Source organism: Glandiceps talaboti, chromosome 20 (genome assembly GCF_964340395.1).
Source record: "Glandiceps talaboti chromosome 20, keGlaTala1.1, whole genome shotgun sequence".
Classification (NCBI taxonomy): Eukaryota; Metazoa; Hemichordata; class Enteropneusta; family Spengelidae; genus Glandiceps; species Glandiceps talaboti.
Genome location: NC_135568.1, coordinates 6,143,965 through 6,216,053, shown reverse-complemented (window position 1 = coordinate 6,216,053; position 72,089 = coordinate 6,143,965). Strand labels below are relative to the sequence as shown.

Here is a 72,089-nt window from a genome sequence, read left to right as displayed (position 1 = left end):
ACCCAATAATCTATGTTGTTTAACTCCATCTGCCCATATTGAAGATAGTTAGATCTATCATCTCACCCACTGAGAAAAATATGAAATGTGTAGCTTGTAATATATATTTTCATGAACCTATTCATCATGGTCAATTTAATATTTCGTCATAAATGATTCCCTCGTTAAAGGCCAAACATGTTATATATGTGTGACTTTTCAAGTTTGCATCTGGATTATTTGATGCCCAAATGTTAATAAAAATGTCATTGCAAAATTTTATCACACCCACCAAGGGCAAATGTGTGAAAAGAAACCCCTTATTAGCTTCCTTCATGACTTGTTTATTATAGATTCATAAAAAATGCAGGAAAGAATAAGAGGTACGCCACGATTGTACTTTGTAAAAATTTGCATATGCCCTTATTTCGAAATGTAGCGATATCGCAATATTATTCAACATGTTTATTTACATAATATACAACATTTATATGAACCATATCAATATAATTAATATTACCTGTCTCAAAAATTATAAATGAATTAAATGAATGAAATTGATTTATGCGTAACTATTTGAAAGTAAGGACAGTGCTATCCAACATACCTGTTATCTTCTTTGATTTGTTATTTAATGGTACAATTACAGATCTTTCTCATAGCTACCAGACTTGTGTTTCTGAAAGTAAACATACAAAATTTAATTAATCCATCAATTGAATTCCAAAGGAATCATTTTACTGATGTAATTAGAAGCAGCTGATCTCTGCAGAATGTATTATGTTTAATGATGTGCTACAAAGTACAATGTTTGTATTTGTCTCAAAGTGATGTTATGTCCAAATAGATTATCACCATCCGTGGACCGTACTCCCGAAGGGGTTCCACTTGAACACTAGTGTTGAAGTGCTTGGTGCTACTGTAGACAATGAATTTGATATTGTCTATGATCATACTGACAGGAAAGCAATGCTTGAATTCAATCTAGTTTTATGTTATTAGAGCAGGTTATCAAAAATGATGCAGAACATCTGTAGTGTGATCCTGCCCACATACGTGTATTGGGGGTGACCTGCCCAGATACCATTCATCTGTTAACACTGTCCATATTAAAATCAGATGAATCAGTTACTCATGTGTTTAAGGTAGATAATATTGTAATCAGGCAGTTTGTGTGTTTCATATACCCTGTGTTTATACAGATGTCTTATATGGTGCAAACTCAAGCTCAGGAAGGATTGCCACATGAAACTTCAAAATTTTGCTGAATATCAGTCTCATGTATAAAATAAAGTGTTGATAGGGTAAAAAAACAAAACAATGAATAAAGATGTTGGTCTTTGTTTTAAGTACATGTAGTAAACACTAGAATGTGGACACACCTCAAGTTACTAATTTAGAATGCAACAGTATTTTGGATATGTAGTAAATGTTAAGAGTGTGAACACAGCATCGTTGAATAAGAATGTGAAACTGTGTTTGGACCCAGTGAACGTAAGTGTTTGAACTCTTTGAACTTTTTTACAGAGACTTTCAGCCAAAGTTTACAAAAAAAGTAGAAGTCGTCAAGTGTGAACACTGAATCACTGAATTAGTTGTATTAAATCACCAGTGTAGAATGAAGGTGAACTCTTAAAGAGATAGCATTACAAAAATGCAAATGGAACCTTTTACTGATTTTCAAAGTATACTTTCGGTTTTAACTTCTGTTGGCCACTTTTTTCATCCATTTGAAAAATTTGTGTAAAGAGTGAAGTAGCAATACTGTGTTAAACATTATGAATAGTTTTTACTTTATGAAATGGTAATATTTCAAGCTTAAAGATGTTACAGTCCACCCCACTCTCACTGCTTCTGTGGTAACACTGCATTTCAATATAACATTTTCCAGATGTGTTACACTTCATATTTGTATATGTATCGAGATCTGTTTTATGAGAATGAATATTCATGGCCTATGGGTTCATACTTAGTAATGAAAATTTCTACTCGGAGCCAAAAATATTTTTGACTCCTTGAGTAGAAAATTTCATTACCTCTGTTATGAATCGAGCATAGATATGGACCAGTTGAATACCGGGTATATATCCTACACTGTATCATGTACACATCGAAACTACTTCAAAATTTATAATTTTATAGAAAGTTTTTGAAAATTGGTAAAAGGTTCCAAGAAAAAAACAAGTCTGTAAATACCTGATTGAAAGTATTTGTTGCAAATTAACATAAAACAGAGAATTGTAATAATTGAGATTTTATGTACATGTATAAAAAAACCATAAAACTGAATATGGCAAACTAGAGACTACTGCCTTTACAGTACAAGGCACTGGCTTGATTTGTTTAATTACTTTGTATCTGAAGTATAGATGTTAAATATTTATACATTTTAGAATGTACACCCTAGAGTTTTAGGTGTAGATATTATTAGTTGAGACAAAATGGGGCAACAAGTCATCATGTGTTACAAAGTTACTATCAAGTCCTTAAAATCCAGTATTACGATGTCCAGGTGAGATTCAGCAGCCATGTTTGATATATTTAACTTTGTAAGTTACTTCCGGCTGTAAAGCGGAATTGAACATAAGCAATTTCTTGAACACATTCTTAGAACGTCTTAATACTGGATTTTAAAATTTGGAGTGATCATTGTTTTTGCCCAAGTGTTTTTTTTTTCTAAAAAGGTATTTTATAATATTTTTATTGCAGTTATTAAATATGGTGTAGGAAAGATATGGTGGAAAATTTTGAATGCTGCAATATTACTGTAAATATAACACCAGCAGTTCTCCTTTGTAAATGTCTGCACAAATTTGTAATTCCTCACAGCAATGAACATTATTATAGAGAAATAAATGAAACTATCTATTTTATTGGAAAGTCTGACATGTCTTTGTTAAAATCTTTCTTTTGGTGTATGAGCACAAATGAATGTACCGATAGTTTTGAAGGTGTGGGAAAGTGTGCCTGTGTGTGAGCACAAATGGAATGTACCAATACCATTTGAAGGTATTGGAAAGTGTGCTTGTGTGTAAACGACTTGTAAAGTGGAGCTATTGAATCAAATACAGCACAGACACTCCATGGAGGGTCTTATGAGTGCAGTAACCACTTTATGAGGTGCTACTTGTAGAAATGTTTAGCTACTGTGGTTCATTTACAGCCTTATATGGTTTAATTAGACACTTTCCATTCATGTTACAGCTAAATTTTGCATTTAGGGCTGATACACTGTACAATATTTTACCCACAATTCACTCTGATTTGAACATAATATCCTTGAAGTCAGACAAATCTCACGAGTGTACAGGGTTTTGTAAAAACATTTTTGACATTTGCAAAATGCAGAATTGCCACTGATGAGTTTCTAAATACCCATTTTTATCAGTTCTACTATCAATGACTTATTGTAGGAGACAGCAATTTTACTATTTTTAGAAATTTGTCAACAGATTTTCTTGAAAGACATGCAGAATATTTGCAATGAAACTATGGAAAATATATGCACCTGTTATGACTCTGCCAAAAAGATATACATTACTCTGAATAGGTATAAAAGAAATTTACATATTAAAACTCTTCATACAAACTGGCTACCAAAGTTAGTGATACTTTGACATTGAAAAGTGTTTCAGAGTACATGTTTAATTTAGTTGGTTTAGTACATCTTTTTATACAACATTTAGAACTTTATTTTTGACTGCTAAGCGTACTTTTGTTACATATTATTTAAACATAATTATAATGTTGAGAAATATGGGTTACTGAAGAAGTTATAAAATACTAGTAAGAACCCTCCAAGCATACCAAATTTCCCTTACTCGACAATTTATCGGGTTTAAATAAAGTCAAACAAAAAACCAATTGGGGAGAGTTGTGGGTAATATATTGTACAGTGTACTATGTCAAACAAATAGAAACTGCCCATACATCCATGGAAGCCAATCAATCAATCAATCAATCAATCAACCAGGGATTTGTAGCACTGATGATATTAGTGCATGAACAAGTTTCAGACAAACTTCCTACATGTAAGATACTGGCATATGCAACCTATTGTTCAGAGATAGAAATGAATTGATTTGCATGTCAAAGAGGTGTGCTTCTTGAGATTATAGCGGTTATCAAATGTTACACTAATCTTACATGCTGAATCTACTAACTGCACAGAAAATGTGGTTGATGGGACGAGGACCCCTCTTGAACTGAGACCTGATAGGACCTCAGTTTTGGTATCAGAGACGTACAGTATCTTAAACCTGGACTAGCACTAGCTGCAACTTTAGCATTATTTTTTGATCAAACAATTATCAACAATTTATTCACTGAAAATTATTTAAGTACCGCTAATGAGACACTACCTGTTAATTGGAGGTTAATTGCGTTCATACATAGTACAGTAACATGTTACAATAATTGTGATTGCATTTCGGCACTGGGGTTTGAGTGTGAACCCAACAATCGATTTGATTGGATATATTGCACCATACTCTGTGTACATGTAGCTATACAAATACATATATACCCAGATGTGATTCAACACTGTTCAGGGTGTACAATATTATGAGTAAGCCATTATACCTTAGTACAAAGCAGTTTCAAAAACTGTTCCAGTTACAGCTAGTCTTGGTTACCCAGACTTGAGAAGCTGGGGGTTCTGCCTACAAAACAACTACCCCACACACGAAGTAGCCTCTAGAGCAGTGCATGCTGGGAATACTTCAACATTGCACGCTCGATGATTTAGGGTACTTTCGCGACAAGTTATCACTACTCAAGTGAGTGATACATTTTAATTACAACAAACAAGCCTCATAAGCCCAGTTGTTATGACTTGGAAGAAATGTATTGTGTGACTTTCCGGCACAGGGTAGTTGAAACATGGTTTCCCCAGACTTTCGTCGGGGTGCATGGTCTCGTAGAAGAGCCCCCAGCAGCGACAGTCTGGGTAACCGAGACTCAAGTTACAGCTAGTGCAGCTTCGATATGAATATGGTACAAGGTCAAAGGTCATTGTCATAAACCACATACCTCTATTATACTGTATCATCCAGGACCAAGGAAAAAGATGCTCAGGCTTGCTTGTAGGTTGTCGGAGAAGGAGCAGTACACCTCCTACCCTAGCCCTTTATAGTCCAGGTTCAAGCATGTGAAGGGTCGACTGGGTTTGATTAAAATAACCACGTCTGTACTGCGGATTTCAAATACTGTTCAGCAGCTCTGTTTGATAAAGTCAAGTAGAAACTAATAAGAAATTACACATGTAACAAGATGGCCAGATTGAATGAATACAGTTTCTTGCAACAAGATAGCTATAGTACGAGGACACTCTGACTTGAATATGGAGTCAGAAATATCTGGTTGACCAAATATATCTGACTCGATCCATACTCGAGTCAGAGCCTCCTCGGACTACAAGATACCTAGATTGCATGAATAGTTTCTTGCAACTGTAAGTTTCTCAATTTGATGACATTTTTAAAAAGAAATGTTTGTATTTAGGTACAAAACATTCATTAAAAGTAAAATTGATTTTGTTGGATGAGAACTACATCATAACCAAGTAAAAGAATTTAGTTTTTTATCCTACATTGAACTATTGATATCACCATGTGACAAGACAAGACAATATGATAATACACGACTTTTATCCCAGATACAAATATTACAAGTAATTGAAGAGAGAATGAATATTTACATAAATAAATAGAAAGGGGAATCGAAAAATAGATGTTTGCCAACTAATCAAGTTCAACCTCACCAATATATGTGATAATAATCAGAATACAAATTTTATCTGGGCATTTTCACCGTTCCTTTGGATTTCTTACATATTCTTCTATAAATAAAGAAGGGGGGACTGTATACATAAACATTTCGACAACAAGAAGAGGAAAACATAGACATAACACTGTCTCTTTCTAATTCTAACCCCACAAACACACATACAATACATATACAAAAATACATACATCAAAATGCCATCAAAAGTGTTTTTAACTGGTAGACTGTAAGTATTGCTTGTATTCTTGTTTGAATTCACACCTACTGTGTAGATCCCTAATTATTATTGGAATACCATTCCATAGTTTGGCATCTGCCTATTTCATCGTGAATTATCCTGACCTGTACTTTACCCTTGGAATTGTAAGGTAGTTTCTTGTATTTTGTTTGGTTGAATAGGAGGGATTCACAGGTGTGTAGTAATTAGGATAGAAGTGCGCCCCCTGTGTTGGTCAACTTGACATTCTCGGTAACCTTGTCATGCTGATAAGTTACTTATTCGATATAATACCCATCAGTGTGGTCGCAGTCAAATTTATACCAGGTCAAAGTTTGTTAAATAGCAAGTGTATCTAGGACAAGGTTTCATTAAAAAATGTGTTTTTGTTATCTGACGGGACATTTACATATCATACCTCAGAAACAACATCTCAACGAGTCATGTAAGGTATTTTCCCTTGAAGAACACGAACATAGAAACTTGCGTCTTGGCGATGCTACCGTTCACAGTGTATTCAATGGTATTGCTTACATAATGCAAATGCAGAACGTCACAATTTCTTCCAAATGTCGCATGCGTAATGCGGAGAGGTCACTAAAATTTAGGCAGATCTTGTGAATTGAAGAAATAAGTTCATTGTAACGAAGGTTTAACTTTTCTACATCTTCACGAAGTGTTCGAGATATAACTAGATATCATTTGATACATCGTCGCAAAACAACGTACATCTTTACGGCATCGTCTGACAAACGTCGTGAATGCTAAGTTGTGTTAGTGGAATTATGCTCTGCCTTGCGAGAAAAGGCTTGAGATGGCTTTTCAGTCTTTTTTTTTCTACGTTAAGGTTCTTTTATCTGATAATAAATTATTATAATTAGTTTAAAAATCGGAATGACATAGCTTCACCGCTTTTCAGTATTGAATTACTCAAGAATACAAACAAGTGTGTTAGGTTTTATATAGTAAGGTGTCAATGTGGAATAAAACGCTCAAGTTTATTTTAAGATCCATAACCATTTTTTCTTCACTAATAAAACATTACTATTAAACTACACAACGCAATATCTGTGCAAATACACAGTTATATTTTAAAGGCCGAGTTCATAGTGATTAAAAGTTTGATGTGAAAAATGTTTATCGTGCGTGTAGCCAGAGTACTTGGTATTTGGTCCTTAAAAGGAGAAAAATTATCCTATATAATTCTTATGACTCCACCGATGAGATAGAACTAGCAAGTGAACCTGGGATAGAATCATGGGCCTTTAAAGTTTCAGTTGCTGTAAGAGGTGTTTATACTGTTCTAGAAATCTGATTTCCAAAAATATTTCTTCTGACGAGGGTCAACTTTGGGTGTCATCTAATGATATAAATGTATTCCATGCTAAATTACTGCATTTCGGATAAGAATTAAATTATGCTATTTTTCATTTTGACTTTGAACCGAATAATGATGCTGCGGTGATAGAAGTCGTATTAATGTTGTCTGTGTCTGTGTCTGTGTCCGTGTCTGTATTTGTAAATTTGACCGTCTGCCTTATTATTTAGAACGAGGGTATAGTTTACATAGCGATTCTGAGAGAGAGAGAGAGAGAGAGAGAGAGAGAGAGAGAGAGAGAGAGAGAGAGAGAGAGAGAGAGAGAGAGAGAGAGAGAGAGAGAGAGAGAGAGAGAGAGAGAGTGAGAGAGAGAGCGACAGACAGACAGACTGGGAGAGACAGGACAGACAGTTGCACGGAGACAGGAGAGAATAATGTTTTCAAAGCATACTATAGATATTTTACTTTTTGGCGTCTAATTTGAGATTTATCCAAAACAAAGCGGTCTGATTATTTATATTGAAATGAGGTGGAAATTGTTGTCTAAATCACCGAGTCACGAGACAAGCAGTTTCAATCATCGCTTTGCTCGGTTGAGAATGAAATTAATTAGCTCACTGTAATGACACCAATAACATATTTGTAACCATATTGCTAGGTAACTAGGATAAGTGATGACACATCATTTGTGAATTGGGTCCTTGTTTCAACATGGATCGTTTTGAATTCAGCCGATGTTCTTTTTTGGTCAATTTTGTTAAACATATTACACCGTAATGGCTGGCTTTATCTTTTGAAAATTATATTGAAACATTATGACTTCACTGTTTTAAGAGTAGAAAGTACGCGATTCAATAAAACACAGGTAAGGAGAAATTCCTTGTCTGTGAATAAAAGGTACAGTTGGAACTAGAGCGAGATTCAAACGAGATTGAGATGTGACTTAGTTCGAGACAAGAACTACATCTTGATCTGGGAAGTGGGCTAGTGCACAGGGGCGTGTAATATTTCATAGATTGTTGTTTTCCAGGTCTACAGACTAAATACAACAACCTTTTGAATATATATCCCTACCTAGTCAACACAATTTCAAGTATGCATCTATTAAAACCTGGAACTCTGTGCCTATGTTTGTAAGAACATAGGCACAGAAATTGTTAATCAACATCCATTGTTTCACACGTATAAAGCTCTTTAGATAGGAACCCTATTCATGCCACGCTTCATCATAGCAAGATTACAGTGTATTGCTACATTTAGTGTGAATGAAATAAACCATTTAAAACGAACGTACTGCAACTAGATGCAAACATGCGGGTGCCAATGTTTTAAAGTCAGCATTTGATGTCTGCATGGTTACATGTCATTTAGGCTAAATGTAGTGCATCTGTAAAATAAATGTCGTCATGCTGTCTTCGTTCTTTCATCATCGTCGCAGAACTGTCCTGCTGGACAGTCTGTCAATACACTGAACTGGCAAATAACTGTTATTGTGGATAGGACATCGACTTTCACTTCTTTGTTGTGTGTCTTACAGTTTATGTCCTTCTATTTTAGCTGTTTGATGTACCACATCCTTGTCTGTGGATGTACTATTAATATGGCAAATCGTCAGTGGTGGCCATAAATATGAACTAGTCAACAACAACTGTCCTCATAAAGCAAGAACGTTAGAATTCTACAAATAGTGAACACTGACTATAATATCACGGACATAATTGGCAAATAATAATAAGTTGTACGAGACTGCCTTGCACCGACACCACGCAACTTAAAGTTCTGGCCTAGAATCCAGGCGATGGGCATTTTCATTCTTGTTTAGAGAGGGGAAAACAAAATTAAAAATCACCAACGCCTGGATTTCACTTCTAGGCTAAAAGGGGCTTGAATACTTCACATGCTTTTCAGTCCATGCAATAACGTGCTGTTTCCACGCACGAAGCGAAACAGTTTCACTCCACCATGGAACGAGCTAGCTTGAAGCATGTGAATTTAAGTATCACCCGCCATGCCACCTTCCATGCTCCGACCAACAATGTCCCGACGACATCTCGTCGACAGCAGAGTGGGTATAAATATTGGGGATTGCAAAATTCTGTAGAGATTCAGTTACCTTATAAGTTATAACAGCTCCTGTTCGGACGGCGTCTTTCGCTTCTTTCCAAAGAATCGTTATATTCATGGGTCGACGACTTTACACCATTACAGCGACGTTGACCACATACTTCGAAGTAGAGTAACTCATAACTGCCTAGAACTCCGAACAACTGCCGACGAACTGCTCACATTTTGTGACTCTGCTAAACTGATTGTAGTACTAATTTGTAGATACTTTACAGGACCGCTCCAAGTTGACTGAGCACTCTGACAACTGGAAAGAAAAGAATGACTTGCCTGCCACGTTTTTGAGACTCAAACAGGTGGATGGGGTACACATGCATGACAATGACATGTCGTCAACTTACAGTGGAATGCATATATGAATAGTAATTGAAAAAACAAAAGCATAAAATAAAGAGATAATGAGGGCGCTATCTTATCTTGTATAAATGTTTCCCTTTTGAATATACCGTAGAGGCACCTCTAGCCGAGTATGGATTAGTTGCCTTAGGGAGCGATCAGTTTTTACGGCCTGGGGGTGGGTCGGTGACTTTTTGTTCATGTTGTACTTAAAAATAGTGACCCCCCTGCAATTCATCCACAAAAAAATCCACCCCCCCCCCTCTGACAAATAAAAAAACACAATGACCCCACCCCCCATTTGTTGACAAGAAATACTCTTTTTGTTCTTGCAAAAGACACTCTATTCTCAAAGCATAATACCGCACACTGCATAGTTAATTTTGCATGTTACATTTTCAATAATTTTAAGTGTATCTGGTAAATTGCTATTCAACATCCATTGTTTCACATGTATAAAGCCCTTTAGATAGGAACCCTATGAGAAGTATTATTGTCTGTTCACGGACATACAAAATATTCATGTTTTAGTAACAAAAGTTCTAGGATATCTCTTAGATTGAGTGAACTATTAATATTGATTAATTCAGCTAATTATCAAGTACAATATTATAAACAGAGATAATATACTTGTAAACCCATGTCAATAACTGTCACACATAATGATGTACTTGCATCATATAATGAATTGTTTACATCATATAAAGATATGTTCACATCATGTAGTCAATGTGTTGTTTTCTTTAGACTTAACACAACTGCGGCTTTCCATACATGTACACATTTGCACTCCTCAAGGCACTTGTTTGTCCTGTTTATAATTGGCACTGACTCAAAACTCCACCCCCCCCCCCCATTCATTGACCACACTGCAAATTTGAACCAAAATATTTTTGAAAGGTTTTGAATAATGAAATGTGATAAATGTCATTGGTTTCAAAATAGAAATTAACAAATGTCATAAAAGTGTTTTCTGTACTACAGCAGTTTCTAAACTAGATTACTAATTCAATTCACTTACTACTGGCTATGTTGTCCAGTATATTGCTGGCAACATGATAGCCTTGAAAATAAATACACTCTAATACCAAGGAAATGTAACATTATGATCTGCTGACAAAATTTTACTCTCAGTATACAGTCACTCAATGTGGATACTAGATATTCCAGGGGAGATGTAAAATCTAATTTTCCTCATAACTTTGCACCGTGTCAGTATTATAGAGGTACTGGCTACTAGATCATCATCAAACAAATCTGTGTTTATAACTTGTTTATCAGTCATTCACATAATATATATTCTCCGAGAATCAGATTAATATTGTGTTCACCTTGGAATATATTTCTTTCTTGGTAGTTTATGGTGTAAAACAATAGCAAGAGAAAAGGGGGTTTCACATGTAGCCTGGTAACATGTATTAAACTTGGTGATGGTCACAGGTATCAGAGAAGAAGTGAAACACAAACACAGAAAAGTAATATAGCTAAAAATAGAGAGAATGCATGAAGCAAGGACATAAACATAGACACACAACAAAGAAAGAAAGTCAACATCCCATCCACAATAACAATTATTTGCCAGTTCAGTGTATTGACAGATTGTCCAGCAGGACAGTTCTACGACGATGATGAAGAAAGTACGAAGACAGCATGATGACATTTATTTTACAGATGCACTACATTTAGCCTAAATGACATGTAACCATGCAAACATCAAATGCTGACTTTAAAACATTGGCACCTACATGTTTGCATCTAGTTGCAGTACGTTGGTTTTAAATAGTTTATTTCATTCATACTAAATGTAGCAATACACTGTAATCTTGCTATGATGAAGCGTGGCATGAATAGTTTCTTATCCTTTTCTGCATGGTTGTATCAAACAGAGCCACAGAACAGTATTTTGCAATCTGTTTTATGTAAAAAGAGTGATGCTCTGCCAAACAACACAGGTTTTCCCAGGCACTCATTTCTTCTCACTTCTTCAACACTAGGGTACTAGAGCACTGCTCTGTGGCAACTATTCAACATATTTCCGAATTTATTTGGACGAATAAAGATTATTACTATTATAATGTACCAGGGACAGGGAGGCTAGTTTACCATCAAAATTCACCATAAACATCTGAGTAACATAAAACATGTTAGTTTATTCATTTTTTCAACTAAAACTATACAGGATAAATTTCTCTCAAGTGTAAATAGTGCAATTTCACCTCAAAATGTGTAAATCACTTTTAGTAAATACTTACTGGTAACTAGATATGTGGAACAGCACACTTGCCCACATCAATGTGATATAACATACTGCGAAAACATTTAATATACTGTATAGAATTCTTTTACAAAAATACAACTTTTGAATGCATGTATACGCCGATATTCTGCTGTAACAAAGTGTTTGTGACTACTTCATTCATTGATAAGAATGTTGCATAAAAGGTGGACGGTAGTGATAGTCCCAAGTCTTCATGTAACTAACTCAGAGATACTTACAAAATTTCACTGTATCATATACTGTGTATGTAAAAGATTCTAAATGCTAAATACAACTGTATAAAGTTAAAAGTGAATTCAAACTTGTCAAAAGTTTCTCATTCAAAAGGTTTAAATTATTGAGAAATTATTTACTTAAAGAAAACATTGACAGCCTTACTTGTGTAATCCAGATAATGTCAAGTTTCTTGGTGTGAAAATACTGAACTTTTAAAACACTTTGTATCTACTCTGCCTACATTAGTTCAATCAATACTTAGAACATCTGTGTATGATATGTGATATATTTTGTTATTCAAAATCAGATCTCAAAATGACACACATATAAATTTAAATCGGATACTCTACTGATAAGACAAAAACACAAAATATAAGTTATCAAGCAAGGGTTGTTTTGTGAAAAAGTACAATTTTTATGTAGAGCTCTTTTATTGGTTGCATTTTACCAAATGGCACAAAATAGATTAAACTTGTATCAACCATTTTAACTACAAATATGTACTCTTGTATCCCCACTTGGGTACCGGGTTAACTACAAATATGTACTCTTATATCCCCGCTTGGGTACCAGGTTAACTACATGACTATTGTACATATATGTACTCTTGTATCCCCACTTGGGTACCAGGTTTCGTGTTCTTCAATCTTGCTAACCTAAAATGAACTAATGTCAAAATGTTCAAGATATTCAAAATTCTGGTGCTACTTTTCAAATATTTACATATTAAATTAAGAGGTTACATAATCAAATTGGTATCACTTATGAAATGCAATGTAATGTAACATAACGTAATGTAATATAATATAACGTAATGTAATGTAAATGTAATGTAACAATGTAATGTAATGTAACATAACGTAATGTAATGCAACGTAGCATAGCGTAATGTAATGTAATGTAATATAATGTAATGTAATGTAATATAATAGTGAAATTTTGGGGAGCTGTCAAAATTGGTTTTTAGGATTGACATGCGTCCCAATTATACAGGTCCCCAATTATACAGCTGGGTTATCTGAGGCACATTCATGGTTCAAATCTTGCCCAAGGACTTTAGCCACTAAGAAACAAATGGCATCGATGGGGCTTGAACCTGCAACCTGCAGATTCCAAGCCAGCCACTCTAACCATTTGCCCATCATGACTCCACAATCCTTTTTGATTATAATACTATTGCCAAAATTTACATTCACACAAAAACTTAATTATTGCTTGAAAAAAAAAGGTTGGTCTTGAATCAAATATAGAGTAATTTAATCAAATAGAAAAATCTTCTTCAAAATCAGCTTTTGTTGCTTTTTTCTTAGGCTGGGTCTTCGCCTGAAACAGAAATCAAGTGAACTTGTAAGATAATGAAGGACTGAAACTGTTATAAGCCCCCCCCCCCCCCCCCCCCACTCCCCCCAAAATAATGTAATGACTGTAAGATACAACTCATAAATGACGTAATTTATCATACGTATCAAAAATGTTCAGGAATCCCTACTATGCAATTAACTTTTCTTACAATGCCAGAAGACAATTGTAATGTTATAGAAGACATGTATCAACATTAACATTATACTGGAATGTGGTTTTATATAGTAAGGAAGTAGTTTGTGCCACCTGTTCAGGTGTATGAGAAAGACTCACTTACCGTTACAAACATTGCGACCATCTTGTCAGTCCTGTCCACTTCTTTCTGTTTGATTTGTTGTCGCATCATCATCCTTTTCTTCTTCCTCTCCAAGATCCTCTTCATTTTCAATTTATTGCCCTTTCTAGCATCCATCCTAGCATGCTCAGTTGATTTCACTACAACCAGTGCATTCTTACGATATTGATCATCAGAATATTGTATTCGGATTGCCTCCAACATCTGTAGATACAATGAGTAACACTGAAGTAAAGCACTATCTCTATGTACTACACTCATTTAAAGCATTCATATTATGGATGCTATAAATGATTGTGGTACATACAGAAAATGCTTTACTTTGGTGTTATGGGTTGTATTAGTGTCTGAGAGTGTTATTGCTCAGCAAATGCCAGGATGTAAAAATCACGGACAAAAGTCTATCAAGCAAAGCAAGATTTCTAACAAATTGTTAACTTCAGATTAGGATTAAAATCGAGATGTAAAAACTAGTTGTTTGAAAAAGCTGTAAAAAAGTTGATTTAGAACAAAAGTACGCTCCCATGTAAGCCTTCAAGATAATACTAATGACTTGGAATTAAAACATTGCCCTTTACGATCAAGTTTATCAAATTTGTGTAAGCTGATAATTGTTGATGCTATGAATGAACTATACTTTAATCTCAGAAACCCTCCACCAATTCCTGTTTGTGGAGGGTTTATGTTACACCTTAACATTCAAATACGGTTTGATTTGTTGTTACCTAGCACCAGGAATCAATATACATAAATCAATTTGCTAAAGACAAGATGTATAGTGAAAAAAATTTGAAAATTATCATGATTTACAAGTTATGAATATTAATTAAGAATTTTGTTTGATTTGTTGTTACCTAGCACCAGGAATCAATATACATAAATCAATTTGCTAAAGACAAGATGTATAGTGAAAAAAATTTGAAAAATATCATGATTTACAAGTTATGAATATTAATTAAGAATTAGATATGTTAATAATTGAGGACACGTCATTTATAGTATTTTAATCTATAACTGCAATAATAAACCTACCTCTACATTTGTAGCACAGGCAGACAGGTATACAGTAGATGCCTACAAAAACAATCAAGAAAAGTGTGCAATTAGGACGTGCTCAAAATTTTAGGATAGAAGTGAAGTGAAAATAAAATGATATTACAGGTACTAAGAATAAGTCGACCTTCTTGTTCTATTTTGACCCTCTAGCATGAGGTAAAATGCTATTACAGGTACTGAGAATAAGTTGGCCTTCTTGTTCTATTTTGACCCTCTAGCATGAGTTAAAATGCTATTACAGGTACTGAGAATAAGTTGGCCTTCTTGTTCTATTTTGACCCTCTAGCATGAGTTAAAATGCTATTACAGGTACTGAGAATAAGTTGGCCTTCTTGTTCTATTTTGACCCTCTAGCATGAGTTAAAATGCTATTACAGGTACTGAGAATAAGTCAACCTTCTTGTTCTATTTTGACCCTCCAGCATGTGGTCAAATGCTATTACAGGTACTGAGAATAAGTCAACCTTCTTGTTCTATTTTGACCCATTTCCATATTGTTCATTTTGTACTTGGTAACTTTCTGTTTCTGGCTTCTGTTAACATCTGTTACTTGACATACATGTACAAGTACAAGATTTTGTAGTAGTAAGGAGTCAAAGTGAAACAATTGAGTTTATGAGCCGTCTACTCAAGTAAAAGTATTTAAGGCCTATACAAAAAATTGTCTGCTTTCAATTACGCTCAATTTTAGAATTAGTGGGGTAAGTAGATTTTTTATTTAATTTAAAAAACAAATTTTTTCATGTGAGTGTCTAAGTTCAGGTAGTTATGTTTTCCGTTGTTTTCCATATGGCCTTTGTGTTATTGCTTTCTTCCCATCAGATGTACAGACATTACAGATTGGAAGAACAGTTTTGTATTGTCGTTTTATGCCAGTTTCCACATCCATAATTTCTTGTGAGACTTCACAATTTCCGCAGTTGTATTATTTTTTTCTTGAATAAGTAAAAAAAATATTTAGGGTCGGTAGTGAAAAACTAGGTGGGGCCGGGTAACCGGAACCAAAATTAAAAAAAAAATACCCCCAATTAAAACTACACTTTTATCGATTACATTACAATTGTCTTCTGCCATGGTTTCAAAGAGTTGACTGCTTAGTGGGGATTTGTTATACAATTTTAATATGTATATTAATTATCTCATCAGATCATTTATAAGTTACATCTTAATAAGAGGTTTGACTTTAGTCAATTGCAAGTAATAGTTAACAATACTGCAGTAAGTAGGACCCTTCCAATACTTTTTAAAGATGAAGCATAAAATTACACCAAAAAACACATGAACTCAACTTGTGCCTCTTGAATACTTACAAATACAAAGGAAGCCAGTGCAAAGGCATATCCAACCACTACATCATCAGCAACTGCCATCCATATGCCAGCAACTGAATTTATAATACCAAAAAACAGGAACAGCATCACTGATCGAAGTTCTCTCCTGGGGTAAAAAAACAGTAACAGAAAACATTTCTTTAGAAAGGGTAATTTGACAGTGTTGGATTATCTTGGTTCAATAGCTTTATTATATTGTCAATTGTCTTTGTGTAAGACTTTGTGTACGATTCAATATATGTCTATCATAAATTAGCCTGTAACTTAAGTTGTGAATTGGTTGAAGGCACTGCACACTGTGACCAGCAGTGTTCCCACTAAGGCTTATTTGCATGCTACTTGCCCGAGGTCTCTGTCTGCCCTTGCAGTCAAATTTCATGTTTTGCACAACCTTATATCCAAGCATCAAGAATGAAACAGAAAATATATCCAAATAAAGTATAATTAATGATGAAATGAAAGATTGTCATAGAGTTTTATTTCTTTCTATTTGGCATCTGAGAGCAGGTAAAAAGTGTTAGCTTCATATTGCAAATAAACATATGATTTTGCTTCCAGCTTTGGCCAGAAGGGGATACCCCCTTTATGAACAATCCCCCCCCCCCCCCCACAATGGCTGCCATACCACCTTTTCCATTTTTTCCCATTCTCCTTAAGTTGCTCAGTCTCAAAAAAAAATTAGATGGAACACTGGTGACCAATCAGACTACTTGATGCACATTTTCAATGCGTAACAACCAGCTTGTTGAAATCATCCTCAGGACAAACTTTGGATTAGACCATTAGATAGTACAACATGTCGCTCTGCCCTCACTGGTCTGTTCTGTGAGAGGGGTAGACCAATGTATGAGTGTGCGTATCTTACAGACTAGCTTTGGCTATATGAGCGCTAGGCGGTATGACAGCTAACTGTAAAACAAAAGTGCAGTGAACAGACTAATGGTCGAAGTACAGAAGAATGCTATGCCTTGATTCATTGATTTAAAAGTATCCTGCACTGTTAAATTTTCAAACTCACCAGTATTTCATCCATTCGTCTGGTTCATATTTCTTTGTTTCTCTCATGTAATAGTAGTATGTGTACCCAAGACTTCCAATGCTTACCTGTAAAAGGAACATAAATTCTTATTAAAATTACGAATGACCTAAGGGGACTTAATTACGAGTCACTATACAAGTAGTGACAACCATTAGGTCACAAGTATTTCCCGGGTGAAAGAAGAAAAATATTGGGGAATGTTGTCGAATTGTCATGCATTTGTCAGCATAGTTCATGAAAAGTTGTGAAAAATAATTTGGAAAGTTTTGATTCATATTTTGAACACCACACAACCAGTAACGTGGACACAAGTTGTCGTGATGTAGAACAACCAGGGTATATAATCCATATTTTCTGTTCAATGACAATATCTGGGCTTGTGCATGGTAAAAAATCATTGGTAAACTAGTTTTGAACATTACAAGGGTACTCCTACATGTGCACTTGATCTCAAAATATGGTGTCTAAATTCCAAGTTCTAAGAGAGAAATTAATATGTCTGATTGGACCATCCCTACACCAAATACATAATTCTTACATTTGCAATAGGTAATCTAAGTTATACCATACACAAGCCATTACTTCTTCTCTTTCAACAGAAAATATAGATTATCTACCCTGGTCATTCTACGTCACAACAACCCATGTCTATGGGTCTTGATTCTGTGGTGCTTCAAATATGAGCCAAAATCGCCATCATTTTTTCGACTTTTTCATTTTGAGGAAATATAATCGTTCCCAAATATTTTTCTTTATTCAGCTGGAAAATTCTCCTGACCAAAGGACTTGTCTAGCAACTCGTAGTGACAAGTACCATTTGTCACTCATATTTTCCTTCGAATGAATGAAGAAAAATATTGGGGAATTATTAATATCTAAATATATAGACTTACCAAAACTAACATAGATGCAGGTATATTTGCAATGTACAGTACTTCATCACCAATCTGAAACCAACAGCTGTAATCAAAATACAAACATTAAATACACAGATATGACCCTAAATTCAGATGTACATGGTGCAAAACTGATGAAACGAGACAATGGAACGGCAAAACATTTGTTTTAAATATTTCCTTTGTCTCATAGCTAGACTGTAAGATATACATTGTGTGACTCCACCCTCACCAGCTTTCTCCTAAAATGGGGGGGGGTTGGCAATGCAACAGGAGGCCTTGCCCCTATCACGGTGTATCTCTACAGATTAGCTTATGACATTCCATAAATGTATTTTGCAGGCAATCATCCAATAATGGTAAGATGATTATGGTTGTATAGTATGACTAGAACAATAACATACAAGTGCAAGTGTGGCATACTCTAGGTATTTCCATGAGTGTTTAGTGTTCTCTGCAGCCATAACTTTCATAAGTGTACCAAGTGAAAGTGCAACAGAAAACACTGCAAGCATGAGAGCAAACCGCAAGCACCCACACTGGAACTCACACAGAATTGGGTCTGTTATTATCACATGTTTATATCTCAAACAGCAAATTGCCATAAAAATGACAGACTCAGCTTTCATCAACAAATGATTGCACCATCATTTGCATACCATTTGCATATCATTTACATATCATTTCCATGCAGGTACTGGTATGCAACAATGTTTTCAGTATTGCATTGGCAAATATTACTAGTATGTGCATTCCCCAGTGCATGTGATCTCCGGGTACATATGAAATAATACATAGTACTTTAACACATTGATTGGCTGTGCAAGAAATAAAACATAATTATAATATGTAAAGATCAAGACTAAGTAAAACCAAGTCCACAAATATTGATATCTTTGCAGTCTCCAGAAACAGCCATAAAATAACTGTGCTCTTCAGGAACTTACTTAGCCATCATCATGGTCATTTGCATTTGAATTCGATATTGTGTTATGCAAATGATTTTTCTGTTTTCTTACATTTCAAGCACGTCATGTAACATGCTGAGATTGTTTTTGGGAGAACAAACAAAATAGAACAATATGAAATAAAACAAAAAGACACTGAAAATATGTAATGACATTGAAAATGAAACTTACACAGATATTCCTTTCTTTAACTCTTCCTCAATGAATACAGAAATGATTATCATCGTTAACGGCAACGCCCAACCATTCAGCATGTAGAAGATTCTAGGTAAACAATAGATACGTATGAACATTTACCAGCGTAATACATATAGTTGATAATCAAACATTTCATCTTCAAATGGCAAACAAAGGTTGCACAGAGTATATTTAGTATTACTTACCTTGCAGCTATACGTGTATGGATATAGAACACTAAACGTAACAGAACTTCAATGGACAGATTAAATATCCAGAAAATGTTCATAGCAAGTGTAATCTGGATGATCTTACCACACACCCTGCACTCGTTCTGCAAAATACAAAATTCATACCAATATGTTACACATTGTCACGCAATTTAAACTAAATATCACCCATAATGATTAAAATTGTTTACATTATGTAGATGAATATTAAAGACTTCAGAAGCTTAATTTATGTATAATATGTATACCATATCCCACTGAACCAACCATACATCTATCCATAGAACTAACATAAATGTATGTAGGTATGCACATATGTATATATGCATGCACACTATACACATACACAAATGCATGCCCCCATGCAAACACACAAACAAACAAACACACAGCCATACATATGAGGGTATGTATGTATGTATGTCTGTGTGTTACATACATAATACATACATACATACATACATACATACATACATACATACATACATACATACATACATACATACATACATACATACATACGAACGTGTGTACATACATACATACATGTATGCATGCATGCATACATTATAACATGCATACATGTACATACATACATATATACATACATAGTATTACATACATACATACATACATACATGCGTATGCATGTAAGCATACGTACACACACGCACACACACATGCATGCGCATGCACACACACACACACACACACACACACACACACACACACACACACACACACACACACAGATTGATGGGTGGATAGACAGGGAGACAGACAAAGTATCATACATGTACACTACACATGATATTTTTCCAAAACACAGAGGAGTAAAAATCTGCTTACAGTTCTGATATTCGTGTTGTAACAGACGAGAATCAGCAAAGGCATAATGGTGAATGAAAGTACAGACATCCCAAGGAGATAATAACGATCACTCTTTATTCTGGAAATGAAAGTATATAATTGAGGTTTGGTACAAGAAATGACAAGTCCTTTCATCGACGTTAAACTTTATTACCAACGGTTTAACCTCACACAGGAGGTCTTCTTCACCTCACACAGGAGGTCTTCTTCAGGGTTGAGTAGCATTGTGTGTCAAGCTGGTAAAAGCAGGCAGTGGAGAACGTCAACTGCTGTTCACCACCTGTGTGAGGTGGAAACGTTACTAATAAAGTTTAACGTAGACAAAAGGACTTGTAATTTTTTTTACCAAACCCCAATTTCACATTTTCTCAAGTCAATGTCTCCAAGTTGGCTCACAATCATGTACTTCATCTACAAACACACTGAGGATTGTATGTAACATGATTAGGCTGGTTAGTCCATCAAGTTTTTCACACTATACAGTCTCAGTTTAATAATTGACTTTCTGAATTATTGAGTGAAAACTGAGAGACAGAATTCCACTAACGCTAATTTTAATATTTGGCAAAAAAAAAAGAATTGTTTCTGGTCAGGACAGTTTGTCTAAAATGGTGCAATGATGCAATTTTTTTTTTATTTTGGTTAATTCTTCAGGGGGAAACACAAAATTAACCCTTCCTACTTCAGTGAAGGGAACTACAGAGCCAATCATGAACAAGCAAATGACATCTGCCCCACATACACACTTACTCTAAAGTACTAAATAAAAAGAACAGAAACTGTCAGAAATAGTAGATTGAGTGACAGGTTTGTTGAGAATTTAAAAAAAATTCACGTCTTCACACCACTATAGACTAAATGTCCTGACCAGAAACAATTCTTTTTTTTTGTGACCTTAGACATGAAGATCTCCATTACCTAGAATAAAAGACAAACCCAGCTGCAACCACCAAGATAAATATTGCCAATCCATTAAAGATCAAGACAAATGTATTACGGGCTTCAATTAAAAACGGCTGTCAAAATAAACAGAAACAAAGAATATATATTAAAATCAAATAAAATATAAATATTGAAATTAGGAAAATGATGACTGTACATTATCGCATTCCAATCAATCTCGTCAATGAAAACCATCAAAATTAATGGCAAATAAATTATTGGGAAATAGACACAGGCAAAAACTATTATGACTTGATATATGCTAGCAATGTACATTTATTTAAGGGGAACTCCACTCCTGGTAATAGACATATTTTCATAAACTTGGGTTCTGGAAAGTCACCTCATGTATTTCACATTTCACATTTCACACAATTTTTTTTATGCGAATACCAAGTAACATCAAATTGAGACTACTGTACTGCTAATATTCTCACCATTGCATCACGGGACTAATAGCAGACATACATATGTATTAGATGCACACTGAATATTCATGACTATTTATCTAAAGGTAATAAACACTTACAGTTGGTTTCGTGCCTTGGATCATCAACACGGCAACATTCCCAGAATGATTGCATTCACATGTTGTGGCATATTCGTCTGATTCCTGTACAGTACATTTAGATTTATCCCAGATACTGTAAAGAAAACACGTAACAAAAAGTAAATATCAACAATATTACAGTCTCCCTTAAACCAAAATGTAATCATAAAAGTATACTAATGCCATACTAAAAGTATACTTCTTCAATTTCGCTCAGATACGAGCCCATTGCATTTACTATGTACTATATATTTTTTTATTAACTGACCAATTGATTTTTAAAGTGTTACGATGAGAAATACAGAATTCAAAATGCAGCCACCCAAATAGGCGCCCTAATCCTGAAGGCTTGAAACATACCTCTTTGATTTGCCATATACCATTTCAACACATTCAGGATCATAGCCTTCCTGTAAATTCAAACAAAATAACACTTAGATCTATGCAAATATATGTGTACGTTATGTACTTAAATGTGCACATGTGTAGGATCTCATGCACTCATATACAATACATACATGCATATACATGCATATGGACAGGCAGAAGGCAGACATGCATGTATGCATCCAGGCAAACAAACAGACAGACAGACAGACAGACAGACAGACAGACAGACAGACAGACAGACAGACAGACAGACAGACACTGACAAACATGGATGCATGCATGCATGCCCACATGTGCGCACACACACACACACACACACACACACACACACACACACACACACACACACACACACACACACACACACACACGACACTGCACCTCACAATGACAACAAGCCCGACCTCACACACAAGACTGCATGATCACCTACCTCCCAGTGATTCATTGTTACTGAGAAACTGTTATTAAGTGCAAGCTGTTTACCAGTCTTTGAATACATCATCACCGATAGCACAGGTGTATTCACGATCTGAACCCTTGCAACAGCCGTAACAGAACGCACCCACTGACGTAGCTTGCTTCTGTATATTGAATATTAATATTATAATTATAATACTGATATTTGTTTCTGAATATTAACTAAGTTCCTTGGACAAGATTTGAACCATGATTATATCTCAGGCAACCCAGCTGTATAACTGGGGACTTGGTAGGTTAGAGGCTGCAATGTGACTGCTTTAATCCTATGCACTGCTACTGTACTAATTCTATGTTTCACAGGGAGTGAGGAAGTATAATGGAAGGGCCGCTGTGTTGCTATAGATCCCGACCAAGGTTGATAAACGTACAGTGCTTTGAGCACAGTGTGGGAAAGTGATTTATGAAAACTAACATTATTATTATTATTATTCTAATAATGTAATGTAAGGTATATAAACAATAGAATTTGTACAGGATTTGTGGAGTACAGTTTGAAAAACAAGGCATGAAAAACTAATAATTATTTCGTAGAGTACCACAGCCAAGGGTTTTAATTACTTACAAGTATGTTTCACCTGTTCAGGTCAACAGACTTGCCAAACTGTTGACCTGAACAGGTGAAACATTACTTGTATGTAATTAGAACCCTTAGAGGCTATAAACTAGTCTTATCAAATGATGTAATGTAATACAAGTCTCTGTCCTTCCAACATGCTGTGCCAAGTGTTATTAATCCAATTCAGTTGTTTACTTTCCCTGTTTGTAACAGATTCCAATCGGCCATGGTCTGATGATGTCTGAAGTTATCCATTATGTGTTGTAAAATCTTAGTTGTAAATACTAATAAATTCAAAGACAACAATTATTTACAAGTACATGTTTATATTTGACATCAGAATAAATACCTGTGAAAAACTAGATTTTTTTTATATATATTTCTTGGTCCTAACTGACACAATAATTATCAATATTAAAAAAACATAACTTCTATCTTTCTAACTTACTTATCAGAACCATCTCCTACTGGCAACACTGCTCCTTTAACATTGTATTGGAAAGTAATTCCGACTGTGGCATCTGGAAAATTAAAGAAACCAAAATATGGGAATCACTGAATAATCTATTTAGAAAGAGGCATGTACTAATCTCAATCTGATTAAAATCTGATGTAGTATACTCGATGTGATTTCTTTTTAGCTCTTACCTTTATTGTAGTTTGTTTGTGTGTGTGTGTGAGCGCTTGTTACCAACATTTGACACAATACCATACGTTTTTTCAAGCCACACAAGAGCACTAAATGAATTTACTCAACAAATGAAAATGTGTAATGAGCCAAAACAATTACGGGCACAGTACTTCAGAACATTCTTTTTGAAAAGAGCTTGAGCACAGAGTTCCCACAACAATGTTTATTGTTTGGGGGTTCTTTCTTATTTTTCAATTTCGAACATTGAGTGTTATATTGTAAGACAGATTCTGATTGGCTACATGTAAGTATGAGACTGTGTCCAAGAAAACCTATGGTATTGTGTCAGATGTAGGCAACGGGCACTCACAAAAGAACTGTCGACAGTAAACGTAAGAGCTACAGAGAAATCGTGCCAGGTACACTACATCGGATTTTAATCAGATTGAGACTAGTCTGTAAATGTATAGTTTAGGGGAGTTATATGATTCAATATAAAATCACCTTTGAATACAGATAATATTCCAACTAAATCACACTGAATCATGATGGGATTGTGTGGTTACTAATTATTTATAAGCAAATTACATGTCTGATGAAACTATACAACGAGTAACACTGAAGTAAATCACTTTCTCTATGTGCTACACTCGTTTATAGCATTCATATTACAACCAGTAACACTGAAGTAAAGCACTTTCTCTATGTGCTACACTCATTTATAGCATTCATATTACAACCAGTAACACTGAAGTAAAGTACTTTCTCTATGTGCTACACTCGTTTATAGCATTCATATTACAACCAGTAACACTGAAGTAAAGTACTTTCTCTATGTGCTACACTCGTTTATAGCATTCATATTACAACCAGTAACACTGAAGTAAAGTACTTTCTCTATGTGCTACACTCGTTTATAGCATTCATATTACAACCAGTAACACTGAAGTAAAGTACTTTCTCTATGTGCTACACTCGTTTATAGCATTCATATTACAATCAGTAACACTGAAGTAAACATTCTCATCTTACTTGTGCTATCTTTCAGTACAATAGAAGGAACAACATCTGTTCTCTCATTCACAGTCTCAGTACTTCTCTTCTTCATCTTTGATAATCCCTGATTGTCAGTGATCACAGTCTCCATGCGGTTACTTTCATTTGATGTCAAGTAGGCATGGTATTCTGTGAAAATACATAAACAAGAGAAATCAATACAGGAAAGTTCTTGAGGCTATATGTATCAAATTAACAGGAAGAACACTGAACAGGAATGATGTATCCACTCTACCAGATCTGTACCTACCATTGCTATAGGAGGAGACCCGGAGAAACTGATTCTAAGTTTTACACCGCCTTAGGCTTGAGGTCATGACCTTTTTTATGTCATTGCCTCATTCCCAGATGAAGATGGCTGTTTAGTCAAAATATTCAAAGACTCTGATATTTTGTTGCACTGTTAAGTGATGAAATTAAGTTTTGTTGAAAAACCAAGAATAAAAACAAAGATAATAAAACAATACAAAGGGGAATGCCATGCCAGAAATACAGGTATTTTAAAAAACTTGGGTTCTGGCAAGTAATTTTATGTCATGACTACATATCACATAAATTTTATGTGATTATAAAAAACACCAAAAAACTCTAGTATTTCTGGGCAATTGACAAAATCTCAATGATGTGAAATCATGAAATGACTCTCCAGAACCCAAAATTGTCAAACTATACTTTTATTTCCCGGGAGTCATATTCCCATTGAAACACTGGTCTTGGAGATAAACAGCACTTTTCTGTCCCAGATCCCAACTGAAAATATGTGTGCCCAAATCACCACATGGTAAAAACAGGGCTATGTTCATATCTCTTAGTTGGTCATTAAAGTAAAAGTTATGGACACGTACCAATGTTGTTATATGACCAGTAAACAGAGTCGTTGTGATTGTTGACAAATTTGGCCACATCCTTTCCAAACTTTGCCAAAGCCTTGAAAACCAGAGATGATCCTTTGTGTACTCCTTTGTCCTATAAAGCAAAAAAATAAAAAAAAATAATGTAATAACTACACTTTTAACATTTTGAATTGATTTGCATAAAAATTAAAATATAATATTGTTAAAATATCTGATTATGAAAGATATCTGTGGTGTGTTGAGCAATGTACATGTCTTTCCCTATATATATATATAATTACATGTAGATGTTATTCACCAATAATTTTCTTCCTTCAGCCAAATAAAATATGAGTGACCTAAGGGGTCTTTGTCACTACGAGTCGCTAGACTTGTAGTGAAAACCCTTAGGTCAGGAGTATTTTCCAACTGAATGAAGAAAAATTATGATTATACCAGCACCAGTAACATCAAAAGAAACTCGGGGAAAGTAATGGTAATTTTGAACATTTTGACTCATATTTGGAACACAGCAGAACCAGTGATGTAGACATGCATTTTGTCATGACATAGACGTGTGCTGTCGTGATGCAAAATGACCAGGGTATATATCCCATATTTTTTTGTTCAACTTGGTTTGTGCATGACGAATAATGATGAATACCATACTTACAACTATTTTGACTTAATTAACATCACTAATTCTTGGTGAAGGTATCACTCTTCTAAAATCTAAGGTATATTTGTATGATGTATACACACCAAATAACATAATATTTTTCTATGGCTACATTGTCACAAGACTGGATATGTCTATATGCTTATGTTCACCTCATTACCACATTGAAATCATGTGCACTGATATAACAAGTATGTTTCAGAACCTTAGGAACGACATAGTCTTAGATTTAGCAATAAGTCAGACAGACAGACAGACAGACAGACAGACAGACAGACAGACAGACAGACAGACCTGCAGGCATTTTACCTGAACCAACCTGTACATCAGTATGTGTTAAACTTAGTTAGAGAGTGTTTCCAAGCAACCTCAAGAACATATTAATTGCAGTGCCATTCACATACACTTGTTACATTATACTAAGTACCTGGCCCATAATCATTTTAAGACCCAAAGCGCAGACAGATCATTTTGATGTGAATAATTTCTCAACTAGACAAGTTTAACCCATCAAATATCATGGCAATCGGTACAGCGGTTTTTGACTTTGAAGTTGACAGACAGACAGACTGACAGACAGACAGACAGACAGACAGACAGACAGACAGACAGACAGACAGACACTTTACAAAGCATATAGCACTACTGAACCTTATCAGTTCAGTTGTGCTAATAAAAAAACTGCATGGTTAAAGTGCAAATGACAGTTAACTCGGCCTACCATGTGAATTCTTTGCCACTGTTCTTCATTGTTGACATCAAGTAGATCATTGGCAATCTTCACAAAGTTCTGTTTAAATGAAAACAGTTGCTATCTCCATAAATGTACATTAACATTATACTAATACCTACAATATAGTCAACAAATGTTATATACACAGTAAACCTAAATATTTTCACCACTAGAAAGTTTTTTACAATTTGACAGTCTTCAGTTAGTTCTCAAAGATTAATATTCACTAATTACCAGACTGGTACATTGCATTCATGTACAAGAAGGGCCATTTTTGTCACTACTTATTTTTATGTTTTTTGTTTTGCCAGCAAAATATGCAAAAATAAACCTTTTAGCAAAAATGTCCAGGTTTTATAGTAGTTCCAGAACTAATCGTCGTCTCACCTTTATAAATCAAACTAATGTGTGATGTACATATCACATAATATTATGATCATGTTTTCTAACTTAAGACTTTGATTTTGACTGGAAGAGGTGGGATTCAGAATTACCCCTGTGAGTGATTTAGACATGTTCATGTTTAAAACGGCAACAGCCAACAGCATAAACGACTTCAAGGTACTTTTTTGAGCCCTAGGTACACGCAAACAGCAACCTGCTGGCAGATATTCAAACCTGTCATTTAATACTTGGATAACCTACAATGATGTTCAACCAACTGTACCTCTTCGTCTGTCTCATGAGCTGTGCTAAAACTAGCAGCAAGTATCTCTATTGATCACAACGCAATCTTTCTCTCCCTGATGTTTAATAGGCCATTGCAGACTGCAAACAGGAAATTGAGAATACAGCACCCTCACTCAAATTGGGGGTATCATCACCTCATTGTACTGTTTCTTACAAGCTTTGTTCCTTGGTGTAGGGATGTTTTTCGTATTGTTCAGACATTGAGGAAAGCAGCAGTGCTCTATGATTAAACGAGTAACCTATACCATGTATACCCTCAAGGTACACACAGACAGGAAGTAGAGAACCACTGTGGCAAATTTTGGAAAGGCCTATTGTAAAAAATTGTTAATAAGACCAAGGCTGGATAGTCACTACACAGATAATATGACACACATACACTCACTCACTTCACTCAGACGATAAACAAACAACTCCAACATTTGATGTTAAATTAGCAACTAGAACAGAATATAACGTACAACTTTGTTTATTATACCAGATTAGATATCTCCCAGTGTTGCTATCCTGAAGACTCTACTTAAAACTCCACTGGTGAAATGTACACTAATTAAACATCAGGGAGTGAAATATTACACTGCGATCAATATAGAAACTTGCTGCTAGTAGGTAATTTTGGCACAGCTTGAGACAGGCTAAGAGGTACAGTTGGTTGAACATTGTTGTAGGTAATTTTAGTACAGCTTGAGATAGGCTAAGAGGTACAGTTGGTTGAACATTGTTGTAACTTACTTGTACAAAATACTTCTTGCTATCAGTATCTGTTGTCAACATCAATGGCTTCTTATCAAGAACAGTGTTCAGGATATTAATTGCCACAAGGAGATCGCCCCCAACAACCAAATTTCCAATCGACACCAGTTTTGTCGTTTCATCAACGAGCTTTGTAGCATCATCTGTAGTGTTGATGTTTTTGGCCTGGAGTAACAACAAAATATAAATAATGACCACATATGGTGAATTCTACAAAATTATGGGGAGAAATGCATGTATAGTTACAGTCACTTGCAAGCTAATATTCTATTCAAGGATGGTTGAATACAAAATAATGACGTTATTAGGTATTTGAGAATATTCAAGAAATACTATCAGTGGCATTTTCACAGATAAAACATCTGATTGATTTGACCTTTGACCTCAGTCTGGGTTTGGTTGCATGACTTGTGTTGTATATGTGCAAATGCTGGTGACAGTATTTCTTGAATATTCGTAAATACCTAATAATGTCATTAATATGGGTTTTTTTGTTTGTTTTTTTTGGGGGTTTTTTTTGTTTGTTTGTTTTTGTGTTGTTGTTTTGTTGTTGTTGTTTTTTGGGGGGGGGTGGGTATTTGTTTAATTTTTTATTTCTTTTTTTCAAAAACAAATATTTTTGTGCCAGGGATTGCTCCTAACAATTTTTTACATGTATTTCTATACATGACAGACATATACACACAGTCACACATAGTGCTACAGAGATCCATTCAGGTTTGGGACTACGTATATGTGACAGGGCTGTGTTGCATGCTCTATATCACGTTGCTGTGGAACGGTCAAGGTTTTCCCAGTCAGTCCACAAGCTATCCCAGTCACCCAGGCCTAGCAAACATATTAGCACCTTGGGGCTCCGTGTGAGTAATATCGTCACCGACTTCTTGAGTCATTACTCCAGGAGTCCCCCCCCCCCCCCCCCCCCCCCAATTTGCACTGTGCGAGTGAGACAATGCTGAGTGATACAGCCTACCCACTGAGTCAGTAGAACACTATTATAACCCTGGGCTTTAGGTATGTCACAGAAAAATCCTGTTTACGGTGGGATTTGAACCCCCATGACAGCTCTCAATTGCTAATCATGTGTGCTAACCACTATGCTATAGGGAGCTGGTCACAGTGACATTTCTATTGTTTATACTTACTCGTTTTTTGAGTTCTGTCAAACTTTCACTGGTACAAAATGTTGTATCAGAAGAATACCATTCTCCCTCAGCACTACATTCACGTCTAATATTGCCTAAAAACAAGATACATATGAACAAAATACATGACTTGAAATTTTTTTTAAAAATGGTGTAAAATGTTTATTGTACGTACACTAACAAACTTTTTACACACTTTTTAGCTAAGTTTTGAGTATACAAAAGTGGTGATGCTGTTTCACTTTTTTTTCAAGTAGAAAAATACTGTGTACAGTAAAGCACCCATTTGAAAGAACTTAAAGCTGCACTTCTGTGTAACTGAGTATGATTTTTTTTATCAGACAACTGATTTAACAATCACTGAAAACTGTTATAATACCAATAATTAGACATTGTATCAAATGATTGTATTCACAAGTGGTGCAGTAACAGTTTGAAATTGTGATTGCATCGGGGTGCTGAATTTTTGGTGTGGACCTAAAAATCAGTTTGATTGGATTTATTATATGCTGCACAAACTAACAAAACAGTTTCAAAAAACCTTCCAGTTGTGGCTAATGCAGCTTTAATTATTCTCTACCAGGAGGTATTTATTTGTAGACATTCTATATCACTACAAGTTAGGGCTGACGTTATCCGGTTATTATATTGCAGATTTTGTATTCTATCATAAAATTCACAAAGACCAAAACCTACCAAGTGTACCAGGTGGGCATTTCAGCCATGGTGTATAACATCCAGCATTAGTGCCTGGCCATGTTATATTGTTGGTTTTGTCGTCTTCAGGAGAACACTTCATTGTGTCTTCACCTGCAACATTTTGGTAATGACATGGTTGTGGTTTCAATGTAACTTTAAAGAGTTAAGTGCTTGTTTACCTGGGGTAGGGATGGGTGTGGGGAGGTAGTACTAACTAACATAACAATGGTGTGTGTGTGTGTGTGTGTGTGTGTGTTGTGTGTTGTGTGTGTGTGTGTGTGTGTGTGTGTGTGTTTGACCCACTTCTTTTTTCAAATCTTGAAAACTTCAACACGTGATACTTGAATTTTTGAGCATTTTAAAACTATAAATGGTTTATCCCCTCTTTTAATGTATGTATGACTTTCGACCCAATATTTTGGACAACATAGTTTCCAAGTTGCTGCTTTTGAAATTTTTCCAAGATTTTGTCGGCCTGATTTACAGTCTTCAGCTCGTTCTCAAAGGCTAACACAATGTAATTACCAGACTGGTAAGTTATCTTTATGTACAAGAAGGCATAATTAAGTCATGTATACTCATTTTCCAACGAAATGATATTATAGTGAAAGTGAGCTAGTCTTTAGTGCAAATGTCCAGGTTGTATACAGGCACACAAGCATACACATTTTACCTTCTTGACATGTTAGTTTGTCGTCTTGTTCTTTAACATCAGGTACACAAGTGTCATCATCACCATCCTGTTTGGTATAGCCATCAAGGCAATGACAGGTATAACTTGCACGTTCATTCACACAGAAGGAGTTTTTATTTACCTCGTCACATGTATGGTTTCCAGTTTCGCATTCATCTGTGTCTGCAAAGTTAGGAAAAGAGAATTGGTTTTGTATGGCATACCCTTTAAACAGATTTATAATCACTATTACAGTTTATCATATACCCAGTATCGATTCCAATGCAATTCAATGGAGAACACGCAAACAAATTCAAACCCGGGCAATAATTTTCCATGTTACAGCCCGGCACATTTTCCGCATTTTTTGTGTGTAAAAATTCTTTGTTTCAACCACTACATAGCCACCGTTGGGCAGATTTAGTGTTACCACCTACTTTTCCTACTACTAGCTATATCCCTAAGTATGAGGAGCACAGTTAAAAGCTAACAAAGGTTTATCAAAGCATTTTTTTGTGCAGGACAAAGTTTTTTCTTTATTAACTGTTCATTCACACTTACCTTTACAGAGAGGTAGAGCTTGTGAAAAAATTCCATCATGGCATGAAATGCGATCTGTATGCGATAAACTGAATCCATCAAAACATCCAAAGCTCACACGGTCTCCATGTGGTATTGCTAGGGTTTTCGGATCATCTAACGTTTCTTCAACAACGCATGGTTCTATAAAGGAACCAGAAATCCAGACGATGAATATTCATGAGAAGATTTACACTGAAGGGAATAAACACTTAGGAGTCATGGATATTCATTATGCTGATTATGCAACCATAAAGAGTCATTTCTGCTGGCTGGGGTGGGGGGGGGGGGTACGGCCTATCGCGTATACGTATATGTGCCACCCTTTGGGGGTTTTCACCCTTTGGTGTAAAATGGGTATACTTTTTAGAGCTAACGAGTCTAAAATGGGGTCCACTTTTCACAATTTTTTACTTTGTTTGGTCGAAAATGGGGTCCTGGAATAAATTCTCAACTGGTTCGGATTTTCCGGGACTTTTCCCTGATAATTCACTGGTTGATATTTTCATATTGGTGATGATGAGAGAGTTATGCTCATGCACCCCTGAAATGCGTGTTTGACATTCTTAGATATTGCCCCATAATGAATTGTTATGTTAACTGCAGCACATGTGCAATACTACATTCATCATTCAACCATGCATGGTGTATTGGTTTCTGGTCAAAATGTTGTAAAATGGGGTTGACAGCATTCGGGCCACTCACCCCTACCACTTACCAGACCTCGTATAGTCTAAGACTATGACAGAACCCATTGACACGTGAGTCCAAGTGTGGCGTACTTGGGGTATTTCCACTCATGCTTGCAGTGTTTTCTGCTAGCTGCACTTTCATGAGCATGGCAACCCATCAAACAGAAGACATCAAGCAATCTACATCTTCTCTATTTGTTGTTGGTTATTTTCTAGAGTTTGTGTGATTATTAGTTCATAGAGGCCCAGGACTCATGGTAAGACCTGATTCTCAACAACATCGTGGATCAGTAATTTAATTGTTATAGCCTAACTTATGTTATTCAACTTGTTTTCCTGCACTTTAGGCAGAAAGTTTGGGGACTATTGTGAGGTATGTTATCCAGTTATCAAACTTAAATGAGAACTTACTTCCAACTTCTATGTTGAAGGAACAACTTGTAAGATTATCCAAACTTGTTTCATCCTGTGCAGTATATGTTACAGTTGTATTACCACGTTGGAACTTCTTCCCTGGTTTATGTGTACATAATAATTTGATATCAGTCTGGTTGTTGGTCTGTGGTGGTTCCCAGCTGACTACAGCATTTGCAGTCTCTGGTGTACTGAAGATTTCAAGTATGGTTTTCACCATGTCCTTCGGGCAAATCAGTTCCAATATTTTACCTGATAAGAACCATACAAACATCATTGAAAGTAAAAAATTACAGTTGAAGAGCATTTGAATGACTCCTTTGCACCACATATTATCACTAACTGATGAAATAAGAAACTTTGAACCAATCATGTATATTAAAGTAATTAACAAAACACATCAAAGATAGAACAAGTACAGAATATAGATGAGGGGTCCAAAGTCACATGTGAAAATACAACTACCACCATCGAAGCATTGATGAAGGGAACCTGTTACAAATTAGAAAAGTAAACAAATGAATTGGATTAATAACACTTGGCACAGCAGAGACTTGTATTACATTTCATGCTTTGATAAGAAGTGTTATGACCCTCTTCATGTGTACATAAAATGCCAATGGAACTTTAAATTTGTTTGTAAACGTGAGCTATTATGTAAAGAGGCCATACAAATGATGAAATGCAATACTTGTCTCTGTACTTCAAACATGCTGCATGTTAATAATCCAATTCAGTTATTTACTTTCCCTGTTTGTAACAGGTTCTGTTTGTCTATGCTTCGATGTCAACAGTTGTAACTTTCGTATACCCATGTGACTTAGGCACTCGGCTATATTCTATATTACTGAGGTGAATTGATTTGTAGAAGCAAACTTAATAAGAAACACACACAACCACAAGATAAAAAAAGTTTAAAGGGACACATGCCGAGTTCATACTGTTTTGGAGAATTTTTTTTGCTGTATATTTAAAAGGCACTCAAAGTATTCTACTTACTGATACAGCAGCACATTTAACTATTGATTGCAATTGACTGAACACAAACCTTGTATTAATATATATCATACAAATGATCCGATGACGTAATTTATGGTACGTATCACAATATGTCTAGGACATCCCTACTATACAATCAACTCTTCTAACATTGCCAGAAGACAATTTGTAATGGTATAGAATGCATGCATTGACAATAATATTACACTAAAGTAGTTTAATAGTCCATATTCCAGACTGCAAACAGGAAATTGAGAGCAGTGCTTGGTCATCTGATAAAAACAAGAATAATTAAACCCAACCAAATCATGCCACCTAGTCATCAAACTGACAACGCCTGCCGACGTGAACAAGCAAAACGGTACTCTAGGTACAAAAATATAATAATCAAACCCTTGGTCGTTTAACAAGAACTACATATTGCAAGAATAAAATTAATTTGAACAAATTAAACAAGTAAACTTCAGTGCAAGTGATTCACCTACCTGTAACAATGAAGTTACACTGATAAACATTACTTGATGGGTCAGTGAAATTACAACTGACCAGCGTGTCACCCTCACCAAACTGACTACACATCATTTTGATATCAGAGTTGTCGTAAACGTTGTCACTGAAAGTGATGCCTCCATTATAGTTCTTATATGCAGCAGGTAGTTTGAAACGTGTTATGTTTTGATCATCACACGTCACATTTGGTGGTTCGTTATCTATATACAAAGAATGAAATTGACAGGTACATGTAGTTTGAAACGTGTTATGTTTTGATCAGCATACGTCACATTTGGTGGTTCGTTATCTATACACAAAGAATGAAATTGACAGGTACATGTAGTTTAAAACGTGTTATGGTTTGATCAGCACATGTCACATTTGGTGGTTCATTATCTATATACAAAGAATGACATTGACAGGTTTGTTTGTTTGTTTGGATTGATTTATGTTTATTTATTGCCACTTCAATTAATTTCTGCAACAGTATAGTCATACTTTATCCAGAAAAGTAGGCAATCTTGCAAGAAACTGAGACTTTTTCCACACAAATAATTATCTTGCAAGACATTTAATAATTTTTCAAAAAAACTACACATTGATTGCAAGACATAGAAACTTTTCCCAGAAAAGACGACAATCTTGCAAGACACCGACATTTTTTCCAGAGAAGTAGGAAATTGAAACTTTTTTTTCAGAAAAATAGGCAATCTTGCAAGAAATTGGTACTTTTTCCAGAAAACTAGACAATGATTGCAAGAAAAAGATACTTTTTCCAGAAAAGTAGGCAATCTTGGAAAAAAAATTAGTACTTTTTCCAGGAAAGTTAGCAAAAAACAATCTTGCAAGACCAGTTGAATGATATGGTGTTTATTTGAGATTAGATAAATACACTTTTTAGTAAAATTATAATTAGTATTTATACAACATAAATGGTGGACATTTTGTGAATAATGTTCTTGAAGTTGCAAGTAAAAGATGATGACATCACAAAATATCTCACTATATGCAAATGATGTATGATATGGTTATTATGCAAATATTGCCCAGCAATAGGTCACATGAACAATGTATATGAATATTTCATATATTTTGTATACCAGGAAAAACATAAAACTCACCTTCAACATTAACTGCAAACGTACAGTTCGCAGTGTTGTTAGCTCTGTCAGTGAAGTTACAAGAAACAGATGTTATTCCAAAACAGAATTGACTGTTTGTGTCATGAGTACAGGCTATGACGATGTCTTCTTGACCATCCACATTGTCTGTTGCTGTCACATCAAATGCAGATACTTCACCGTAGTCAGCTCCAGGGAGTGTTTCTATGGTCATATCAGGGCTGCACACGGGTATGGGTGATTCTTTGTCTGACAAGTAAACAAAAATGTGACAAATAAAATTTTAAAAATGTGAAAATAAACATAAATGTGACAAATAAACAAAAATGTGAAAATAACCAAAACTGTAAGAAATAAACAAAAAACCATGAAAACAAACAAAAATGAGATAATGAAGAATACCGTTTCTGTTGCAAGTTTTTGATACCTAATCATGTATGCTCAGTTGAACAACTATTGAACATATTGTTTCTTTCAGAGAGAGAAATTTATTAAGAAAATTGGCAAAAATTTCAAGAAGTTGGTTTCAAACCATGTGACAACTTATTGCAAAGGTGGATTACATTTAGGTATTCCATAACAATGACAATATCCATGAATGTTTCACTGAAAGTAATAAGCTCTTAGGGGTCATGAATATCCAAAGAACCTAGAAATGGGAGATAACTCAAACTTGGTGTTTCTTTGAAATGACATGTACATTTTGTGATGTAAAATCATCAAAATCACAAAAATATCACACAAATATATAATTTTCTGATTTTGATATCATGATAATACATCATGACATAATTTTCTTTCTTTGTTTAATTTTGTAAATAGACAATACACACGTATTGGTAGATCAAGAGAAATATTTCAATTTGTGGTTTACTGAAGTATCAACTGATGACTTAGATCAAAGTACAATTTTTATCATGATACAACTGATAAATATCTTATGAATTATATCAAATCAAATATACTATAGTGGAGTCATGATGGGTGAATGGTTAGAGTGGCCAGCTTGGAATCTGCAAGTTGCAGGTTAGAGCCCCGTCACTGCCATTTGTTTCTGAATGGCTAAAGTCCTTGGGCAAGATTTGATCAATGATTGTGCCTTAGTCAACCCAGCTGTATAATTGGGGACCTGGTAGGATAGAGGTTGCAATGTGAATACTTTAATCCTATGTACTTATAGAGGCTGCAATGGATTGTATGCTCCCCAGGGAGTTGAGGAAGTATAAAGAGTCGTTGTGCTGCCATTGATCCATGTCGGAAAAGCTTTTCTTTACAGTTCGTTAGAATTCAATGTGAATAAAAGATTTAAAAAGTAACACCATATGACTTTCAAGTACCCAAAGTTCATGAAAATGTATAGTTCGGAGTCCCTGGAGTGGCATTCCCCTTATAGTAGCATTAGATTCTGGCATCAGGTGTGGACAGCGCATGGGTAGGCCGCGACATTCTGGAATGTGTAGCACACACCATTGATGCATGGGTTGACACATAACTTGAATATTTTATGGAAATTATACTATCCATCCATCCATCCGTCCATCCGTCCATCTGCCCGTCCATCCCTCCACCCATCCATCCATCCATCAATCAATCAAAAGAATTTGTATAGTGCCAAAATCCAATATGACAATGTTCTATGGCGCTCAACAGAAACATTATAGTAGATCAATGTAAAAAGTTAGGAAACTCTTGCAAACAGATGTAGCTTGATATCCTTCTTGAATTTATCGACAGTTGATGAAGAACAAAGTTCCATTGGTATACTGACGTTCCATAAGAATGGCACTGCTTGCGAGAACGCACACTGACACTCACTACATGACTTTGTATTACAGCGGGGTACATGAAGTAGACTTTTGTTATTTGAGCGAAGTGTATGAGTTGCGGGTGTTAATCAAGTGATGTAACCAGGAGTAGTGTTATTAAGTGCCTTATAGGTGATCAGTAGAACTTTAGCCAACATTTTAAAAATACAATATTACTAAACTTATATGTCATAAAATAATCCATGTATACAGGGTACATATGGGAATCTAAATTGGAAGAACAAAAAGGGAGAACTAACGACGTGCTATGTGCAAATTAGTACGGCAACCATGCTGCAAATATAACAATCTCCAAATACTAACCTTCAATAAGTACAGTGAAATTACATGATTGGTTGTTGAAAGACAAATCCATGGCTACACATGTAACATTGGTTTCACCAACAGGAAATGTAGCACCTTGTGGGGGATCACAGGATATCTTTATATCACTCTCAATGTCCACATTGTCAGTCACCTGGATGTCGTACTTTGATATAATGTTGAAATCTAAACCAGGAGATGTTGTTTCCACCATATTTGAACAATTCATTTCAGGTGGTATTTCATCTGAGAAAATGAAGAATATATATATTATTTATAAAGATATATACTGATATAATTTAATTACTAGTTACAAATAATATTCACTGGTTTTTGAAAATATACATACATGCTTATTTCTTACATGCTGTAATACCACCCCATCCCCACCCCCAATCCCCATCCCCACCCACCTACAGGGGGGGGGGGGTGCTACTCCCATAGATGAACATAGTATTGAGTGGGTCACTGGAAAGGGGTGCAAGGTTGTGCTCATTAGATATGAGAAAGCTAAGCTTAGGGTATATGTGGGCCAGATGATTTTGGAAAGAGCTGCTAAACTCAGGGACCGAGATTTTGCTTCAATTTTATCTCAAAATAAGTACCATTTGCATATTTATATTTATATTTATAATTGCTAAAAGTATGATGTATTTCTAAGAAATAATTATTTTGATCAGCTTTTTAAGCTCATTATCGTATCTATTTTGTGCAATCCAGTTGGCACGAGAAAGGGTCTCCTTTTTTTGGATGTGTGTACTTTACAAACACTTTGGGTTGAAAGAGCACCAACCTGCATATACATTTTACAGTTATAGGTCTGTTTCTCACTCATTTGAAAGGATGGGAAAATGACAGAAATATGATTCATATTTTAAAAAAAGATAAAATTATAAAATCATTATTCCATGTATGTATGTATGTATGTATGTATGTATGTATGTATGTATGTATGTATGTATGTATGTATGTATGTATGTATGTATGTATGTATGTATGTGTGTGTGTGAGTGTGTGTGTGTGTGTATGTATGTATGTATGTATATGTATGTATGTATGTGTATGTATGTATGTATGTATGTATGTATGTATGTATGTGTGTGCCATGCATGCGTATATGTATGTGCATGTGTGTATGCATAATGTATGTATGTACATAATGTAAGTGTGTATGCATGCATTTTATATGTATCACGTATATGCACATGTATGTTTGCATGCTGGAAGATTTCTCACCGTTATTGTAGATAATAGCATATACATCAATCGCATTGAATGCACCTTTCCCATCCTCACAGTCAGTTGATTCTCCATTCTTATCATAAGTCAGCCAGGCAGTATCACTTGAAACACACTGACCACCATCGTGAATGCCAAAGATTGGAAACCCTTGTTTAGCAGATACAATGGCACACTTCCTGATGGCTTGTGAACGCTGCTTGTAGTCGTCTGATAATTTGTCATCAGTGCCCTCTATGGGTGGAATGGATGGGTCTGATTGCACGAAACAGCCAAGGCTTACAAATCTACCAGGGACACTCTCTGTAAAGTGAAAACATCAATATTTAAATTGATCAAAGTTTAATACAATGATAAGGTCTTACAAGTACACAATTGACATTAAATTTCTAGATTGTCAAATCTCTTTACAGAGGATACTAAGAAAATTACATCAATGGGAACTTATTTAGTAAATATTTAAAATACATGTCATTACCCTCATTAAGGCCACAAATACAGATTTGTTACTTTTGAACATAAACTGAATATGATTGCAACAGTTTAAATGTAACTAATGACCTTGTAAGCTTTTCTAGCATAAAAGTACACTTGCCAAAAAACCTCTAGGGTAGCCAATCTCTTTGTTGTAGAATGTTTGCAAAATTATCACTTGTAACTTGTCTGTGTTTGTAAGCATTGGAAAAAGTGCAATGCTGGTTCACACTTTCAGTTTCCAGACATGGACCTGAATATTTTTCTAAAACAAAATAGCATATCATTGATAATAAATACTGAAATCAAGCAGATATGGGGAGAGGGGGCAGGAGGGAGATTCATGGGGGGGGGGGGGGGGGGGGAGTTGGGGAGTCATGATGGTCAAATGGTTAGAATGCATGCCTTGGCCACTTCAGGCTAAAGTCCTTGAGCACGATTTGAACCACAATTGTGCCTCAGTCAACCCAGCTTTATAATTGGGGACCTGGTAGGATAGAGGTTGCATTGTGAATGCTTTAATCCTATGTGCTTATAACGGCTGCAATGTATTGAGTACAGAGTAGGAAAGTGTGATATAATAAAACCAACATTATCATTTGTATTCCCTTCCTGCAGGTTGAGCTTTTACCATTTCACATTCCTATAGGAAGCTATTAGAGTAATTAACACAACTAGAATATTAGAAATGTTTTTGAGAACCGGGCCATTCCTCCCCTCGCCTCCTTGGTCTTTCACTATTATTTCCTTGCACAGCTTCCAATCATTAAAATTTAAATGTGGAATTTCCCAGTATGCCCACCCTTTCATTCCCAAAGCTGTATATGTTATGACGGCTCCATAACAGGAATAACAAAATGAGGTTATAGGTTACAGATATAGACGAGTTAATGAAATTTCTTCTCAAAAGACCATGGAATTAAACAGTTGTTTTTATGTAATTGTATTATGTAGTAAAAGGAGCACAAACTGAGTTTATACGTATTTGGATGTATGAGTTGCTGCATGATTAAAGTGAACATATCAGGATTGAGTATTTATTTGGATTTTTAATTTATAATTTATAAAACATTTTTTTCATGGCGTCCTACTTGAAAAATCATTGTGAAACAACACAGTCCATGTCTGTGTTTGTAATATTGCAAAAAGCTAAAAAATGTGTAAAAAAAAAGAGAAGTTTATTGTACTTGTACATACAATAACAAACATTTGACACATTTATTAATCTTTTGCAATTTATAGAGTTACAAACACAGACTTGGACTATGTTGTTTCACATTGATTTTTCAAGAAGGACATGTAGCACGATAAAATTGGTTTATAAATCCAAAATCCAAAAAATACCAAATTCTCATCAATATATAGCCACTTTAATAGTGAAAAGTTATTCACATGGATTGACAGTACATTCTACTCACAGAAGCATATTACTTTAGTATAACCATCACTTACATTTGACTAAACTCAAACCAGGTGACATGGTTTTATAGTTTATAATAATCACATGATGTAATCTTTTATATGTAGAAAACTGACTAGTCCCAAGAAACCTAACTATGCAAACAACTGTTATACAATGTCAGAAGACAATTGTAATATCATAGAAGGCATACAGTTCCAACAATGTAGCTGAAATAACTGTAGTGTTAGTTTTCAATTTGAGTTTTGTTGTTGTTGTGGAGCTTTTTTTCATTCTGGGTTTTAACTCAAAACAAAAAGTTTGTTCTGGGATTAAACCCCAGCTCTAAGCTCTAAAACAAATCAAATTCAAAACTTAGTACAGCCAACATTAGCATTAACAGTAATAGCTAGAAAATAGTTTAATTGAGGTTTTAAGTTCTAAAAATAGTAAAAATATTGTAAACTCAGTCTATGCCACTTTAAACTAAGTTTACTTACTTCTGAATCCATTTACTCTAAGATAAACATGATTCGCACGGAGTCCACCCTCTCCATCATCAGCACAAACATTAGCTGTACCATACATATCATAGGTTAACCCTAATGTATTGCCTGCCCAACATTTCCCTCCATTTTGTAGTGAGAAAACCAAGAATCCAAGTCGATTAGCAGCAAGAGAGCATTTCTTAAATGCATCCTGTCTGTGTCTGTTACCATCTAATAAATCTGAAACCCGGTCGTTATCTTCTAGCTTACTACTTTCAGGAAAGACACGAGAACCTGGATCGTCGATGTAGCATCCCAGGCTGACATAATGCACAAAATCTGTACAGATAAAAGAGAGAATGATGAAATGAATTTCACAAAAGTAGAGAGTTGAATAATTGTCTGCTTGCTGGATCTGTGAACTATACTCATTCTCTATTGAGTGTAATAATCAAAGCACAGATTCAGCAAGTACACAGGTGATTAAATCAATTTTAACACAATCTCTAAAGAGAATATAAAATATCAAAATTGATCATTTAGTCTATATAGAATATTTTTCTGCTCTTGACCTCTTTGTTGCAATCAATGCGTGAACACCATCAATTGCATCACAATGGTTTGTATTTACTGTACACTGGACGATATTCAGGGGTAGTACTATACATGTAATCTAACACAACATATCCTCTCAACTTAGTTGGATATGCCAATAGAGTCAATACCATGGCAATTCAACTACCGGCTAACTAGCTAAACTTAAACTATTATACGATACATGAGCAAAGTTGGACAAGAAAATATGGAAATTATACCCCGGTTGTTCTACATCACGCCAACCTGCATCTATGTCATGACAATCGAACATACATCTGCATCACTCAGGTTCTGCTGTGTTCGAAATATGAGTCAAAACATTCAAAATTACCATTACTTTCCCTGATTTTTCTTTGCTATTATATTACTGGATTCAGCTGGAAAATACTCCTGGGTATTGTCACTATAACCATCAAGCGAATCATAGTGACAAAGTCCCCTTAGGTCACTTGTATTTTCCTTGGTTGAACGGAAAAAAATATTTGGGAATAATATCTAATTACTAGTATCACATGTTGACATAAGTTATCAATGGACATTAAAGTTTTCCTCAAGTGGCTGTTCATTCAACCTCATTCACTGTTTACACTATTTACACTCAGAATAGGGTGGCATCTCTGATAGCAAGTTTTCCTCAAGTGGTCACACATCAACCTCATTCAGTGTTACAATCTTGATTAAACAGTGATTGTATTATGATAACCAAGGCTATCACCCTTTGCACATGGGCAGTAATCATGTTAGTGATGATTTGATTTGATTTGATTTTTGTGGTGTTTAATAACACTGTTTATATTTCAAAGTTCAGAAAACAAAAACCAGATTTGATAGCATACAAAAAATACTTGCAAAATATTCAGAGAGTAGAATTTCATATTGCAGTTAGAAAAAGTCAATTAAATGCACATATTAAGGAATGGGGACATTTTTTGAAATTGATAACTTAAGAAAAGTTTCTGAATACAAAATGTAAAAGATTTTCATCTATGAAAAGAGTTGTATTTTTGTAATAAGCTCAATAAAAAATGTTATTAAATACCAAAAAACATCACTGTTTTTCAGTTGTTTTTCATTCCCTGACTAATTTAAATTTACTTCCAAATGAATATTCTTTCTCTTTACCAAAAAACACTGCCTTTTGGTCTTTCAGCTACACAATTCTGCGGAACTAACTGCCAAACGCTGTGAGTGTCCACTCTGCACCCAGTATTGAGACTTTCCAGTCAAGACTAAAGACATACCTTTTCGAAAAAGCCTTATTTGTGACAGTATTTATTGTAAAATGTCATTGAGCATCACTTGATACGGATACTAGGTGCTATATAAATATCTTTATCATTATAATTTCTTATATTCAATTCTCTTTATCTAAATGAACACTTCACATCTTATAATCACCAATCACAGTTTACCTACCATCTTATCTACTGAAAGATCAGATAATATGAAGCACATTATAAGGTTCATTCTGATTGGTCAGATAATGTGAAGCACTTCATAAGGTTCATTCTGATTGGATAGAAAGCATTGAAACAAGTACATCTGTTGGCTGTATTGTTAATGAGAGATAAAGTATATGTATGTTTTCCAATCAGTGACAACCTTGTAATAGCTTCACGTCACCCTGAAAGATTATGACACCAAATGCATTCACATACTGTATTAGGTATACTGTGGATCCACATTATATTTCGTACCATGTTTTTGCTAAGTTTGGAGAATCCCAGTAACAGAATGGAGGAAAGGGGTAAACATGGCAGTGTTCCCCCATAGAGTCTATGATAATATTGTTTGGGAACCCAGGTAAAATGACGTGGGAACCCAGGTAGATTTTACCTACTTACCACCCTTAGCAAAAACACTGCAAATTAGTATGTGAATGCATGATTGTTGATTCTACCACATGCAACAACAATATTTTACTTTTTATCAATTTCAGCTGATGGCTTGCTTTCTGTAGTAGCATCTTACCTGCATACACTTCGACTTCACAGGCCCTCAGCTGACTGTATGTACCACTCTGTTCAATACTGACATATCGTCCAAATCTATCATTGCATGGGAACTCAAGGTCACTATTAGTAGTCTTGTCTAAAGCAACTTCTTCTCCACAGACTGGGTTTGAACTGGTGTCTGATGAGTACCCAGCACGTATAATTGCACCATACATCAATATTGAAGTCCATCCACCGTCATCTGTACATTTGGAATACATGTAAAGATACAAACATAGCAGTGTTAGGAACATTCTTGAGTAAATTTCTTCTATCACTCGAGAAGAAAAAACTGAATTGTACCCATTAGCCATACTTGGACAATGAAATGTGGTATAAATATTTGTTTTAAATTTATGACTTAAGGACAAGCCAAAGCATGAGCTAAGTTGACCTGAAATACCATAAACTTGTTCCTCAGATTCATTGTTACTGAGGCTTTGCCAGGACTTTGTGTCTAATTTTACTTTTTGTAGAGACAGCATTGTTTGTTTGTTTGTTGCTTATTCCTTCTTGTCTGTGTTGTAGTTCATTTGAGTTTGTTTATGCAATTAGAATATCAAAAAAAACTATTAAAAAAACTTGTTCCATGAAATCATGAGAAAATGGGTATTAAAACACTAAGTTGATTTTGGTGATTTAATGAATTAGTCACAAATAGATTATTAACAAAGTTTGAGGTTCACAGCCTTCCACCTGATCAAAGCTAAATCAAGGTTAGTGACAATGCAACCATACAAGATTTCTGTAAACTTACGTCATACAACTACTATTCATGTATGAATAACGTTAATGAACTTATCCATTAAATAATATTACAATGCCTATATCATTAGTTGACATGTCTCATTATATATTAATCACCAAATACTGTATATTAAATGTGTATATAGTTAGTTTAGCACCAAGCAAGAATATGAAGTAACATGTGACATGAAATCGCATGAGTACGTCCCTCTGTGTTGCATGACTATTGCATATCTTATCTTTGTGTAGCCGTGATGTAGAGGGCGCCCTCACTGTTTGTTTATTTTATGCCTTTGTTTCTATTATTCATTTATGTATTCCTATTAAAATTATCCACCTATCGTTTGTAAGGTGTTCACCTGTATGAGTTTTTTGTAAGTTTCAATTTCAGGGTTCAGGGTTCGACATTGGCAGTTGTCTCAGTAGTTAACTTTTCCAAATCACGCGACTCAGGGTTCACCATGGTCATTGTTGCTGTAGTGGTATAGCCTCAAAGTCATCAAGCCATGGATATAACTACTCTTCACGATATTAAGCAGAAGACGTTGTCCAAATAGGAGCTAGTCAATACAATGTAAACTGTGAGTGCTACAAAACTTAATTTCCAACAGTTTATTTAATTACCTACTCTGCTGCCACTGGGAACATTAATATAGTTATGCTGGAGTGAAACAAACTGTCTCACTTCATAACGTATATTATTAGAGAGAAAGACTGAGTAACACGTTGCTGCAAAGACTGCATTCAAACTACTTCAGAGCTTGAAACTGTTGCCATGTATTGTAATAATTGTAATCATACTGTACAAGAGTAACACGTTTATTTATCCTAGTAAAATGTCTCACAATTATTTCTGTTATAGCGTCAGATTGTTTGTAGAATCCTGTAATTCATTAACTTCATTGAAGATTTGTTGTATTATCATGTTGTTACTGTTGTTCAAGTAGCCACATCACGTGTTAGTGAGAGCTGCTTTACATGTACTGTCTTCTGACATTTTCAAGTACATTTAAGTATTCTGTTTGACTGTGATCTTTGAATAGGAGCATCTTCAAGGATTTACTCAAGTTCATTTATTCATCAGTGCAATTAATGCGATTCGCAGCAGCCATATAGAATGAACTTCTTTGTTTCTTCATCGAACGCTAATTTTCATTCACTTTGGGTGAAAATAGTTTGATATTTTGTATCTTTAACCTTATTTATAATTTGTGAACAAATACTTTGCTTTGTCTAAGCAATTTGATGATTAATTTTACTGAATGCCTGTATTCCTCCAATTATATCTAGAAGTCGTCTGAGCTATCTAGTTATATTTCTGATAACTTATTGTAATTATTCAACCTTTATTTCTATAATTATGTATTTCTATATTTTGAAGTTTAGCCTCTCATTTAATGATTAACTGTAAAAGTGTAATTATCACGTGATTGCTGATTCGAAATTTGAGTCTTTGCATTTCAATAATCCTCCCAAGCGATTAATTATATGTAAACGCATTTCATCTCCATTTGACCTCATAAAATTTAAATCAATTCTATTTCTATATAAGATTTGAACAAATTATTTAATTGATATCTCAATACTTACACTTAGGCCTAATAAAAAAAATTGTGTTGTTCCAAGTACACTCAATTTTAGAATAGGTGGGGTAGGTCGATTTTTTTATTTTATTTCATTGTATTTTTTTTTCCTGTGTCAGTTTCCATTGTTTCCGAAGTGGTTTCTGCGTTGTTCATTTCTTTCTATCAGATGTACTGCCAGATGTACAGTTTTAGAGTGTCTTTTTAAGTTGATGGCAGTTTCTGCATCTACTATTTCTCGTGAGACTTCACAATTTTTGCGATTTCATTATTTATTTTCTTGAATTCATAAAAAAAAAGTTTAGGGTTGGCAGCGAAAGACTAGGTGGGGTCAGGTAACTAGAACCAAACAATTATTTTTTTTGACCTTATAGAGAGAAGCCAGTCCATTTTTGTTTAGTGAAATCAACTTGCACACTGATGAGATTGTGATGTTAGTTTTCCTTATTATAGATGTGATTATTAGATTATTATATTGTGATTTATTTATATTTATTGAAAGCAACTTGGAATTATCATTGATATTATTTATTCAAGGTGAAATTATATTAAAAGTTGTTAAATCAATTGGACATAAGTCTCATGAGTCTGATTGACCTGGTTAGTTCAGACCCAAGTCCCCATGACTGCATAAGTCTGAGCAACAATCCCAATTACATTTATCTTATCAGTGTATATTATGGTAATGACTAGTAGAGGTGTAACTTACCGTAAGGGAAATGTAGTGGATCTGTGATTTCAGTATAGGTCATTAATGTTGTGGAGGATTGCCAACAAGCAGGAAAACCGTCAACTGTCCATGATTTACAATCTGGATTATTTCTACAATTACTACAGCATTGCTCTGGTGTGGAAGGAATGGTTTCATACCATTCAGGCCCAATACTGTAGTCACTATTTTGCTGGAATTGTGGCACCTCAAGACCACAATCTGTTTTGAACACAAAGGAAGTTTTATTAATGCAGAATCAATGTCAATGCAATCAATAAATGTACACTAACTTTCAAGTGAAAAAGAAAATTTGACAAACTGTGTATTATTGTGTGCATGATGTGAACTTGTTATAAATACACATCAATTAGGAATAGCAAGTGTACTTGAAACATTGTTACAGTAGGTAATTTATATTCATGGTTTTCATCACACATTAAAGTTATATACACACGTGACATGCCAACACATTACAAAGTTACACATGTGACATGCCAACACATTCATTGTAACTTTACTGATCAAGTTTGAGAATATTACACATGTATTATTTCAGGGGGTCCATGCTTAATTAGTTTTGTTTACAACTAGCCAACAAACAAACAATCAAAAAAATATATATACATGTATTGACTACAGATTTCAACAATGATATGATTAAATATTAATATTAATATCAATGTATCTATACAAGAAATAAACTAATATTGTTACCATGATTTTATTATGGTCACACAGGAAAGTATCTCAAAGTATACATAAATACAATCTAGAGACAAAGTTTTTTAAAAAAATTTTTGTTGCATAGATACTTTAATATCATTCATGTTTGTCATTTTTGTCAAGCCTGATATATTTTCATGTGTATTGAAGGCATGGACATTCTAATAGTGTTGTACAGGGTAGACATGTGTATTGAAGGCATGGACATTCTAATAGTGTTGTACAGGGTAGACATGTGTATTGAAGGCATGGACATTCTAATAGTGTTGTACAGGGTAGACATGTGTATTGAAGGCATGGACATTCTAATTGTGTTGTACAGGGTAGACATGTGTATTGAAGGCATGGACATTCTAATAGTGTTGTACAAGGTAGACATGTGTATTGAAGGCATGGACATTGTAATAGTGTTGTACAGGGTAGACATGTGTATTGAAGGCATGGACATTCTAATAGTGTTGTACAGGGTAGATATGTGTATTGAAGGCATGGACATTCTAATAGTGTTGTACAGGGTAGACATGTGTATTGAAGGCATGAACATTCTAATTGTGTTGTACAGGGTTATAGACATGTGTATTAAAGCTGCACTGACTGTTGGAATATTATTTTTTTTATTAGGCAAACAACCCAATATATTCATGGAATATTCTTAAAATACTCATAATTAGACCATGTATATGAATAATTAGAAGTAAAGTTTATTCCTATGGATGCAGGAGGGTTTATTTGACATCTTTTCGCGATTGTCACTGAGTTGTAAGTAAATGGTTGTACATACAGAGTATATGATGTTAATATGCAAATTAAATCACATACTACTGGTATATATATTCGTAAAGTTCAAACCTTGACAATTCCAAAAATCACTTACAACTGACATTAAACATGTCAATAACGATCCTGCATCCTAAAGTCACAGCAACAGGTTGAAATCATAATCACATTGTGGTTGCTGATTTTAGGGTGTAGACCAAATAATCCATTTGATTGGATTTATTGCACGTTATTTATATGTATGTGTTATACTAGTCTAGCTGCTAGACCTCGGATGTTCTTCCCATAGAATATGACATATGACCGAACATCACTATTGATGATGTTCGGGCAAGCCCTCACTGCGAACTTCATTCGCTTATCGTATCGGAAGAAAGCTAATGAGTGAAGTAAACAGGTTAGGGCTAGGAGGTATGACCAGCTAATGATGTATCCATACAGTGCAGTAGATAAACAGACTATAGGGCTAGGAGGTATGACCAGCTAACAATGTATCCATACAGTTCAGTAAACAGGCTAGGGCTAGGAGGTATGACCAGCTAACAATGTATCCATACAATGCAGTAAACAGGCTATAGGGCTAGGAGGTATGACCAGCTAATGATGTATCTTGACACTGCAGTAAACAGGCTATAGGGCTAGGAGGTATGACCAGCTAACAATGTATCCATACAGTTCAGTAAACAGGCTAGGGCTAGGAGGTATGACCAGCTAACAATGTATCCATACAATGCAGTAAACAGGCTATAGGGCTAGGAGGTATGACCAGCTAATGATGTATCTTGACACTGCAGTAAACAGGCTATAGGGCTAGGAGGTATGACCAGCTAACAATGTATCCATACAGTTCAGTAAACAGGCTAGGGCTAGGAGGTATGACCAGCTAACAATGTATCCATACAATGCAGTAAACAGGCTATAGGGCTAGGAGGTATGACCAGCTAATGATGTATCTTGACACTGCAGTAAACAGGCTATGGCTAGGAGGTATGACACCAACGATGTATCTTGACACTGTAGAAAATAGGCTATGGCTGGGAGGTAAAAGTATGTCCAGCTAATGATGTATCTTGACAGTGCAGTAAACAGGCTATGGTTGAGATGGTACGATTTGTGTCCCAGAAACAAACAGTGTAGTACGTCACCCCTGGCGATGCTGACGAAACATCAGAAAAAATTTGGGATTCATTTCCAAGAATTTTTTTGACTCTGTGAGTAGAAATTTTCATTTATACTTTACCAGAGTTCCTGAATATTCATTCTCGCAACAAACAGTATGTCTGTCCATTGATACATATAACTACCATCTGTTATATTTAACAAGACCATGATGATTGTTGAAAAGTTAAGGAGAGGTACGTCCCATGAGTGAAACAATATCATCTACTCCATTTTCCCTGTAAAGGGGCGCTAAATGTGGTAAGTGTGGGATCAAAGAATTGGATCTACCGGTGCCATGTGAGTGCAACAGTGTGCAAGAAAAGTGCTACTGATGTAACATCTCTTTCAACATGGTGCAGAATGTTATGGTCAAATCAGTCTGTAGGGATCAATAAGATGTAACATATTTCTCGCACTCTTTATGTACATGGCCTACTGTGGCTCTGACATGTGCTTGATCTAGTACTTCACACTTGTCAAAATTTAACATTCTTACATATCCAAAGCAGAAGAAAATTTTATGAATACTTAAGACATGTGCATGATTCTAATAAATATAGACAAGATAGTATAGTTTCATACTAACCTTGTCCAGTGAAGTCCCATCTGTTTTTGATGACAGCACAACTGATACGATGAACTGATCTTTTTTCATCCCCAAGATCTACTTTCAACAAAGGGAGAGTACCAGTACTGTCAGTTTCCAGGTGATAACATGTACTTTCATCACCATCCCCTAACACATCAGGAAGTATACCATCAACAACAGTACCACCCTCTTTTGTTACTTCCTTTAGAGCTAAGTTTACCAGTCTTATGTTTGTCCCTAAGTGGAATAAAAATAACAAGAACAAGAAAACATTGTAACTCAAAAGACAAGCGACCTATCGGTCAGAATAGCTCCGCTGTTTGTTTTTTTTAATTTAATTTTTTATTTTGGTGACATGTAGAAGTGGTTCAGGTCTTCACTATGCAGTTTTGTTTTAGCGATGCAATAAAGTGGTTAGTGGTTTCATATGATGTCTCACTATAAAACACATTTTACACAGAAGTTGGTAATGTATTGTACTTTTATACCATAGTCACCATTTTATAACAAAAATCTACTGTTATGAAAAATTGCACAAAATCTCAGAAAAAAATGACTGGGAAATGCACACAAGAAAAAGAAAAAAAGAGGATTTTGAGGTTGGCTATAAATAATTCCAGTGTCTTACAGCTGTAACCCTGGAAAATTTTAATGATGAATGAAATAAACTAGGGATCTAAAATAATTTTGAGGCAATTTGAATTTCAATTTTCTAACAAATTTACAAAGTCAACAACATTCAACTTGTACTAGTTGTGGTAGATATATATAGGGAAGAAATGTATTAATCGCCATCTTAGTTTCCGTACGGCGACAATCTCAAGTTAAGTACCCGGAAGAGAGTCATTCTCAGCCATACGTTACAGTGGTAACACTCGTTCATGTTCGGTTACCTTTCACAATGAAAACACAACGAAATGGTTGAAATGATCTTTTTTTTTATTTCTTTTCATCACAACAACAAAATCTGCGTGATTGATCAAAAGTGTTGTAAACTAAACCAGAAAGAATTATCGGACTGGCTAAACTTCCCGATGAACTGGAGTAAGGTCCTACTACTTCCAAGTAAGCCTCGATAGTACTATAGTATGTGAGAAAATCGTCTCAAACTAGCGATACAACTTTCAAAATATAACTTGACATGTCTTCATTTGTTAGAGTTATACAATTCAAGACGGGTTTTCACTCGAAAACAACAATTCTGTGAATAATGACACTCTGAACGCAGCGATTTCTCGGACGATGTTACCACTGTAACGTATGGCTGACAACGACTTGCTTCCGGTGCCGTGCCGATCTTATCCCTTGCCGATTTCGTCCCCGCACATGCGCAGACTATCCAACATGGTTTCTATTCATAAAACGGCCCACCGGACGTAGACTTCTCTAACCCCCGATTTCCAAGCCACTTTCTTCTATCATATGTCAGTCGTTTCGACTTTTTGTAGAGAAGCAATCTGATCGTAGCATGGCAAATCGTATACTTGTACCAAAATTCCTACAGATTAAACAGCACCAAATTTAATGAAAGATGCTACAGATATTTACTGTGCAAAGATTTGATAGTAGTGAAAGATTTCAAGCAGTATGTTGTTATTTATGTTATTGCCACTTTCTGATCAATGTACTTCCAGCAGGAAATTCCTATTCTGTGATAATTATACATAAACCACTGAACGGGAGCATTTTCAGTTTAGTTCTGGTTTACTTAGATGATGATGATCTAAATATTTTTCTAACTCTTTGACTCTCAGTTGTGAAAGTTGTCCATTCAGGGTCAAGGACAACCAATCATACATAAAGAGGTATTTACAGAAGTTTAAAGTGGATGATTTAAAAAAATGGAAAGCTGGGATGTGTTGTCTTTACATTACACTCAGGATATTTAAAAACATACAGGGATTGATTAACATTTTAGATACACTATAGTATTTGAGCTGGCAATGTTGGTACTCCAAGTCAGTCAATTGCATATGTTTTGATGCAGTTAACTAGTTTCACTTAAAAGGTGTAGCCCCCCTCCCCTGGCCATCTCCAATTTGTAAGTGCACCCCCCTAAATTCCTCCACCCCAGGCCATAAATAATGACGGCTCCCTTAGTTTAACTGATTAATCCACTTCTCCAAACGTATAATACAATTTATACTAATTTAGACACTTAACAGTGATCAACGGATAAAAAAGAGATTTTCGCGTGAACTTGATTTTTGAGTCGAGGGTCGAAATCGGCAATAGAACCGAAATCGGCAGAATGATCCACTTCCCCAAACGTATATATACATTTTATACGAACTTAGACACTTTAACAGTGATCACCGGATAGATTATACGAAAGAAATTTTAGCATGAACTTGATTTTTGAGTCGAGGGTCGAAATCGGCAACGGAACCGAAATCGGCAGCTTTAGCTGCCGATCTGATCCCGCGAAGCCCTGTTGGATAATATGCGCATGCGTGGGGGACGAAATCGGCAAGGGATAAGATCGGCACGGCACCGGGTTAGTCCCTCATGCATACGGGTGGATTGTCGGCGATTAATACATACATCGTCTGATATTTTAATTCACAGTATTTCTTGTGACCGGCGCCTGTCAGCAGACTCTGCCATTTTTTTCATCATTCCATTGTATTTAAACCTTGTACTTGACATTTCGCAATATTTATAATTCTCAACAAAATACCTCAACATGCCTCACTTCGCTCGTACTCAAAGCAGCCCCGCGCGGTATGATCACTGACACTGATGACATGATGAGAGAGAACCTTTTCGGATTTACATGTAAAACGGGGAAAGATACGCAAAACATAATGCAAAGTCTAAAGCCAAATTAAAGTTGTAATTATTTTAATTATTTTTACTTGCCAAATATTTGCATTTTGGAAAGGCAAGACACGTTCATGTCGTTTAACTTTACATGTGAACTGTCGGCCATAACTTCAACCGCATGTCTGGCATGCCCTTCCTTACGCAAGTTGTCTGAATTCTGGTTCACTGTCATTCCAAATTGCACGACAATATAGAATTAACCACAAGTTACATGTTATCTGAAAACATCACACTTTTATAGTGGGTCTGAAGTGTGATTTTAGTGAGTACCAAGAACGTCCTGTGTTGATACTCAAGATGCTTGCTGTGGAAAATCGCTCGGTCAAATGAGGTCACCTTCAGCTTCTGGTCGAATCAGGATAGAGTATGCAAATGAGGATGTTGCGGACTGATTTGAAGTTTACAACCCTGTTTCGAACAAACGCTTGTCATTTGGGCGCCCAATGCGTAGAATTATGACTATAGCACATATTACATTGCTTGTTTGACGTCAATAGTGTCTTTTGAAAAGTGGCAGTTTACTTAAAGTCTCGTCGACTGATTTCCAATATGGCGTCGGTCATTATGCTCATTAACATATTCATTTTTTTTTCAAATTACAAAAAAAAAATCATAAAAAATAAAAATGAGGATGTGCTGACTTGAAATTAACAAATCTGAGTAAGCTACCCCCTGCGCATCAACACGCCAGATATCAAAGCAATCTAATAAGAGGTTTTCAAGGAGTTGATGAAAATGACATTTTATGAAAAAAAATCATAAAAAATTGAAAATGGCACAGATCAACTTGGCATGAACAAATCTGAATAGCCTCCCCCCAGGGAACATGCACACCAAATATCGAAGAATTCCGACTGTCACTTCCGGAGTAGATAGTAAAAATATAAAAGTTTGACGGACACCTATGATTCACTCTACTCTCTATACCTCAATACCCACCTATACCTAAAGCTACGCTTTCAGCTTTCGCTGACAGCGGAGCTAAAAAGTGTATATTTCTATTTGGGAGAAAAGCTAATAATATCAATAATGATAATACATTTATTGTCCATCCCTCCCTCCCTCACTTTCTCTGTCTGTCTGTCTGTCTGTCTGTCTGTCTGTCTGTCTGTCTGTCTGTCTGTTTGTCTGTCTGCCTCCCTCCCTCCCTCCCTTTTATGTCTTCCAATTTCAATCTGTAAATTATGTGAGGTCAGTCTAATTCTTGAAATTAAACCAACTTCTCTGTTTTTCATATTTTTCAGATAATTGGCTGTCTGTATCAGTCTGTCTGTCTGTCTGTCTGTCTGTCTGTCTGTCTGTCTGTCTGTCTGTCTGTCTGTCTGTCTGCCTCCCTCCCTCCCTCCCTTTTATGTCTTCCAATTTCAATCTGTAAATTATGTGAGGTCAGTCTAATTCTTGAAATTAAACCAACTTCTCTGTTTTTCATATTTTTCAGATAATTGGCTGTCTGTATCTTATTGTGTAATAATTTGAGTCTTGTCTATCATTGTCTTTGGTCCATTTCTTGGTGAAATAATCTTTTACAAATGTTCAAAAAGTATTCCTTTGCGGTATTGTTGATGTTTGAAATTTCGTATTCTTCTTTTTATAATCCAATAAAGAAATGTACTTTTCTTAACGAATGTTATAACAATTCTATTCTATTCTACTCTACTCTACTCTATTCTATTCTATTCTATTCTATTCTATTCTATTCTATTCTATTCTATTCTATTCTATTCTATTCTATTCTAATCTATTCTATTCTACTCTACTCTACTCTACTCTACTCTACTCTACTCTACTCTACTCTACTCTACTCTACTCTACTCTACTCTATTCTATTCTATTCTATTCTATTCTATTCTATTCTATTCTATAATGTGAGTTTAATAGTGTCAATGTCCTGATAGAGTGAATAGGGTAAGGGTTAATTTAAGATTGTTTGTTTCCCAGGATACCTTACCCCCAGTTATAGCAGGTCTCTTCAACCCCAGATTTGCCAATGTAGGGTTTATCCTAACAATCAATTTTATAACTCTATTTCAGATAGGTTGCACAATGTGGGGTTTATACTAACAATCAATTTTATAACTCTATTTCAGATAGGTTGTACAATGTGGGCTTTATACTAACAATCAATTTTATAACTCTATTTCAGATAGGTTGTACAATGTGGGCTTTATACTAACAATCATTTTTATAACTCTATTTCAGATAGGTTGTACAATGTGGGGTTTATACTAACAATCAATTTTATAACTCTATTTCAGATAGGTTGTACAATGTGGGGTTTATACTAACAATCAATTTTATAACTCTATTTCAGATAGGTTGTACAATGTAGGCTTTATCCTAACAATCATTTTTATAACTCTATTTCAGATAGGTTGTACAATGTGGGGTTTATACTAACAATCAATTTTATAACTCTATTTCAGATAGGTTGTACAATGTGGGGTTTATACTAACAATCAATTTTATAACTCTATTTCAGATAGGTTGTACAATGTGGGGTTTATACTAACAATCAATTTTATAACTCTATTTCAGATAGGTTGTACAATGTGGGGTTTATACTAACAATCAATTTTATAACTCTATTTCAGATAGGTTGTACAATGTGGGGTTTATACTAACAATCAATTTTATAACTCTATTTCAGATAGGTTGTACAATGTGGGGTTTATACTAACAATCAATTTTATAACTCTATTTCAGATAGGTTGTACAATGTGGGGTTTATACTAACAATCAATTTTATAACTCTATTTCAGATAGGTTGTACAATGTGGGGTTTATCCTAACAATCAATTTTATAACTCTATTTCAGATAGGTTGTACAATGTGGGGTTTATACTAACAATCAATTTTATAACTCTATTTCAGATAGGTTGTACAATGTGGGGTTTATACTAACAATCAATTTTATAACTCTATTTCAGATAGGTTGTACAATGTAGTGTTTATACTAACAATCAATTTTCTGGATCCCCCTCAGCATAAAGAAATGCAGCGAAGATAAAACCAGCCTCGTCTGTGTTCAGTCCCCTTTAATGCAAATGCTGATCACAGTAGTGTAAAATGTTAATAAAAGTAGTTTCCACATCCTTAAACACATTCATCAGGTCGGTAAAACATAGTGATACAAGTACGTATTATTACTAGTAGTTTAGAGTGGTAGATGACTTCCCTAGTCTGTAACGGTACGCTGTGACGTGGAGCCCTCACACATCGGTCAACCGTGAGAGGAGGCCGGTGAGGGCAGAATGGCAAACATTACTGGACTGTACAATCATTGCCTGGGGCCATGGTTCTTGACTCAGCCGGAGTCGAAACATGTACAGTACCGTGGTTGCAAGGGTGTACGTGTCCTGCCATAAAAATGACAGATTTACTGACATGCTTACCACTAAAGTAAAAACTTGTCTTGGATCTTGTCCCACTGTATCGGTGATCATGCAGTCCAAGTGGGAAATCCCCAAACCCGGCCCCGGGAAGTTTACTGAACTTGAAGTCGTGACCACAGGCGCTCGTGAAGTTGTTAGGTCACAGAGAAGTCCGAAAATATTGAGAAATACGACAGTAGTGCAGTGAGGCCGAACATCGAGCTTGCCCTTACGAGCTTGACTTACGGGCTCGATGTTCAGCCTCACTGTCGTAGTTCTCCATGTTTTCGTAGCTCTCTGTGTGACCATGGATGTATTCTCACTAATACATCCATGGTGTGACCTAACAACATCACGAGCGCCAGCTGCGACAAATACAATAACAATCCAGTCACTGTACTGCAAGACACACACGGCGTAGACTACACGGCGTTCACACGTTACGCACGCGCACCGCGTTCGCATGCATGAGACATGTGAGACCAGCTGTCGAAGTTTTATTGTTATGTAAATTACTCATGGGGGGGGGGGCACGCAGTTAAGTTCTCACTTCTCAGACTTACTTATTATCTTGTTTTCGATTATTTTCAATATACTGGTATAATATAATAGCTATAAACCACCCCTGGTCGGTTTTGACAAGTGACCATGTATTAAAATCGGGAAAAATTATCAAATTGAGATATTAAAGAATTTTCGCTGTATACTATAAGTAAATGCATGGCACTAAAATAAAGTAAAGTTTCAACAAAATAACTTATGTATATATATCGGCGTTGCTCGTACATATAATAGCGAGTGAGTGCACATATTTCGTTCACTGGTCAAAACCTCGCTAGAGCAAATTTTTTGCATGAAAAGTTCCTCATCTGGCACACCTTGGAACATCATAAAAAAAATATTGTCCCACCATTTATGATAACTACACACACACACACACACACACACACACACACACACACACACACACACACACACACACACACACAGGCACGGATGGACGTACAGACAGTGATGTCACTCCTCTCTACTAAGAAGCAAACGTGGTTCGTAGTCAAAATCATATATACATTGTACAAATATCAAAAAGTTTATGAAGTTTATGGAAAATTACTATGCCTGGACCTAAACGAGCAAGTTTATGCAAATAACCACGATAAAGGAATTATATGAATGGGATGACAGATTGTTTGAGTATGAAGTTTTACAAGGGAACATCGACATCGAGACCTACCTACAGAACACAAATTCACGACCTAATGAAAATAAAAACATGGGCCCAAAATAAAGCATTAAGAACGACAAAATATTTTATAATCTTCCCTTCCCTGAGTTGCAGACAGGTTATTTAAAATCATGGCAATAGATATATTTTAATTGTTTTGCATCTCACAGCAACATACTCTAGCCCACGTCTCTATAACTCATTTCGTGCCGAGGGTACTCCAAGTACCGTAGTAAGCGTAACGGTTAACCAAGCAAAATTTTGTGGTTCACTAGCCCACTTCCCAGATCGAGATCCAGTTCTTGTCTCGAGCTGGTTCCCATCTCAATCTCGTTCCAATCTCGCTCTAGTTCCATCTGTACCTTTTATTCACAGACAAGGAATTTCTGCTTGCCTTGCCTGTGTTTTATTGAATCACGTACTTTCTACTCTTAAAACAGTGACGTCATAATGTCTTCAATATGATTGGATCTAAGTCAAAAGATGAATCCAGCCTTTGATATGTGTAACAAAATTGACTAAACACGAACGTCGGCTGAATTCAAAACGATCCATGTTGAAACAAGGACTCAATTCACAAATGATGAGTCGTCACTTATCCTAATTACCTTGCATATTAAATGTCATTGATGTCATTACAGTGAGCTAATTAATTTGCACACAATATGTCAATACATCATCCTATAGCTTTCATTCTCAACCAAGCAAAACGATGATTAAAATTGCTATTCTCGTGACTCAGTGAATTAGAGGAAATAAATCTAAAATATTGTAGAAAGGGTTATTGAAATTGCCAAAATGATAAATATTGAAATGTCGATTCTTAACAGTCTGTGAGTCTCTCTCTCTCTCTCTCTCTCTCTCTCTCTCTCTCTCTCTCTCTCTCTCTCTCTCTCTCTCTCTCTCTCTCTCTCTCTCTCTCTCTCTCTCTCTCTCTCTCTCTCTCTCTCTCTCTCTCTCTCTCTCTCTCACACACACACACACACACACACACACACACACACACACACACACGAACATTGCCACATTTTATCGTCTGAGACGACAAAAATGTTACAAACATTGCGTCTATAATCGGTTGGCGTAACAAACATTGCACAACACTTTCTTTACACTGTCCATGAGCTACCATTATCAGTTACATTATAAATATAAAAAGAGAACAGACACATGAAGGTAACTTAACGTCGGCGATCATCGGCGCCTTCATTCTGATATTTTTGACTAAAATGTAACGATTGTGCTCATTTCTTGTCAGGCCAGACAATACATGTCACATGTTGAAAAAGTAGCAATAATAGCAGATGAATTAGCTGACTTTCATGTAGCTAAGTCTCTGAGATATTTGTCTGGCCAGACGATAAAATATTGGTAAGATTTGTGTTTCAGGTTTCGTTATTTTTGTTGTATTCCATTCCAAGGACACCAATCTTATACAACATGGTATCCAATATTAGCAGTGTACTGGTATGCATGAAGGATATATATATATATATATATATATACAAATTATTGTGTTAGGACCTTTAGAGCAAACTTATTTACAATTTTGCCTTTACCATAAGTTCTGGTCATCAAAAACATTTTTTTTTTTCATTTATCCAGCGTTGAAATAAGCAACTACAAGATATTACACAGCAGACTACAAAGCGTTGAAAGAACTACAAGATATTACATAGCAGACTACAAGATATTACACAGTAGACTACAAAGCGTTGAAATATTACAAGATATTACACAGCAGACTACAAGATATTACACAGCAGACTACAAAGCATTGAAAGAACTACAAGATATTACACAACAGAGGACAAAGCATTGAAAGAACTACAAGATATTACACAACAGAGGACAAAGCATTGAAAGAACTACAAGATATTACACAACAGAGGACAAAGCATTGAAAGAACTACAAGATATTACACAGCAGAGGACAAAGCATTGAAAGAACTACAAGATATTACACAACAGAGGACAAAGCATTGAAAGAACTACAAGATATTACACAGCAGAGGACAAAGCATTGAAAGAACTACAAGATATTACACAACAGAGGACAAAGCATTGAAAGAACTACAAGATATTACACAGCAGAGGACAAAGCATTGAAAGAACTACAAGATATTACACAACAGACTACAAAGCATTGAAAGAAGAACAAGATATTACACAGCAGACTACAAGATATTACACAGCAGACTATAAAGCGTTGAAATAACTGCAAGATATTACACAGCAGACTACAAGATATTACACAGCAGACTACAAAACGTTGAAATAACTACAAGATATTACACAGCAGACTACAAGATATTACACAGCAGACTACAAAGCGTTGAAATAACTACAAGATATTACACAGCAGACTACAAGATATTACACAGCAGACTACAAAGCGTTGAAATAACTACAAGATATTACACAGCAGACTATAAAGCGTTGAAATAACTACAAGATATTACACAGCAGACGACAAAGCAATGGCAATCTATTTTAATATTTTGTTCTTTTTTTCTTATAAAATATTCACATTATTTGTTCAATGTTTCATCATTCAAAACTTCTTGCTTTGTGCAATGCGAACACCGACACGGTCAAATTTATATTAACGACATCAAAAGTCGTACCATATATTCAATAGACAAACACCATATGCTTTCAAATCAGTTTTACATATTGATTCTCTATTTTGTTGATGATAACAGCTTGCACATTTTCTACATAACCACTCAACGAGTTTACATTCAAAAAGGAAATGTTTACTATCTTCAGACTCTTTACACCCGAGTTTCTCGACATTTTATTACATTTACACGGATTTTTTTCATGCGAAATATTGTTATATGATAAATAATAACTAAATGGTTAGCAGTGAAAGAAATGGCACAACGTTCGAGAGATTACTCGACAAACTGGAAGCAGCAGAAGCTGAATGTTTTTATTGTACGCCATTTATGGGGAACTACAGTGGTGCTAGTTTTGCGGCATTTCTGATGCTCACAGAGCCCAAAAATTCAATTTAACTAACCCATGCAACACACAACTTCTCTAAAAATAGAGTTACAAATATTGGCAAATTAGCATAGAAGGGACTTGTTATAAACTGGGGTTCAGCATCACAGGTAGATAAAAAAAATAATAAGAACTCCCTCGGTTGGGGGTGGGGGAGGGGGTACTTGGTTTTAGAACAGGTACTAGGTATAGACGTGTATGATTCAATAAACAAAAACGCAAGCTTTCAACTGATGCAAAGGATATTAGGTTCAAAGTCAAAATGGAAAATGATAATTTCTTATCCGAAATGCAGTTATTTAACATGGAATACATGTATCGTCATGAGATGACACCCAAAGTTGACTCTCGTCAGAGGAAATATTTTTGGACATCAAATTTCAAGAATTGCATAAACACCTGTTATGAGTGGAGCCATAAGAATTATATAGGATAATTCTCTTTTTAGAACAAAGCCATTAAAATATAACTGTGTATTTGCGCAGATATTAGGTTTGTATTTTAATAGTAATGGCGAAAAAAACCCGGCTATGGATCTTTAAAAAAAAAAACTCGAACGTTTTATTCCACATGGACACCTTACTATATAAGACCTAACACACTTGTATAGTAATTCAATACTGAAAAGCGATGAAGCTATGTCATTTTGATTTTTAAACTAATAATAATAATTTATTATCAGATAAAAGAACCTTAACGTAGAAAGAAAAAGACTGAAAAGCAAGACAGAGCATATTTCCACTAACGCAACTTAACGTTCACGACGTGTGTTGGAAGGTGCCGTAAAGAGGCAAGTTCTTCTGCGACGATGTGTCAAATGATTATCTAGTTATAGCTTGAACACTTCGTGAAGATGTAGAAAAGTAAAACCTTCGTTAAAATGAACTTATTTCTTAAATTCATAAGATCTGTCCATATTTTAGTGACCTCCCCGCATTACGTATGTGTGTGTGTGAGATGTGGAACTTGAGAAATTGTTACGTTCCGCATTTTCATTATGAATACACTGAATACACTGTGAACGGTAGCATCGCCAAGACGCAAGTTTCTATGTTCATGTTCTTCAAGGGAAAATACCTTACATGACTCATTTCGAGTTTTATCGAGACATACACTGACACAATTGTAGTCTTGTATGTATGCCCAAAAATAGTCCCTTGGCTCCGCTCGAAACATCTGTTTTTAACTATTAACACGGAGATTACTTTAACAAATTTTCACTTCATGCACTTCCAATGCAAGTACTAAATGACTGGGACAACGTGTTAAAATAGCAGTAATCAATATATCAAACTCTCTGCATTCAAATTCTTAGGAGAAAGAATTGAAAAATGAACATTGCCGCCGTCACCAAACATTTTATATTATCTATATATATATCTATATCTATATATCTGGTGTGATTTTCATTACGCACTGAGTGATCGCAAAGTTACCGTCTGTTTAATGACGGTTAAGGTACACGGGGAAGAACCGCTGCCGATTGCAGGCCCTTAGATCTGTAACAATTACTAACATACATTGTTGACTTCACATGCCACTCATATGGAAATTTGCCGTTTAATTTTCATGAAACTTCGAATACAGACTTAAAAATATCTACCGTTACATTGACAGGTTATCTTTAACAACTAATTAGTTCTCCCAGAAGAAAGTATAACACAAACAAAACACAAAATGTATCGATGTATGTGTTTTACCTTCGAATTCAGCTTTACAGGTTATGACAGTTAGGATGTTCCACAACAAGACCACTAACAACAAGCGGAAATTCCTCCATGGGAACGGAGAGAGTTTGCCATTACAATTCTCTCCGATGCTAAAGTATGACCAATTGAGAACTTCCCAACCTCGAAAATCCGAGGTTAGTTAATATGCTAAGCTGGTAGAAATGTGTTAATTGGCCTCATCATCTATATCAACAGAAATAAAGAAGTGTCGGGTATTTGCATAATCTTCTTTTCCATCTTTTCATTGTATGCATGGTGCGCTCAGACCACTATAGAAAGTTGTCTTGCTGCTAGACGTTCGGGCTTTCTCCCGACGAAGTTCGCTGTGATGGCGAACGCCCATCCTTGTCGTATTGTAAATTCGGAATACAGTGTTAACACCTGAGGTCTAGCAGCTAGACTAGGACATGAGTAGCTGTGGCCAGATTCATAGGAAGTATTTATAGTAGGAGCACAGAAACTTCAAAGGCTTATTTATTCTTTATTGTTTAGTATAATGTCGTAGCGTTATTTTACAAATTGTGACGCGAACTTGGCCGCTTTATAATGAACACGCAGGACAATAGCCACCTTAGCTCTGAAATATGATTTGAGAACTCTCTGTCAGCAGTTGTGTCGCAGTTCTCTGAGTGCACATTTCCAAACTTTGACCCGTCTTTTTTACACCTGACCCCATGAAGACGAACCATTACACAAATATCCATTATCGGATAAAATCAAATTTTAGACTCTAGGTTAGATGCTTGCTCTGATTCACTTTTTATGATATTATCCTATAAAAAGAAGTCTGTACGTGCGAAGAGTAATATTAGAGTCTAAAATTCGATTTTGTTGGCGTCTGTCAAATCGCTACCTAGTCTTGCTGCTAGATGTTCGTGCTTTCTTTCGATATTAATTACTATAAGCGAACGAAGTTCGCAGTGAGGGCTTGCCTTGGATGTTCCATCCTCGATAGCGATGTTCGGTCGTGTGTCGTATTGTATCGGAAGAACATCCGTGGTCTAGCAGATAGACTAATCGCTACCATGAAAAGAGGCCAATGGTTTGCGTGATGTTGAAAATAAAACGTCCATATGATTATTATATTGAAACGGCTTAGTGAATACACACAACTAGTACTATAAACGGAGATGTGTTCCAACTCAGACTCAGATCACTAATGAATATTTTCAGTGATCTGAGGTTACACAGACAAGGAACACAAAATTGCAGTCCCGTGCTTTTATAATGTTTTGCACTCGCAAATCCGTGATCAAAGAATGTACACTTGCTATTGAATCCAGGATGAATAAAGTTTAAACGTTGTAAACCTTTCTCGAATATATTCTGACAGTGATGTTGAATTTGAGGGAAAATTCTGTTTGACAATAGAATAGACTAGCCAAGATTACTGACTACATAGCTCTTCAATGTAAGTGTGAGCAGTGAAGTGAAAACAGCTAGTGTACTTCCCGTTTCTCGGACAAGGCAACATTGTATCGCCCTTCACATGCTATTGTTTGTAATTGATAAAACAAAAGGCGTTCTATAGAATATCATATCCCTTCGTCGCTAAAATTAACAGACACGAGAAAATGACGGAAATACAAGTTATCGAACATTCAGGACAAACACCTTTTTCAGTTAGAAAAACTTCCCTTTTTGAAATGGAGATTAGTCCCCAGCATCATTTTCACAAACCTGCGAAGAGGCCTTTAATTGACACAAGATTGTACAGTCATGGACACAGTCTATCTGAGAGACATTCCTTACTGTTCACAAATACAGACATATCTACTAGGCTACATCCATTTCGTAGGGTCTATGATCCATCTCAGACCGGTTGACCACTAGTGGTCTGAGGGTCCATGTCGCCCTGCTTGCATACGGAGTAAGTCGCCTACAAAGAGACAGTTGTGAAACCTGGGCTTACCTGAAATGCTAGTAACTAAAGATTTAACGCATCTGTGTTCAAATATCAGCAATAAATCGACTATTTAGTAATTTTACCTCGCCTTGGCTACAAAAGTACGAGTCCCAGTCCGGAGGACGAGAAATCCCGAAATCACAAGTTCAATCGTAAAATTTATGCCCAAGTGGACGCCCGATCAAATGTGGCGGAGTTTGTAAGGCGGGACTTTGAAATCAGTCGGAACTGGAAAAGTTCCGATTTCGACACTTTTTGTGATCGTATCTATAGTGACGCTTACATAATGATAACACACAGTGAAATCGCTCTCTAAACTTTAGAGTTTTTTACCATCGATAACTTTGAAAATTCAACCTCTCAGTACTACAACTTTGCTTGTGAATCGACTAGGAGTCCACTGATCCAAAATGATGGGTGAGGAAAGACGAAATCGCAAGGAATTACGCGATCCAGACTTTCTCTACGACGAAGACGAGCAGCGTCATCTCACTTCACAAAGGAAACAAAGAAATCAAAAAGGTAAACAAGCCAAGTTCTATGCAGTAGTAAGAGGACGCGCAACAGGTATTTTCAATTCTTGGGAAGAATGTCACAAAAGTGTAGACAGATTCCCTAGTGCTCTATTCCAAGGTTTCCAATCGAAAAAAGAAGCAGAAAAGTTCTTGGGATCAGTTGTCAACACCACCAACAACGACGTTCAGAACGACCAATCGATTGGCGAACTCGACGGCAAACTACACGTCGAAGCCGAATGCAACAATGAAAACACTAACCCACACCTTTCAACAGTTAACATTCGTAATGGTTCTGACATAGAAACCAGTGATATTGATGAAATCACGCGAAATTCAAGGACGCAGTCGCAGTCTTTCGAGTCTACTTTACAAGAGGCTTTGAAATCAACACCACGTAATCGTACCTCATCAGTCAAAGCTGTCGTTGCCAATCATTTCTCTCGCATCCAAAGTTCGACACAAAACCTCAAAAGTAGTATAAGTCTCTTAGAAGACAGATTCACTGAGATGGTGGACACTAATAACGAAGAAAACGCCGTACTCAGTAACAAAATGCTGAAGTTACAGGACGTGATCGAGGATGCCACTACAAAAAACAAAGACATATCGCAAGAAGTTGACCAACTGCAGCAATCAATGGCAAGTTTATTACAAATAATAGAAGACAAATCGATTGCTCAGAAGGTGGCATTGGATATCCAATTAAAAGATGCCCTCAAGAAAATGGACCTCAATGTGGAAAAGCATCTCGAAGAAATGGAAAACAAAATGAAACGCGAGCTTCAAGAGAAAATCTCTACATTTGAAATCAGTTTCCTGTCCAAGATGGCCGAAGATCAAACTATAAACAACAGAAAAACAGAAAAGATAAACAATGACCTCCGAGCCATTAATGACAAATACGAAGAATGCGCTGATCTACTTTATCATGCTAACGTCTCCTCTTGCTTCATTGAACCAAAGAAGACGGCAAAACGCACAACTCAAGCTACAGAAACACACGAAATCATAACTTCAAACAGATTTCCAGACAACTTCTCAGAATGTCCCGACACAGTGTCAGCTTCGCCGTGTTCAACTTCAAATCAAAGCTACGAAACATGCAGTAACAAAGACGAACGCAACAAGGAAAACGAGCATGTCAATTCAAGTAAACCAAACCACCACGACACTGACAAACCATCTGTAAATTCAACATCAATAAATCGACGATCTTGGCGCGACCATTACACACCACGCAAAGCCGATGAACCAAACCTACGTTATCAAACAGAAAGCAAGAAATTGGTCGTGGGAGATTCACTCACCAAACACTTCCACCTAAACAAAATGTTTCCCCGTACCAGTAAAGATTTTAACAGAACGTCATCACTAAAAGAAGCATGCAGAAAAGTAAAAGGAATCACGTCGTCAACTGTTGACACTGTCATCTTTCACCTTGGCACAAATGACCTGAATGACGGTGCAACACCTAGAGAATGTCTAGATTACACACAGCAGCTGATCGCTACAACTCACGAAAACATGCCGAATGCACAAATATACGTTTCCGGTATTATTCATCGACATGACGACAATCTCATCCTGAATGAAAAGATACAGGAATACAACACGCTCTTGGCAGGGAAATTCAAAATTCCTACAGGTACTACTGTCGTCAGAGTCTTTCATGACAACCTGAATTCCTTATCATCGCGACATTTATTTGACAGAGACGGCGTCCATCTGAACGGACGCGGAACCGCAAAGATGGTACAAGCAATCAAGAATGCCATTAGAGCCACGAATGGCTATACTCCAACACAAGAAAATCAGAATAACCAGAAATATAACAACAGACGCCGAGAAGAACACAAGACAAGTAACCAATACAACAATGCCGAATCGCGAACATACAACCACCACCACCACCACAACAACAGCCGTGCTTATGGATTCAACAGACGTACTCAAGACACAGCAAGTCGTCAATGGAAATCGCCCCGCTTTAACTCAAACGATCGCTATCACAACAGTCACAGCAACGATGCTTACTCTCACCCCTCGGACCTATTTTCCAAACTAGCAAAATTTTTGAGTTTCATGAATCGTGTCGGACAATAATCTCGTTCGTTATCAACGTTAAACTAGTAAATGATTTATAAGAACATTTAGTAATTGTTACAAACAAATAACAAGTACATGGACATCGAAGTGTATACATGTATACATGTATGTTTGTCAATGTATAGTCAACCAGATAATAGTACTAAATTAATACTTTTGGCATACAGCATGTAACAGAATTTTTCTTAGTTATCGATGGGATCAACTTATCACATAAGGCAGTTCAATCTTTTAGATCGAAGTGTTTTTTTTTTTGTTTCTTATTTTTAAAAAGTAAGTAGTTATAGTAACTCATTTCAATTTTTTACCCCCTCAATATAGATCTTCTCATTTATGATTTAATATTTTCTATTTTTCATATCCAAATTGATTAGTGTTTTTTGGGGTTTTTTTTTTTTTTTTTCGCACTCTCTTTCTCTCTCTGTAACTAATATTATTGTTGTGAGGAATAAGACTTTATATCAAAATCATAAATCATGTACACAGAAAAGAAGACAAATTATATTAATAATTTTAAGATAGGAAGCTGGAATATTAATGGCCTGACCAAAAAATTATCGGAGGATGTATTTTCAGAATTTGTCTCCTGTCATGATTTTGTCTGCTTTCAAGAAACTTGGTTGAATAGTGACAGTATTATTAATTTACCAATCAGTCTAGATTCTTATGAATTTATATGTTTAAATAGAACAGATGGTAAATTCAAGAACAAAAACAGAGGTGGTGTTGCTATAATGTATAAATCAATTTATAAAAAATATCTTACTAGAATAACAGATTGTTCAAATAATTTCATTTGGTATAAGATTGACAAAAAGTTACTGTCTGCAGAAAATGATCTTTTCATAGGTTGTATTTACATACCTCCAGAAAATTCACATTATTATCAAAATGGTGACTTGTTTGAATATCTAGAAACAGATGTTATCAAATTATCTTCTTGTGGCAATATTATCCTCTTAGGAGACTTTAATTCACGTATAGGTACAAGGCAAGACTTAATTAATGAGGAAAATAATCAACACTTACCATTGCCAAGTAATTACACAGAAGATAACTTTACTGTAAGAAATAGCATGGACTCTAATAGAAACAACTGCGTCAACAAATCAGGAAGAAAACTTATTCAAATGTGCATTGACTGTAATCTTCTAATTTTAAATGGCCGTACTATTGGTGATTCCACGGGTAACTATACATATTTCTCACCCAGAGGCTGTAGTACAATTGATTTTGGTATTGTTTGCAAACCAATGTATGAATTAGTTCAATATTTCAAAGTTCAAAATTTAACACATATCTCAGACCATTGTTCTATATCGATGTCAATAAGACTAAAAAATTCACCAAGTGCAATCCAGCATAAAACAAACAAATATCAACTTTCTTCTCTCCCATCAAAATACATCTGGGATGAACATGCTGAAACAAACTTTAAAGAATGTCTTCAATTTGAGACACACACCCAGCATATACAAACATTTCTTAATACAAAGTTTGAAGATGCTGACTCAGCACAAAATGAATTTGAAAACCTTATCAACAAAGTCTGTGAGAATAGCCTCAGAAGATTCTCACCCAAATTAAATAAACACACTAAAAAGCCAAAAAGAAAAAAGAAAAAATGGTTTGATGGTGAATGCTGGCTCATAAGACGAGAATTTAAAAAACAAGCTAAATTAATCCAAAATGAACCAAATAATCCAATGATTAGAGAAATGTTCTTCAAAATAAAAAAATTACTAAAAAAAACAATCCAAACAAAGAAAAAAGAATTTAAGATAAAACAACTAACTGAGATTGAAAACCACACAGGGGACACATCAGCATTTTGGAAAAAATTAAACAACTTGAACGATGACTCTTTCAATAAAACAAGTAGTGATCTTATAGAACCCTGTGAGTGGTACAACTACTTCAAAAAATTACTAAATCTAAATAATTCTGAACCCCTTACAAATAATAATTCTGATGTAATAGATTTAGAACAAAGATTAAACCCAACATTAAAACATGATCTTGATAAACCAATATCAACCAATGAAATAAAACAAGCTGTTAAAAACTTAAAAAACAATAAAGCTACAGCAGAAGACAAAATTTGCAATGAAATGATAAAATATGGACAATTTCAGTTAATAAAACCAATCCATAAATTATTTAATATTGTATATAAATCTAACGTATTTCCAAAATCGTGGAACGCCAGCATTATTGTTCCGATCCACAAATCAGGACCCAAATCAATTCCATCTAACTACCGAGGAATTGCTATATCTAGTTGCCTTGGCAAATTATTCACAAGTATATTGAATAACAGGCTAACCGAATACATAGAAAACAAAAACATTCTACCATCAGAACAGTTTGGTTTTAGAAAAAATTGTCGTACTACGGACAATCTATTTATTTTAAAAACAGTTATCAATAAATATTTATATCAAAATGAACAACAAAAAACAAAACAAAAGGACAACAAAATTTATGCTTGTTTCATAGATATGAAAAAGGCATTTGATAGCGTCTCACATGATGGCCTCTTCCAAAAAATGCTTTCTAATAACATATTTGGTAACATGTATAAAATGATTAAACATATATACAGAAATGCAACTTACAAAGTGAAAACCAAAAATGGTTTAACACAAGAATTTAAATCATCTGTAGGAGTCAAACAAGGCTGTAACCTTAGCCCTACACTATTTAATATTTTCATTAGTGACCTACCAAGAATTTTTGATTCAAGTCATTGTGACGCACCAACTATCAATAACAAGGCAATCAGTTGCCTACTTTACGCTGATGATATTGTCCTTCTGTCAAAATCGAAGCAAGGGTTACAACACTGCCTTGACAAATTATCAAAGTACACACAGAAATGGAAACTCAAAGTTAACACTATGAAAACAAAAATCATGATATTCAATAAAAACAACAGACTGTTACAAAAAAGTGTTTTTTTCTTTGAGGGAGAAGAACTAGACATTGTAAAAAAATTCAACTACTTAGGTCTAATTATTTCTCCAAATGGAAAATCAAAAGAAGCAATGATGAATTTAAAAAACAAAGGGATCAAAGCATTATTTTCACTAAAGTCAAAGTTAGGCAATCTTAGAAATCTAAGTCCACAATTAATGCTAGATATATTTGATAAACTAATAAGACCAATAGTTGTATATGGGTGTGACATATGGAGTGATGAGTGCTGCAAAGATTCACCAATTGAAACTGTAAATGTTAACTTCTGTCGGTTTATACTAGGAGTATCAAAGAAAACCACTAAAATGGGGATTTATGGGGAACTTGGAAGATTTCCATTAGATATATTTGTGAAAAAACAAGCGATAAAATATCTCGTCCATGTAATGAATACAAAAAACAACATATTACGAGAAGCTTTCAGTTTCAACAAAGAAAAAAAGACAACCTGGTACAAATCCACAACTTTGTACCTACCTAATAGTGACATAAATCAATTACAAGTCAATGAAATCAGTAAAAAAATAAAAACACAGCAAATAATCAACATTGAACATCAGCAACAAGCAAGCTTCATCTCACAGTGGAAAAACAGCTTAAATAACAGAGAGGAAAATGGAAATAATAACTGCAAACTCAGAACATACAAACTCATTAAATTAGATTTTAAGCTTGAACCATATCTAGAAAAATTAAATAACCCAGAATTGCGATCAATAATCTGTAAATTCAGACTAAGTGACCACAAACTTGAAATTGAAAAGGGTCGTCATCACAAAATACCAGCTAAAAGCAGATTATGTAAAATATGCAACTCAACCCTTGTAGAAGATGAAAAACACTTTATATTACAGTGTCCCCTGTATAATTTACTCAGGCATGACCTCTTTAGTGAAGCTGCTAAACATATTAATAATTACAGAAACTTGACAGAAGAACAACAATTTAAAGAAATAATGAGCAACAAAAATCTAATTATCGCACTTGGAAAATATATCAAACTTAGTAATATAAAAAGGGAGCACCACCTACAAAATACTCATAATATATAATTTGAAATGTCTAAATACCCTTCATTATTATTTTTTCATTAATATTATGTTTCAACTCGTTGAATAGTTATTGTTGTTGTTTTGTTTTGTTTTGTAGTCTTTATTATGATGTGTAATGTTACTTTTGAAAAGCCTATAAGTGTTATTATTATGATTTTTTTTTCCCAATTTTATTTTATTTGTACCTTTAACAAATCCCCAGGGTTTTGTTACGTGTAATCAATAAATACTAAATACTAAAATACCAGCAACTACTATCGTCAAAAAGATTTAAAATGAGTACATATTCGACCGATTGCTAATATTTGATAGCTTTATTTAAAAAATTATATGTAATTATTTTGTTATTGGTGCGAAAGTATATTGTTTTCGCACTCGCTATAGGACGGTTACTTTTCGTAGGACGGTGTTGAGCGAAACGCGTGCACCGTCTGCAAGCAGGACTGTGAGCCATGGTACAACATCTGAGCACAGACAAGGAACACAGTTTCTTGTCTGTGATCTGAGGTACAACGACTGACCATTATCGGATTGAGAGGTGTCAACGAGTTCCAGCAAGATGCTTAGTTTAGACAAACAAGTTTTATTTACACATAGCCCCAAAGCATAGGCTGGTGGCGTTATTCACCATATGGGTACAGGTGTAAGAAGGTGCTAAAAGGTGTTACTTTTAGCATCAGCAGAATTGTAATGCCGCACGTCATATCGTCAATATTACTTCAGCTCGTCTGATCAGAGACCCAACACGAAAGGGGTAGGGTCTATGGTCTGATCGACATCAGCACAAAACACTATACAAACACCCATTACCTGATTGATTGTACACAGGATATTAAATTTATGACAACCTTCTTGTCACGTCAGTCTACGAAATAATATTTCACACATGATGTAGCATTAAGGTCGTCCTTCATTGGACATCTATGATCAATTGCATGCAACTGAAAACAAACCGGCTCATAATATTGAGAAAAAAACTTAGCAACAAAACGATTGCTTAAAAGACACATTGACACCAGCTATACAATTCCTTCAATGTCTTGTTATTAAATGACAGCTCCACACGATCAGCCAACTTAAGAACACACTTGAAGTATCCAAGATATGGCCCTCCAGCACCCCCGGGGGGGTGGCAACTCTCATAGACGACAATACTGGGAGGATCT

At 35.4% G+C, this 72,089-nt stretch overlaps 2 protein-coding genes across 2 annotated transcripts; both read right to left on the bottom strand.

The window, feature by feature from the left end:
* Positions 1-11,953: 11,953 nt before the first annotated feature.
* Positions 11,954-37,934, bottom strand: LOC144450732 (adhesion G protein-coupled receptor L4-like). Its single transcript, XM_078141426.1, has 26 exons — positions 37,716-37,934; positions 35,587-35,835; positions 34,459-34,683; positions 32,972-33,226; positions 31,851-32,012; positions 31,290-31,472; positions 30,614-30,727; positions 29,918-30,012; positions 28,752-28,937; positions 27,318-27,386; positions 25,930-26,050; positions 25,061-25,213; positions 23,846-23,918; positions 22,792-22,942; positions 22,329-22,378; positions 21,948-22,062; positions 21,395-21,492; positions 20,456-20,555; positions 19,583-19,710; positions 19,371-19,463; positions 18,229-18,295; positions 17,315-17,400; positions 16,276-16,402; positions 14,942-14,983; positions 13,892-14,113; positions 11,954-13,575 (listed from the first exon to the last, which is right to left on the bottom strand). Exons 1-26 carry the CDS (start codon positions 37,927-37,929, stop codon positions 13,513-13,515), a joined length of 3,441 nt encoding a protein of 1,146 aa, XP_077997552.1. The 5' UTR covers positions 37,930-37,934; the 3' UTR covers positions 11,954-13,512.
* Positions 37,935-38,476: 542 nt separating this feature from the next.
* On the bottom strand, positions 38,477-64,133 carry LOC144451012 (uncharacterized). Its single transcript, XM_078141771.1, has 8 exons — positions 64,115-64,133; positions 62,333-62,482; positions 50,196-50,435; positions 46,946-47,167; positions 43,884-44,108; positions 41,328-41,654; positions 38,952-39,257; positions 38,477-38,508 (listed from the first exon to the last, which is right to left on the bottom strand). Exons 1-8 carry the CDS (start codon positions 64,131-64,133, stop codon positions 38,477-38,479), a joined length of 1,521 nt encoding a protein of 506 aa, XP_077997897.1.
* Positions 64,134-72,089: the final 7,956 nt, after the last annotated feature.

What these genes read in the sequence shown, in the direction of transcription:
- LOC144450732 (XM_078141426.1), bottom strand. Translation starts at nt 37,929, where the DNA reads ATGGTGGAAACAACATCTCCTGGTTTAGATTTCAACATTATATCAAAG. An exon ending in CAAACTAACATGTCAAGAAG is followed by an intron (nt 30,728 to 31,289) that starts GTAAAATGTGTA and finishes AAAATGTTGCAG; the next exon opens with GTGAAGACACAATGAAGTGT. An exon ending in GTAGGAGATGGTTCTGATAA is followed by an intron (nt 22,943 to 23,845) that starts GTAAGTTAGAAA and finishes TTCAATATACAG; the next exon opens with AAGCAAGCTACGTCAGTGGG.
- LOC144451012 (XM_078141771.1), bottom strand. An exon ending in TAGAGTAAATGGATTCAGAA is followed by an intron (nt 39,258 to 41,327) that starts GTAAGTAAACTT and finishes TTCACTTTACAG; the next exon opens with AGAGTGTCCCTGGTAGATTT. An exon ending in TGCTATTATCTACAATAACG is followed by an intron (nt 38,509 to 38,951) that starts GTGAGAAATCTT and finishes ATGTATATGCAG; the next exon opens with GTTGGTGCTCTTTCAACCCA.